Source organism: Choloepus didactylus, chromosome 6 (assembly GCF_015220235.1).
Source record: "Choloepus didactylus isolate mChoDid1 chromosome 6, mChoDid1.pri, whole genome shotgun sequence".
NCBI lineage: Eukaryota > Metazoa > Chordata > Mammalia > Pilosa > Megalonychidae > Choloepus > Choloepus didactylus.
The window spans coordinates 143138121-143210209 of NC_051312.1; the positions used below are offsets into that span (position 1 = coordinate 143138121).

Genomic DNA, 72089 nt, shown 5'->3' on the forward strand with positions numbered 1-72089 from the left:
GGAGAGGATGTGGAGAAACAGGCACACTTATTCACTGTTGGTGGGAATATAGAATCATGCACCCACTTTAAAAGATGGTGTGGGGGTTCCTCAGGAAGCTAAGGATAGATTTGCTATATGACCCAGCTATTCCACTACTAGGTATATGCTCAGAGGAACTGAAAATTAAGACATGAACGGACATTTGTAAACTGATGTTTATCGTGTTTATCCATGATAGCCAAGAGATGGAAACAACCCAAATGTCCATCAACAGACAAGTGGATAAACAGACTGTGGTAGATACACATGATGGAATATTACACAGCTGTAAGACAGAACTAAGACACAGAACATATAATGTGGGAAACTAAGTCTTCCATGTTGCCTGAGGCATATCTGGGGTGGTGGCTTAGAAAGCTGAGCCGCAGGCCTGCATAGATGTCATGCAGGCCCGCCCTGTAAAGATGTGTGTCTTATGACTATGATGATGATGTTTACCACTGTCTTAAACCTAGATTGTATACACCTGATGTAAACATAGGTATCTCATGGGCTCTCCCACCTGAGGACCTTCAGCATGTACACCTGATCTTCTGAAATAAATAGCTGGAGCAAGGATGCACTGGCGTCCACTTGGCGTGAGATGCAGTGGGCCCCCTGCTCCCTTAACTCTTAACTTTGTGTCCATGTTTCATTCCTGCACCACCCTGTCAGCAATAATATAATAATGTGGATGAACCTTGAAGACATTATGTTAAGAAAAGTTAGCCAGAAACAAAAGGACAAATACTGTATGGTCTCACTAACATGAAGTAACAATAATGAGCAAACTTGGAGAGTTAGAAGCTGATAACACAAGCTACCAGGCGATAGAAAGAAGGTAGAGATCAGGCATTTGATGCTGAAGGACTACAGAATGTTCAGCAGGATTGATTGATAGATCCATAAATAGATAGCATAATACTGTGTGATAGTAGCACAATATTGTAATTACACTGACCAAAGAAGTCCGTGAGTAAAGCCGAAAGAGGTGGGCTTGGGTAGGGGCATGAATGACACCTGAGGTAAAGATAAAAGATAAAGACTGGACTGTTTAATTTAGCATAAACTGGAGTGGTCAATGATTGTGACTCAATGTACAAATATAAAACTGTTCTTGCATGTGGGAGAACAAATGAATATCAACCATGCAAAGTGTTGGAATGAGGATGGTAGTGGGGAAAAAATATAATCAAAGCAAATGGGAGTCTATGGTCAACAGTAACATTGTAATATGCTTTCATGAAATGTAACAAAGGCAATATACCAAAGATCAATGTGTATGAGAGGGGGATATAAGGGAGGGATATGGCATTCTTGGTAGCGGTGGTGTTGTCTGACCCTAGTATTATATTGTATTGTATGATATTTATTTTTCTTTTTATTACCAATTTATTATTCATTAAAAAAAACTGTTCATAGTAATCAATATGTTCAAGTGCTGACTGTGGTGTTAAATGCACAACTGCATGATGTACTGCAAACAACTGATTGTACACCATGGATAATTATATGGTATGTGAATATAGCTCTATAAAATTGTATGTAAAAATATAAACAGGGATAAAAGTGCTGGGGAAAACATGGAGAGAGGTATGTATGTATTTACTATTGGTTAGGAGGCAGAATGGTATAGCCTTTCTGGAGGACAGTGAGGTAGTACCACACGAAGCTAAGTATGTGGGTGCCATAAGGTCTTGCAACCTCATTAGAGGGCATTTACTTGGAGGATCTGAGAGCAGGGACATGAATGGACATTTTTGCACTGATGTTTATGGAGAGAGTATGCATGATTTGCAACAGGTGGAGGTGACCTAAGGGTACATCGACTGAGGAACAGAATGCTGAACTGTGGTGAACTGCTGTGTTTGCATACAATGGAATACTGAGCTACCACGAGAAGCAGTGAAGCTGTGAGATATGCAATGAGGTGAATGGAACCTATAGACAGCATTTTGAGTGAACTATGCCAGAAACAAAGGCAAATACTATAATCTCTCATTAATATGAACTAACTACAATGTGTAAATTCAGAATTGAACCTTAGTGCACAGCCTAACAGGGAAACAATTATTGTAACGGTCTCTAGATTGTGGGCTCTTACAGCAGTCACATCTATTCCTGAATTGTAATGGCTGTCTCTGGATTCTGGGTTGCTGTTCCCTTTGTAAGTGACCTGGTCGATCCCTTGAACTTTGGGTATCTGTGTGGACAAAGAAAACAGCCGATTTACAACAAACAATTTTGTAAGCTGGAAAGTAAATAAATGAGCAGTATCTAATTTAGCATACTCATGAAAATGACATTAGGAAAGAATTGGGAAAATCATGATAGCTGCTTATTTTATGCCATATAATCTCTCATATGCTCAGATTTCTAGGTACATGAACTTTTGGAAGTACTACTGGAGAAATACTATTGAAGAATGAGAGAAAGAAAGAGGAATACTTGATAGTCTTTATTTTAATTCAATTTTATTGAGATATATTCACATACCATACAGCCATCCAAAGTGTACAATCAGTTGTTCACAATACCATCAGATAGTTGAGCATTCATCACCCCAATCTATTCTTTGAACTTTTTCCTTCTACCAGAAAAAGTAAAAATAGAATAAAAAATAAAAGTAAAAAAGAACACTCAAATCAACACCCCACCCCATTCTTCCCTTAGTTTTTGTCCCCATTTTTCGACACATCCATCCATACACTGGATAAAGGGAATGTGATCCACAAGACTTTCACAATCACACTGTCACCCCTTGTAAGCTACAGTGCTATACACGTCTTCAAGAGTCAAGGCTACTGGGTTGCATTTTGATAGTTTCAGGTATTTACTTCTAGCTATTCCAATGCATTAAAACTAAAATGGGTTATCTATATCGTGCATAAGAATGCCCACCAGAGTGACCTCTTGACTCCATTTGAATTGTCACAGCCACTGAAACTTTATTTCATTTCATTTTCCATCCTCTCCCCCTTTTTCTGTCCTTCTGAGTTAATGCAATTGTTAATCCCTTTTCTGGCATATCACCAAGTTTAGGAAATAAGATGGACAGGTTATTTATGTTAAATCTGCCATCTTCAGCCAGAGAATTCTGCCTGCATTTCTGTGGTTACATTGAAAGCACAGTAAGACTAGAGACTAGAGATTATAGATTCCAGGTCTGTACATGAAGCCTAAAACCCAGCATATAGTCACTCTATTTAATTCAGAGTATTTACTCCTACATTTTATTCTGTGACCAATTTTGAACACTAGGCTGTGAAACAAGGTGAAAGCAAGCAAACATGAGATATCAGTCTAACTATACAGATAACCAGTCTAACTATACAGACAAAAATGAACCCTGATACTAGCCCGACTCTTAGCTGTTGTTTAACAATCATAATGCTAAAATTTTTATATAGTCTCCCTATCTAAACCTCATAAACATTCTCTGAAAAAGCACACCTTCTGCACCTATGAAAAACAAAAGCTGGGAGTGATGAATTCACTGCTTCAAGGTCAAAACAGCTACTGGCAAAGAATGATTCATACTTAGGTCTTCAGAATTCAGAACTGATTCCTTGACCATGGCATTATGGACAGTTTTATGATATATGCTACCCTACAATTTTGTACAAGGTATTGTGAAGATTTTGAAGATATTTTGAAAAAAAATACCTTTGTACAAGGTATTTTAAAGAATTCCAATTTAGTCAAACCAGTCTATACCAAAAGGTGTAAATATGATAAGTCCAGGAAGTACATGCTTCATGTATGTATGGACAAGCCAAGTCATGTCATGGGTTTGTGTCTCCTTTCCCAATTTTTTTATCTGCCTGTTTCTTGTGGGCTTTATTTGATATCTCATACGGTGAAAAAAGGACCAAATGAATGCCTAGATTTAATCATATAAACTCAGCAACTCTGGGGAGAAAACAGATACACTTTTTTAATTATTTTGGCAGAAAGGATCAAGAAAAGAATATAGTATAGTCAAGGGATTATTTCTGAACTAATCACTGTTACCATGTTTTGGCATGTGCTGATAAGACAGGTCTATGTTTTGTGAGGTAGGCAAGTTATTCTCATGCAAATGACTTAAATTGTCGCCCCTTTTATAGACAAGATCCAGTCAGAAAAACAAACCATGTAGTATGAATTTCATACAGAGGATATTTAATACAGAATTAGTTATAAAGATATATCAAGGTAGAAATAACTAAAAATTGATGATGAGATTATATAAAAAATAATCACTTTAGAAAATAGCTACCATCCAGAGGACTGGTGAAAGAGGCAGCATAACCAGATTCTTGAACCTCAGAGCAGACTCTCTCTAGGAGAGGTGCTTGGATGAGTGGGGCCCTTAGCATTGGCCTAAGATGCTTCTGGATGGCATAGTATTTAATAAAACCCATTGATCTCTAATCGCAGACTCTTGGACACATGCTTATGTTGTCTAGAATTCATGCCTGTGGTAAAAGTCTTTCCTATGTGGTAGGACGCATGTCTGTGATAAAATTCTTTCCTATGTAGTAGAATTCATGCCAAGTAGTTGGATGGACCATGGGGGATTAATGCCACATCAGGCCTTCAACATTGGTCTTAGTTGCCGCCACTGTGGAAATTCAGAGTGAGCAGTAGCTGTATCAGCCTAAGAAAGTGAAAGGCCTTGCTGCTGGGCTCATGCATAGCCTCCATCTCAGCCCTCATGAAAATGCCATTTGTGGGCATATCATAGCACTTTTTTCATGGGTGGCAATAAAAACCAGCTACTGACAACTGGCTAAGCCATTTTATTCACTGGATTTTAGTGCCTCTTCTATGGTGAATACTTTCTGGAAAATCTTAAGAGTTGAGGCAAAAATCTTTAAAATTCATACACAACAATATGTCCTTCCACAAGTATCTATGTGATAACACCTTGGATTTTATATTTCACTCCTTGTGATTCCAGACCCCTGATCAGCTGGCCATTCTATAGGCTACTGCCAGGAATTTACATAGTCTAGTATCAGGCCACATCTTCTACTATAAAAAGTGAATAATCAGATACACACTAACAGCACCACCTATTAAGAAGACTTTTACCTGTTTACTTCATTTTATGGAAACCCTTGAATATCTTTTCACCTTGTACCCACATGCTGCAGACTATCCATAAGCCTAGTGCAGGATATTTCCTTCTCCTTCAACTAGTCATAAAGAATACAGATATATCTGTACGTAGAAGTAGGGGAAGCAGCACAGTTGGATGTCATGGGAGTCTGTAATACCCACTCATGCAGTCTACTGATGACCTCTGGTTCCATTCGGGTTGAACCTGTTTCCACCTGTTGTTCCCATGTAACTTAGGACCTGGAGCTCTTATTATCCCAGCTCTTAGTGGGCAGTTCCAGAAATGTGCTCAGGTGAAGTGTCATGATTAAAACGTCTCAATATCTTGAGACCCCAAAGCACTGTTGATGTTGTTTATTAAAATGCATATACAACTCTCCACTGTGCATGCCATGACCTTGATTCAGAACCCCAAGGGCATTTGGGAAGAAGTTCTCATGGGGATTGCTAGGAACCCCACACATCGACTTTTTCCATTACTGACAATGCTAGAAGCATAAAGTCTGCTGGATCATATGGTACAAGTTCAGGACTGCAGAGATGCCTGCTGCAGAGACCTTTCCTGCTTTGAGCCCCACTAAATGCAGGTGCATTTCCATGTCACCAGTGAATGGTTGAGAGCATACTCCTGAGAATGTAATTGGTTGCCACCTTAACTGTAAAGGTCTGTCAATTACTGTGACTAACTTTTTGACAGAAGATGCAAAATGCAGCCATTTGTATTTTACTTTGGACATGATGTTCCAACATTGTATGGAGCACAGGACCCTTAAAATTGTGAACTGAGCTGGCAGGTTCCTGAATCTTTGTAGAGCTTACATTCTTTTTTTTTAATTAACTATTAACTATAACAAAAATTAAAAAAAAAAACTATTAACTATAACAAAAATTAAAAAAAAAACAATAAAAAAATTTTCAAGCAAACCATAACAAGGGAATAAGAAAAAGACAATTAACCTAAAATAACTACATTACTTCCAACATGTTCCTATTCTACCCCAAGAAAATACACAAACTATAACCCAGCAAAGGAATAAGAAAGACATAACCTAAGATAACAACATTTCTGTGAACTTGTTCCTACCATACCCAGCAGAAATTAACAAACCATAGGCATTCCTGGTCATTCTCAGAATGTTAAATTTACCCACGATAAGTTATTTGTTCTTATTAGATTATCATTCCCCCTTCACCAATTGCTATCTATCACTAGGTCTCCTATATTCTACATTATAAACCATTTATTTCACATTTTTCAACATTCACATTAGTGGTAGCATATATATTTCTCTTTTTGTGAGACAGTATTATGTCTTCAAGGTTTATCCATGTTATCATATGTTTCACGACATCTTTCTTACTGCTGCACAGTATTCCATTGTGTGTATATACCACATTTTATTTATCCACTCATCTGTTGGAGGACATTTGGGTTGTTTCCATTTCTGGGCAATTGTGAAAATTGCTGCTATGAACATTGGTGTGCAAATCTCTGTTCATGTCACTTTTTTCAGATCTTCTGGGTACATACTGAGAAGTGTGATTGCTGGATTGAAGGGTAACTCTATATATAGCTTTCTAAGGAACTGTCAGACTGTCTTCCAGAGTGCCTGAACCATTATACAGTCCCCTCAACAATGAATAAGAGTGCCAATTTCTCCACATCCTCTCCAGCATTTGTAGTTTCCTGTTTGTTTAACGGCAGCCATTCTTATTGGTGTGAGATGGTATCTCATTGGGGTCTTAATTTGCATCTCTCTAATAGCTAGTGAAGCTGAACATTTTTTCACGTGTCTTTTGGCCATTTGTATTTCCTCTTCAGAAAACTGTCTATTCATATCATTTGTCCATTTTATAAATGGGCTGTCCATACTATTGTCATCAAGTTTTAGGATTTCTTTACATATGCAAGATATCAGTCTTTTATCAAATACATGGTCTCCAAAATTTTTTTCCCATTGAGTTGGCTGCCTCTTCATCTTTCTGACAAATTCCTTTGAGGTACAGAAACTTCTAAGTTTGTTGAATTCCCATTTATCTATTTTTTCTTTTCTGTGGCTTGTGCTTTGGGTGCAAGGTCTAGGAAATGACCACATAATATGAGGTCTTGAAGATGTTTCCCTACATTATCTTCTAGGAGTTTTATGGTACTGTCTCTTATGTTGAGGTCTTTAATCCATTTTGAGTTAATTTTTGTGTAGGGTGTGAGGTAGGGGTCCTCTTTCATTCTTTTGCATATGGATATCCAACTCTCCCAGCCCCATTTGTTGAAAAGACTGTTATGTCCCAGTTTGGTGGATTTGGGGGACTTATCAAAGATCAGTCAACTGCAGATCTGAGGGTCTATCTCCAAATTCTAAATTTGATTCCACTGATCAATATGTCTATCTTTGTGCCAGTACCATGCTGTTTTGACAACTGTGGCTTTATAATAAGCTTCAAAATCAGGGAGTGTAAGTCCTCCCACTTCATTTTTCTTTTTTAGAGTGTTTTTAGCAATTCAAGGCATCTTCCCTTTCCAAATAAATTTGATAACTAGCTTTTCCAAGTCTGCAAAGTAGCTTCTTGGAATTTTGATAGAGATTGCATTCAATCTGTAGATGAGTTTGAGTAGCATTGACATCTTAACGACATTTACGCTTCCTATCCATGAACATGGAATATTTTTCTATCTTTTAAGTCCCTTTCTATTTCTTTTAGTAAAGTTATGTAGTTTTCTTTGTATAGGTCTTTTACATCTTTGGTTAAATTTATTCCTAGGTACTTCATTTTTTTAGTTGCTATTGAAAAGGGTATCTTTTTCTTGAGTGTCTATTCACTTCAGTCATTTCTAGTGTATAGAAACATTACTGACTTACGTGCATTAATCTTGTGCCCTGCTACTCTGCTAAATTTGTTTATTAGCTCTAGTAGCTGTGTTGTTGATTTCTCAGGGTTTTCCAGATATAAGATCATATCATCTGCAAATAATGACAGTTTTACTTCTTCCTTTCCATTTTGAATGCCTTTTATTTCTTTGTCTTGCCAGATTGCCCTGAATAGCACTTCTAGCACAATGTTGAATAACAGTGGTGACAGCTGGCATCCTTGTCTCATTTCTGATCTTAGAGCAAAGGCTTTCAGTCTCTCACCATTGAGTACTATGCTGGCTGTGGGTTTTTCATACATGCTCTTTATCATATTGAGGAAGTTTCCTTCAATTCCTACCTTTTGAAATATTTTTATCAAGAAGGGATATTGGATTTTGTTCAATGCTTTTTCAGCATCTATTGAGAGGATCATTTGATTTTTCTCTTTTGATTTGTTAATGTGTTGTAATACACTGATATTCTTATGTTGGACGCAGAGCTTACATTCTATTCTCTATGTGCATGTATCTTACCATAGTCTCCAACATACTAGCCACCACTTCTACAATGTAATCAGAAAGATAACATCAATACAGTACATCAGTGTCATGCTTGGTCAGATACCCAGGTGGTTTGGATCTCTTCTGCCTATCTTAAGACAGAAAACAGTGACATTGCAATTCCCAAAGGTAAAACTATAAATTACTACTGTTATCCATCCCACTTGAATTAAAATGCTTTCCCATTAATCTAATTGAATTAAATGGAAAGGACCCTTCCGTATGAAATTTTTAAATCTTCTATTAAACTACTTTAGTTAAAACAGAAAATGCAACTGTAATTATAAATTTAAAAATTAAAAGAATTGTAATAAAATACTAAATATCAAAATTCTGGAGTACACTTAAGTATTTTTAAAGGAAGTATCAGATCAATAAACACTTAGCAAAAATGAAATATTGAAATATATGAATTAAAAGTCCAGGTCAAAAGAACTGAAAAAGAACATAATATAAGGCAAAATAAAGCATTAAGAATTGAATAATAATAATAAAGATAAAATCAGAAATGAAAATGCATGGCGTGGAAAAACCACAAATCCAATTAATAATATGATATTTAATATTAAAACTGTTAAACCAAGAGATAACTTGATGAAGAAAAAAAGGAGAAAGTGCAAGTATATATAGTAAATAAGCAGGAAGTAAAAAGTAAACTATATGAAAAACATAATAGTCTTCTTTGCAGAATTCTGTGCAAATAAAGTTGAAAGCAGAAATGAGAAATTTCTTAGGAAAATAATGACCAATATTTTCTTACAGAGTTAGAAATTATTATTAGAAAAAGAAAGCTTAAAAAGACCAATTCTCAGGGGAATTCTAAAAAGCCTTTATATTCCAGGTAGTTCAAATCTATTAATTATTTTTCAGTTTGAAAGTGAAGTGAAACTTTCTAATTGCTTTTTTAAAAAAGGGCAGCATTGTTAATAAACTCAATTTTAAAAAGAATAAAAAAGTATCTATGGATCACTGTTACTTATGAATATCAACACAAAACTACTGAATAGTACATTAGCAAACAGAAACTCACACCATAGCATTAAAATGCTATGAGAGGACTAGAACCTAAGATAGCAGCTAGGTGAGACAGGGCAAAAAAACACCTCCATGAAAAATACTAGATAAAAACCAGGAAGTGACCCAGAACACCACTTCCAGCAATGCAACAGCCGGACAAGGTCTGCTAAATCCATAGGGAACATGCATTTGGTGAAAATAGGAGCCTGCATTCTGAAACAAGTGAGTGAGCCAGCTGAAAGTCCCATGGCTGCACTGCAGTGTGGTGAAATGGTGGGCTGGCATTTGGAGATGGACTAGTTCTTTAAAAAAATAAAGCCTGGGAGTGGCTGCAGATACAACGGGGAGAGCCATGCAATGAAGCACGGTGGGAGTGGGCTCGGCTAATGCCTCAGTGTTTGGTGTGGAGAATACCCATTCCCACACCCACTGTTGATTGTCTCAAGACCACAGGAGTAGAGGGGAGCCAAAAGGAGACAAAAAACCACATTCCTTGCAGCCATCTTCCCAGTGGGTGGGGGACACTCCTGCCTGGGGCCAGACCCACAGCCCAGTGCCGTGCCAAGAAACCCAGTGTGATGGGGAATCTTTCCCACAGCACTACACACAAGCCACAACATTGGCCATGGACACTGGCCTTTAATACACCCACGGCTGATTGTCCCAGAGCTGGGAGGGCAGAGCTGTGTGAAAAGGGGCAAGTTAATGCATCCCACTCAGTCATCTTTGAAGCCGGCTGGGAGTGCCCCTGCATGGTCCAGCAACTCAGTGCTTCCCTGGCCGGCTGGCATGCATTAGTGACATGGCATGGCCCTCCCTCAGCAGAGGACCTGGAAGAGCACAGCTGCAAAGGGGGAACCACTTGGAAATCCCAGGGACCCTACATGAATACCAAGGACATGTGGGTCAGTGACAGAGAGAATCAGTGGAAAGACTGAAATGAAGGCTTAGGCTCCTGCAACAGCCTTAAATCTCCAGGAACACCTGGGAGGTTTGATTATTAAAGCTGCCCTGCCTGCCTAACCAACCAGACACACGCCCCACATTCAGGATGGACAGCACCAGCAACACACACAAACTTGATGCACCAATTGGACCCCACAAGAATCAGACCCCCACACACCACAGACAAAGTGGGGGAGAACTGACTTGAGGGGAATAGGTGACTCATGGACACCATCTGCTGGTTAGTTAAAGTGTATGCCACCAAGCTGCAGTTCTGTCAAATTAGGGATCAAATAAAGCAAATGCCAAGAGGCCAAAAACAACAGAAAATCTTAAAGCATATGATAAAACCAGACAATATGGAGGACGCAAACCAAAACACCCAAATCAAAAGATCAGAAGACACACAGTACTTAGCACAATTAACAAAAGAATTTCAGACAGGCAACAAGAGCATGGCTCAGGATATAAAGGACATGAAGAAGAGCATGGCACAGGATATAAAGGACATGAAGAAGAGCATGGCACAGGATATAAAGGACATAAAGAAGACCCTAGAAGAGCATAAAGAAGAAATTGCAAGCATAAATTAAAAAATATATCTTATGGAGATAAAAGAAACTGTTGGCCAAACTAAAAAGACTCTGGATACTCATAATACAAGATTAGAGGAAGTTGAACAACAACTCAGCCTCCTCGAGGACCACAGAACAGAAAAAGAAATAACAAAAGAAAGAATGGGGAAAAAATTGAAAAAATCAAAATGGATCTCAGGGATATGATAGATAAAATAAAACATCCATATTTAAGACTCATTGGTGTCCCAGAAGAAGAAGAGAAGGGTAAAGGTCTAGAAAGAATATTCAAAGAAATTGTTGGGGAAAACTTCCCAAACCTTCTACACAATATAAATACACAAAGCATAAATGCCCAGTGAACTCCAAATAAACCCACTCCAAGACATATTCTGATCAGACTGTCAAATACTGAAGAAAAGGAGCAAGTTCTGAAAGCAGCAAGAGAAAAGCAATTCACCACATACAAAGGAAACAACATAAGACCAAGTAGTGACTACTTAGCGGCCACCATGGAGGTGAGAAGGCAGTGGTGTGACATATTTAAAACTCTGAGAGAGAAAAATTTCCAACCAAGAATACTTTATCCAGCAAAGCTCTCCTTCAAATTTGAGGGAGAGCTTAAAATTTTTCAGACAAACAAATGCTGAGAGATTTTCCTAATAAAAGACGTGCTGTACTTCAGATACTAATGGGAGCCCTACTGACAGAGAAAAAAGCTGAGGGACTTCACCACCAGTAGATCAGTCCTATAAGAAATGCTAAAGGGAGCAGACTGAAAGGAAGGGACACTAAACAATCAACTGAAACTATATGAAGAAATAAAGGTACCACTAAAGATCACATGGTAAATATAAATACCAGTACTACTGTATTTTTGATTTGTAACTCCACTATTTACTTCCTACAGGATCTAAAATACATAGACTGTAATGATAAATCAGTGGTTTTGGAATCAATGTAAAATATGCAATTTTTGACAAGAACTACATAAAAGTGGGGGAATGAGGGAATATAGGAACATAGTTTATGTGTCATATTGAAGTTAAGTTGGTATCAAAGAAAAACAAGATTTTTATAGATTTAAGATATTAAATTTAAGCCCCATGGTAAACACAAAGAAAGTATCAGAGAATAGGACCATAGAGATGAAAAGTAGAGTATGGGTTATGAGAATTGGGGGAAAGGGCAATGGGGAGTTAAGAAATGAGTGTAAGGTTTCTGTCTGGGGTGAAGAGAAACTTTTAGAAATGGATGGTGGGAAGGTGATAGCATTGCAACATTCTAAGTGTGATTAATCTCACTAATGGAATGCTAGGGAAGGGGTGGAATGGGAAAATTTAAGCTGTATATATGTTTCTACAACTGAAAAAAAAAAAGACAGTCTAAATAGATGACAATTTAATGCTGAGGATGATCCTGGTCGGGATCTGAGGATGGAAGAGAAGAGGTTCAAAGGGACACAGATGGGACATAAGGAAAAAAAAAAAAAAAAGGAAATGTAGAATGTAACCTTGGTATCAAGGTTGAATTTCTTTAACTTCTTAGCTACATTTAATGCGACTGCATAAAAGAATGTTCTTTTTCATGGGAAATGTATATGTGAATTATATTGTTTTTTCAAGGATGCGTGCAGCTTGCTCTCATACATTCAGAAGACAGAGCAATACGTGATGGATGACAGGGAGGGAGAGAGGGAGGGTGGGAAAGAAAGAAAGAAGTGGTGTGACAGGATGTTAAAGGTGGTGGATTGGGGTATCGGGGAGGGGGGTTGGGGTATGCTGGAGTTCTATGTATGGGGTTTGTACTGTTTTTGCAACTGTTCCTGTAAGTCTGAATTTATCTCAAAATAAAATTTCTTATTAAAAAAAACAATAGAACTGTACAATACAAACAGTGAATCCTAACGGAAACTATGGACTACAGTTAATAGTACAGTACGAGTTATAATATTCTTTCAGTTATAACAAAGGTCCACACTAATGCAAAATGTTAATAATTACGGGATATATGGAAACCTTGTATTTTCTCCATGATTTTTTCTGTAAACCTACAACTTCTCTAATAAAAACATGTATACAAAAAAATTATATAAGAGAATGTGGGAGTCATTCAAGGTATGCAAGGTTTATTCACATTAGGAAATCTATTAATATTGTATGTCATATCAAAAGATCTAAGGAAAAATCATGGTTAATACTCATAGATGTTGATAAGAGCTTTGACAACATTCAAACCCTATCTTGTTTTTTTAAAAACTCTCAGGAACAGAAATTGATGGAATTGACCACTTTCTTTAATACAATGAAAAAATACATATTTATCCTAAGTTGAGTATCTTCTTTATTTAAGCAATATTTGATAATTTTCTATCAAGATCAGGAAGATGCAAGTCTGCCCACTAACTCCATTAATATTCATTGAGCTAGAAGCATTAGGCAATGCAGTTAGGCAAGAAGCAATTAGACATTGCTAATAGGAACATAAAATGGTGCAGCCACTTTGGAAAACAGTTTGGCAGTTGTATAAAAAGTAAAATATAGTTTCCATATGACCCAGCAATTTCACTCTTATTTCTATACTCAAGAGCATTAAAAACCTGTGTTCACACAACTGGAATGCAAATTTTCCTACCACATTACTCATAATAGCCAAAATAGTGGAACAACCAAATGTCCAACAAGTAACCAATGAATAAACCAAAGTTGATATAACCACATAAATTATATATTCAGCCATAAAAAGGAATGAAGTACTGATACATTCTACAATAAACATGAACTTGTGAAAGGAGTGAAGAAAATAAGGCACAAAATGTCACATAATGTATGATTCCAATTATATGAAATGTTCAGACTAGGCATTATTGTTTTCAAGGAGGTGTGTGGAGGGAAGATGGACCTGACTGCTAAGGAGTCCAGGGTTCCTTAATGGAGTAATGAGAAAAATAATCCATAATTAGATAGCAGTAAGATTTGCATAACCTTGAGAATATACTAATATGCACTGAATTGTACATTTTGGAAGTATGAATGTTATGGTATATGAATTACATGTCAATAAAAGTAGTATCATAGTATGCTACATTTCATATATGGAAAAAATGAAGTTATCTTTTGCCAAAAGAATCACAGAAAATATACATCAGAAACTAATGAATTTGTTTAGTAGGGAGAATAGGTGAAAATGAGGCAAAACAAAATTGGAATTGAACTGAAAACAGATATATGTCTGAGTACTCCTCTATGAATAATTCTGACATTAGCAAACATTTTAATGTTTCATATATTCAAAAATATGAGTTAAAATAAATCATGATGTTGGAAAACCCAAAATAAAATACTGACAGTAACAATACACAACTTTATTACAAATGTATAACCACACTGAAGGAAACAGGGAGAAATAAATAGCTAAGGAAATAACCAGGGAAAACATTATATTGGCATATATTCTAAGGCTATTGACAAAATGAAGAATATACAAATATTGTACTCTATGTATGAGTTAGCAATTTTGAAACTACTTTATAGCCCATGTCTTGGTTTGCCAGGGCTGATATGGCAAAAACTATGCAATAGGTTGGCTTATAAAACAATGAAGTGTCTTGTGGGTTTGCATGCTGTAACTTCAAAATCAAGATCTCCACAAACCATGTCTTCTCCCGATGTCTGTAGCAGTGTGATTTTATCTTGCTGGCAATGTTGGGGTTCCTCAACTTGTATCTCTGCCTCTGTCACATGGTGATGGTGATCAGGCTTATTTTCTGACTTCTTCTACTTTCTGTCTTATACTGACTTCTGGCCTCATTTACTGACTGCATTCAACTTCCTCTACTTATAAGGACACCAGTCATGTGGACCGAGGCCAACATGATTCAATTTGGCCTCATCTAAATAGTATCTTCAAAGATCCTACTCACAAAGGAGACCATACTTTATCTGATAATAACATCCTCAAAGGCTGTATGTACAAATGTGTTCACTCCCACAGGAACATGGATTAAGACTTGAATATATCTTAAGGAGGACAAGACTCTACCACCAGACCAGAATAAGGATTTTTACACTGGTCATCTTTTGCCTGTATTCTCAAAAGAAAAATAATCCAACATCCTATTCTAGAAAAGACATTGCCACAATTTTGTTTGAAAATGTTTCTTTAAAATTATAATGGCTCTCCCAACTGCATTTTAGGTTTTATAGATTAGAATCCATATAGGGTAATATATGGAAGCCAACTAGAGCAGGCATGATTTACTTGTGGCCAGGTCCTCCAGCTCTATTATTATAACCATCCTTTAAGAATAATAAGTAACAAAAACCATTCTCCTAAATGGAGAAATTCCATGATCTCCATAATTTTACTAGGGGCTCCCATAAATGAGAGGGCAAGAGGGGGTTGGTGACCTCATTTTCCCATAATTTTATCTTCTAAATTCTAAGTCTAGTTTTGTTTACCACTCATGAGTTTACCTCCTGAATATGCTGTCCTTTTCTATCTGATTCCACAAAAATGTGACCAAACCTCTTCCTACTTCATTCTCCTAAGGGCTACCACTATAGTCATTGTGAACTTTAAGTTTTATCAAAACTTTATGGATTTTGGAGGATGATGAAATCAACCTATGGCACAGGATGCAAAATAAGCTTGAGATGTGGTTTCTAAGTCCTCATTGACCATTCCCACCCAGGGACTTCATTATAGACCTAAAGGCACGTTACTGATACCCTTTCTCTCCCATGCCTCATATTCTCTGAAAGACCAGCATCAGCAAATATTACAAATTCATTTTATTTTATTATGCATAAAAAGCTGGTTTTCAATTGGAGCCAATCATCTCTGAACTATGCTAATCCTATAAACTCTATCGTTCCCACAAAAGGAACCATCAAACTCATTTAATATACAAAAATGGTCAAACCTCCAAGAGAAATTCATATATTCTCCAGGTTCAAAGCAAAGACAACTTTCAAAATAGAAATGTTTTCCTATATTTAATATCTAGTGAAATAAATATAATTAAACGAAGCAGCAGAAATGTATACCACAAAGAACCACATACTTGAATTCAGGATCCTAAAGCTAATGCTAAGCTTTGTCATTGAGAAGCTGGGTGCCTTTAAATTAATCATTAACATCTCTGAGTTTCCCTTTTCTATCCAAAAATAAAAAATATACTGAACATCTACTATGGATTTGTTTGGGTGTAAATAAAATTAAATAGCTTAGCAAAAGACAACTGCTATATAGCATTTACAACTGCTTTTTGGAATGTGCCTAATCATCTTTATGGAACCTTCATTATCATTGAACCACTGGCCTTTGAAGGAGATATTCTCCTGCTTAGTGGAGGGTTGAAAGACAGGAGTGGAGACATATTGTTTAATTCTTGCTTCTTGTGGCAAAAGACAACAGGCATACTAGGGTAGATACCTCCAATAACAAAATAACACCCTAGTATTATTTTATCCAATCATTGCAGAACCATTCATCTTGTTCAAGGAGGAAAAAATGAGAAAGTTCAAACCCTTCCAAAAAAATCACATACAAAAAATTCCTTCCTTAATGTTATTCTCAACCAGGAAAAAGGTGACAAGGAGAATAAGCTGTACAAATAGTGAGAAAAAGAAGAAAAACTACTCTAACAACAGTTCTTTTTAAAGAAACCTCAAATTTCCTTCAGGATAAGAAATAAGTAGGATAAGAACACAGGCAAGAAGTATATCATAAATAAACACTTGGAACCTCCTTGCTTGAAACTACCTGCACATGACAGCCCATTTCTAATTAAAACTTTCTCCTACTCAGGGTCTTTTTCATGGCAAGTTTAACATCTTTGTTCCTCAAGCTGTAGATTAAGGGGTTCATCATGGGAACCACATTGGTGTAAAAGACAGAAGAGGTCTTTCCCACATTCACAGACATCGAGGAAGATGGCTGCAAATACACAAATGCAGTTGATCCAAAGAAGAGAGAAACAGCCATTATGTGGGAACTGCAGGTGCTGAAGGCTTTGGACCTGCCCTCAGTGGAACTGATGTGGAGGATGCTGGAGAGAATGAAACCATAAGAGATGAAAATGATGAGAGAGGTCACAATGATGTTGATGCTCACTACAATGAAGACCACCAGCTCATTGACATAGGTGCTTGTGCAGGAGAGCTGGAGCACAGGGAGTATGTCACAGAAATAATGGTTGATGGTGTTGGCATCACAGAAGGTCAGTCTCAGCATGCATCCAGTGTGGGCCATAGCACCAGTAAATGCCACCAAGTATGAACCAAACATTAGGCTGGAGCACATTTTAGGGGACATGGCAATGTTATACAAGAGTGGATTACAGATGGCCACATAGCGATCATAGGCCATTGATACCAGCACATAGCACTCAGAGATGGCAAAAAAGCAGAAGAAGTAGAGCTGGGCCATGCACCCCCGGTAGGAGATAATATTCTTCTTTGATAAGAAGTTGATTAGCATTTTGGGTGTCAAAACAGAAGAATAACAGAGGTCTGTGAAGGACAGGTTAAAGAGGAAAAAGTACATGGGGGTGTGAAGATGGGAATTCAGCCCAATTAGAGCTATGAATCCTAAGTTTCCCAAAATGGTGAACATATACATTGATAGAAAAAGAAAGAAAAGTGGGATTTGGAGATCTGGATCATCTGTTAGGCCAACCAGAATGAATTCAGTCATGAAAGAGCCATTTCCAATAGTAATTCTGCTCTGTGGCAACTGTGGGGGCAAGAGAAAATGCTTGTGTTAGACGGCAACCCAGACCTTCCACAAACATCTCCACCAACAGGAATGGCTCAGCAACAAGAATGTCTGAGATGACTCCAACATGAACCCAAGTGACACAGATTTCCAAGTATTATAGTCTTTAAAGATATATATAATAAAGAACATCTTCACCTTACCCTACAGAGTGAAGGCCAGTGCTGCCATATAAAAATGTGACTAATGGAAAACCCAGGCAAGAGAGAGGAAAGATAGATGAGGACAGAATCCTTCTCTCTTCTCATCATCTCTTTATTGATATGAGTACTCCCCTCAGACTTAACACTAGAGGAAGAGGCCCTGGCAACCTGGAGCTGCCTCTCATGTAGAGTAGACACTGTTGGTGTGGGAACCATGAACATCGTTTCCAGATCAAAACTGAAAAACAGAATCCAGGAGAAGGCCAGTAGCTGCCTCCAGTCACAGAGTAAGAGCCATTTCTAGAGAAGTGAGAGTTGCCTCCCTGGAGAGGGAACCTACACACTGAGATATGGGAACCTCTGAGGCCCTCTGTCTCTGAACATTCTCTGCTTCCCCCTCAAACAGATCTTCCACCTGATTCATTTGCATGTCAGGACTACAAAATATAGGTAAAAGCAGCATTTCTTAATCCCTGGATTTCCATCTCCAAATAGGGAGGATATAATTTGAATGGAATTGAGGAACTCACCCTCTTCAGCCAGAAAATCTGAGCTTCCTGATTGTGATTATTTACCACCATGGACATTGAAGAGCAATTTCAAACTCTCAAATTTTGGTTTCTTTGACTCTAAAACAATGCAGACCAGACTTAATTCCAATATGTCCTGGAAATCATAGAGTTACAGATCACAATTTCTGATTTTAACCTTGAGGCCCCTCAAATGGCAGAGAAAAAATTGAGCATTGTTTACTAAAGATGCAGCAGATTTAGTTTTGGTTCAATAATATAATGCACTTGTTTATAAGTACATTACAAATTTGTTCAGTCTCCTCTCCAGGGAACAGATTCTGTGAGTAATAGAGAAATAAGGGGATTGTATTTTCACACTCAACCATGATATGTCATTAGTCCCTTAGGGACTCAATAATTTACTCATTTTTATTCACTCTTGGGATTGTACATGCCCCAATACACAGCAAAAATGGAATTCCCACATCCCTACAATCTTCAACTCTCAAGGGAAACCTGTCTATTGTCTTGCTTATTTCATCTTGCAGCCCATATTCAAAGGATTATTTCCATGTGGGTTCTGCCCACAGGATTCTATATTCTTTAATAGAAATTTCTCAAGGATTGCAGTAACTGACTTCAGTTGTTATCTCTTCTGGTATATCTGCAAATAAATTTTAATGCTTTACCTTACTTCATTGCCTTTAATTCTAAACAGCTACTAGAAATTTCTAACTGAATATCCTTTTATGGTCGTTAAAGGTAATATTTCAGTAACTGAAGTCATCCATTGCTTCTCATCATAAGAGTTAAGAATTTAGGCTCAGGAGTTAGAGGACAACCTCCATAATTCCTCACTCTAACACCTTGGACAAGTTACTTAAACACTCTCTGCCTCAGAGAGTTTTTTAGATAGCCATGGGAATAATAGCATGTCTTTTATTGGGTTGTTGTGACTGTAAATTGAGCTAATATATGTCAAGTGCTTAGAACAGTGCCCAACATAGTAAATAGGCCATAAATCTCAGCTATCAGGATTTATGTTCTCAAAGCTTTTGAGAGATGCTCCATCCTAACACTCAGCAGGCATTATTATTTTTCCTTTTATTTGTGTGCTCTCCTACAAAGTTTAAGCTCTGTAAGGATAGAAGCCACTTCTGTCTTGTGTGCTACTTTGCTTCTGCTGCCAAGTACAGTACAGAGTACACAGTAGGAGCTTAATAAATATTCATGGAAATTATGTTTTTCTCAGGCTGAGAAGCCTTGGAATATTTTCCACATTCCTCACATTCTAAGCAACAGAGTCTACCACTACGATGTCCTCAATCCATTTCCACAGGCACCACCTGAATTCAGGAACTTTTTAGGGTTTAACAGACCTATATTACTGAACTGTAATGGCTTCTAAAATTTATTCTAGAATTTCCCACATATTCATTCTAATTCAGCCATGCACACTGCTGCTAGAATAATCTCAAAGACAGCTCTATCTTTCCCTTGCTCAATACCATTTAGTGTTTCTTCCTTGCTCTCTGCACATTAGAACTTGTAATAAAATATAAGTCCCCAAAACTATAATTCCATCTTTTTCATTAAATTAAATAATTTAATTAAATATTTGCTATAGCTCCAAGAATCACATTTTCTCACAAAACTATATCAAAGAAGCAAGAGAAGAAGAAAAATGAATTCCCCTCATATGTCTTTCCATGTACATGATCAAGTAAATTTTCTACAGTAGCCAATACATGACTCCCCATTACGTTTCTTCAGTCAGAATTATGCCAGGTAGCCAACAATAGCTGCAGGTAAAACCTGCATAATCAGTATCTCACACATTTAGCCTGTATCCCTAAAAGAAGATTCTTACATAAGTGAGCAGAGGTGGCATCAGCACTGTCCACCACAATAAAGAAGCTAGTGATACATGTTTCTATAGGAAAATGTGTTTACTCCTTCAGTATGCAATATATTTTGTGTTTTTATAAAGTAAATTTTCTCTCTTATGCTGCATATCAACTAACCTGACTCAGGAAAATCAACTTATCATATAAATATATATGCATATGTATGGTTAAATTAAATATACACATACACATGTATATATTTACACATCCACTACTTATGTATAGTGTGGAAGGGGCATCAAGCTGAGCTCATATAGAGGGATTCATTCTTGGTCAGAAAGCATCAGACTCTTAATATTTTCAAACTGTTCAAAATAAGGAATGCCTCCAAACATGAAACAATGACTTGTATTATCAAAATTATGTTGACTTTTTGGTGGGGCTAGAGGGAGTGGCAACCCCAAACAGAAAGAGATGGAGTTGTCCATTTGGACACTGAATTTTTGATACATAAGAGTAAAGATTAAGCATTCTGAAATTTCAACTTTATGTTTGATTTGGACAGTCTTCTTTGCTATTTGTCTCTTGTTTAGAATCTCCTCAATATATAATATAAGATGTGGAAATTGCTAGACTCACAAAATTTGATAAGTAAAAGGGAAATTCATGACACAGCCTACAAGATAGGAACCTTAAGTTAAGATAAATGAATGATATGAATTGAAGTTATAATCCCCCTGGTAATTACACAACTGTTGTTTGGGGTTATAAAAAAAAAAGAGAGACACTAATCTCCATTCACCAGCATCCTTGTACCAATCCTGGCTCTCCATCTCAATGAGTTTGTGACTGTAGACATTAAGGCTTCAAAACAGATTTAGGATGAATTAAGAGCTGCTAGCCTATGATTCTCTCTTAGATCCACAGTAAAGACAGAGAAACACAAAAGGGATCTGTCAATCCATGATTTATGTTATCAGTACATTCAATTTCATCCTCTGTCCAAAACAAAGTTAGCCTTGCTGAGTGCATGTTTCCATTTCTCAAAACTGGCTAGTGTTTGAAATTTATGAATAGATTAAAAGCCTGAAGATGCTGGGTGGAAAGGTGAAGATCAATGACATTTATGGACACTAAGATTCAGAAGTGTTCCCTGGTAAATCCCACAATCTGGCTGTGCACGTATTATTTCAAGAGAGGCACACATAGAGTTTACGCTATTGTGGATATTGACTATCCTATCACAGATGGACTTACTGGAGAAAATTTCTGTCTCTGAGTGTTTGCTAGAAAATAAGTTTTCTTCATGGTCTAAAAAATAAAATCATGGTATAGCAGTGTTAGAACACTTTGTCCTCAGGGAAGGGTTTTATTAAAAATTGCAACAGCACTAAAATAAGAATTTTCTTCTGCATCAAAACAAGTACAGAATGAAACATAAATCTGTGTGAAATAGCCCTAAAAATAAAGGAATATAATCACATTTTGTGCATAGATCTTTATCACATCTAAATGTATGTCATCTCATTTATAAGTTAATTATTAATATTGGAATTGGAATTGTGTCTCACTAGAAAGGGTCTAATTTTTAATATGCAGATAATATCAGAAATTGTAATATTGTGGGAGAAAAATTTGGCAATCCTTTTGCACTCACTTTTCCCTTCTCTCACATTTGAATTCAATGGAAGTTTTATTAAGAATTAGTGAAGGTTCAAAGAGAGAAAAAATATAAAACATGCTCCTCTTTCCACCCCACCTTCACTTTTCTTGCTCTGGACAGTTACGAATGATGAAAATAATAGCTTGAAAAGCATTCCACAACCACCTCCACTATTGCTTTTAAGTGTTAACAAGTGGGAATGAAAAACTCTTAAGGAAAGGGTAGTTTACAGCTCATTCAAACAGTATGGGAAAGAAAAGCAAAGAGCTGTAGCATAGGGAAAATTTCCCTGCATTTAAGTATATTCAAGTGTGTTTGTGTGTTTGTGTTGTATATCTATATCTATATCTATATCTATGTATCTGTGTATTTATATATGGATATATATTCAACATAGCTGAATGGAATACAATTAAGATTCCATAAGTAAATGAGCACAGTTATGGTTGATTGATTTGCAACAAAGATGCCAAGACAATTCAATGGGGAAAGAACAGTCTTTTCAACAATGCTGTAGGTATGACTGGATATTTACATTCAAAGCACAGAATGCAAAGATCTATCTTATACCATAAAAATTATTAATTCAGAATAAATTATAGATTTAAATGTATAAGAGCTACAACTATAAAACCCTTAGAAGAAAATATTGGAATAATTTTTCACATTAGATTAGGCAATGTGTTTTAGATAAGATACCAAAAACACAAGCAACAAAAGAAAAATTAGATGAAGTTGGCTACATCAAATTTAAAAAATGATCATCAAAACTAGCAAAAAGAGAGTAAAAAAAGCAAAGCCCAAATAGAAGAAAATATTGGCAGATCATATATCTGATAAGAATCAAGTATGCAAAACATAGAATTCTTACATCTCAATCATAAAAGGAGAAACAAAGCAATTTTTAAATGAGCAAAAGATGTGAATAGATACTTTTCCGTGAAAGATATAAAAATTACCAATAAGCACATGAAAGATTTCAGTATCAGTAATCAAGGAAGTACAAATCAAAATCACCATGATATGTAACCTAAAACCCACTAGGATGGCCAGAAGAATAAAAAGAAGATGGTAACAGGTGTTTGTCAGGATGCAGAAACTGGGAGCCTTCATATACTGCTGGTGGAAATGCCAAATGGTACATCCTCTTTGGAAAACAGTGTGCAAATTCCTCAAAAACTAAATGTGGCATTTCCATCAGGACCCAGATATCCTACTACTATTTATATACATAAGAAAAACATGAAAACATGTCCATGCAAAAAATTGTACAAGAATGTTCATAGCAACTTTGTTCATATAGTCAAAAGTGGAAGAATGCTATAGCCCATCAATTGATCTACAAAAGGAATGTGGTATATCCATACAACACAATATCATTTGGCAATGAGATAAAATATATTATTGATATATGCTACAACATGGAAGAGCCATAAAATATTACTCTAACTGAAAGTCACAATAGACTTCATATTGTATTATCCCTCTTACATGAAATATTGAAAGTAGGTGAATCTATAAGGACTGAAAACAGTTTGGTAATTCACTAGGGTTTGGTTGACAGAGGAATTGTGGTGTGGTGGCTATAGGGGATTGTTTCTGAGACAATGAAAATGTTCTAAAATTGATTGTGGGAATGACAACACAATCTTGTGAGTAAAGTAAAAACCATTTAATTGTACACAATATATGTGTGAATTGTATGGCATGTGAATTTAAAAATGCAGTACCTTTTATAATATGTGAATTTAAAAATGCAGTACCATTTATAACAGCACCAAAAACATGAAATAATTAGGTGTAAATCTAATAAAATATGTGCAAGATTTATACACCACAGACTGTAAAACACTAAAATGATAGCACTCAAAGAAGACATATAGAAGGAAAGATTAGGTTTATGAATTGGAAGAGTCACTCTAGTTCACCTATCTAACCTGACCACAAATCCCATGCAATTACATTAAATTCCCAGCAGAATATTCTGTAGAAAACCAATTCTCAAATTTCCATGAAAAGCCAAAAGAACAAGAATAGGCAAAATAATTTCACCAAAGAACAAAATCGGAGGACTCGCACCAACAGATTTCAAGATTTACTACATGCTACAAAAATCAAAGCAGTATGGTATTGGGAAAAGAATTGATGGATGATGGGACTGAATGTTGAGTCACAAATGAACCCACACATACAGGGTCAGTTTATTTGCACAAAAGGGCAAAGGCAATTCAATGGAGAATACATACGCTTTTCCAACAGTGATATTAGAACAAAAAGACAACCATTGTTCCAACCCAGTTCCTGAAGAACATACCAGGCATGGAGATAGTTAATTAGGACTGAAGAACAGGCAATGGTTCCACAGCAGCAGCCTGCTGGGGAAAATGGAAGTTAGTGCTCCACAAAGAGTTGGGGGTACCAGGGGGTGGTTTATATGGGACACATATCATAGGCTGTGAGAACAGAATTTCAGCAGGGTCTTGGGACACAGGGGTGTGGAGATTTATCAACAGTGGTCAGGGGAGGGGAGTTTTATTGCTTTGTTTATGATACCATTTGTACACCCCGTGCCAGGAGGTCTGATAACCTTTAATGTCTGTCCCATTCAAGTAGGCAGCTATGTGCAATAACTTACTTTCACTATGGAGAGGTGCTGGGTCCCCACAATCCACTCCCACACAGCAGACTACATTGACCATAGGGCAAATGTTACACCATATTCCACAATATAAGAGACAACAGAAGACTTGAAATCCGCCCCCCCACAGAGATAAACCCACAGAGATGCAGCCATGCCAAGAAAGGGAATTAAACCATTTAGACAAGGGGTCTACTGATAATTGATCAATATTATGTATGTACCCTTGCATATGATTTAAATCTTGTGAAACATTGTGCAAATGATCAGGAATACACACGCAGCACTGCACATCAATTAAGGCACAGATGTGGCCCTGTGTTGAAGTGAGGACATCTAAGGTTATTCTATTTTGTAAAACTACCTTTCTAAGCTGTGTGGTTTTCCATTTAGCAAGGATATAGCTCTTTTGGAATCACTAAGTATTCAGGCAGTGTGACTGGCTATAGTTGTCACATGTTTTGCAGTAACTATTGCAGCTCCAGTTTGCTAATGCTGCCATTTTGCAAAACACCAGAAATGGATTGGTTTTTACAAAAGGGGTTTATTTGGTTACAAAATTACAGTCTCAAGGCCACAAAGTGTCCAAGGTAAGGCATCAGCAAGAGGGCACCTTCACTGGAGAAAGGTCATTAGCATCCAGAAAACCTCTGTTAGTTCAGAAGGCAAGTGGCTGGCATCTGCTTGCTCCCAGGCTGCAATTCAAAATGGCATTCTCCAAAAATGGCATTCTCCAAAATGTCAGTGTCAGCTTTCAATGGCCATCTTCAAAATATACCTTTAAGCTGCAGCTGCACTGAGTTCCTTTTGTTTGTCAGCTCTTTTATATGGCTCCAGTGATTTAACTAAGACCCACCCTAAATGGAGATTTGTCAATCAAAGGTCTGGCCCACAGTTGATTGAGTCACATCTCCATGGAAACACTCAATAGGTTCCAACCTAATCAACACTAACACTGTCCCCACAAGATTGCACCAAGGAACATGGCATTTGGGGGGACACAATACCAAAATACATCCAAATCAGCACAAGCTAGATCTGGTATAAGAATGGCTAAAGGATAATACCACTGGGCAGTGTGTTTTATTCTATATAGAGCTCTAACCATTTCCCAATTACTAGGAGCACAGGGTAAAGAGTCATATAAGGTAGCATGAACAGAGGGCTGCCCCCATGTACAATGTCCTGTCCAGTTATAGGGTAAATAGGGCCAACCACATTGCCCACATGTCCATGGTGAACCCTTAGGGGAAGGATATGCACCATGTTGGTGGGATATATTTTGCCAATGGAAAAAACTATTGTTTTGTAAACAATTCTGGGGGTAGCCACCCCACATCATGAACTTGAATCATTCCATGCAACATGGTCTAGTGTTACAGCTTCTGCCATCAGCCACACTAAACCATCATATACAGCATCCCCCAATATAGATCAGGGCTTATTCACCTGTTCCCATACAAGTGAGGAGATGTAAGCCCCAGACTTGTTATAGGATAGTAGTTGGATAGAAGATTATTTTCTAGATTTCCCAATGCACTGAATTCTGCCAGGCCAGCAGGGTATACCACGCAGTCCAATTCAGAAGGGTCACATTCCAAGAAAGGCTGGTAGTGCCTGAAGATGGCAAGTCTGTGAAAACCCAACATGGGATTCAGTTGTGGGCATGAGTTACCACTGAAGCCCACTGTAGGAAGGTGTTTGCTAAGGTGCTATGGGTGAAAAGAAAGATGTTTATGGGGAGCAGTAAGGGGTAATTCCTGCTGATCTAACAATATGCATGTGAGAGTTCCATTGGTGGACAAGGGACCAGGCAGAGGAAGATTATGGGGAGGTTTTAAATACCAGATATTCTCCCCCTGCAAATTTTGAAAGTCCTCTACCATTATTTCAGTTGTTAATCTGGCATAAAAATGATCCACATAGTCATGCATAAAGTTCTCATGGGAATACAAGACCCTATTGGTGATACAGACTTTAACAGGCATTTTCTGAATAAACTGAGGTCTTATTACAATATTTTGGGTAACTTCTATTCCCCAGGGTCTTAGGATTTCCTAACCAACATGGCTGCATAGGCCAGCACCAAGACCAATTGAACTCTTTTCCCCATTTGTATGGTCTGAAGCACAAGCAACAATAAGTTATTGTTACTTACCTACTCCTTTAACTTGGATTCTCAATGCTTGCATTAGTCCCACAGTTAGCATTTCAATGGGGCAGGTGAAGCAGTCCATGGTGTTGCATTCAAGTGAGTTAAGGTCTGATAGCCTTTTAGTACACTGTTACAAAGACCTTTTATCATCTTTTAGCTGTTCCTTTAACAAACCATTCATTCTTTCAGTAAGGCCTGCACCTCTAGGGTTATAAGGTAGATGGAAAGTGCATATTACATCATAGTCCATAGCCCATGACTGGTTCATTTGTCCAGTGAAATGGGTCCCCTCATTACTGTCTCTCTGTGTAGGTACACCACACAGAACACTCATTCTTTCCAAATAGCATATGGTGGCCCATTGGTTTACCTTCCTGATCGGGAAAGCTAACAAAAGTCCCGTAGCCATGTCCATGGCAGTAAAAGCATACCTCAACCCCTCCAAGAGCAGAATGGGGCTGATATAGTCTGCTTGCCACCAGGTCACCAGGATTTGTGACCAGCTGATGTGTCCCATCTGGTGTGGTAATCTACGTGGTCGAAACAGGGAGCATGAAGAGCACTCTATAGTGATGTCCACTAGCTGCTGGTGTGTGACTGGCAGCTGGAACTGCTAAGCCAGACACCACAGGGTGTGATACCCTTGGTGTCTGCTTTTCTGATGAGCCACTCCACCACGTCACTTGTTTCAGTTATGCTGCTCTGAACCCGTGGAAGTGCATCTGCTTCCACATTCCCAGGTAACTTGTTGGGAGTGTGGGCAGGGACATGATAAACAGTTACCTTTTGTTGTTGGCAGACATCCCAGATGTCTTTCTACAATTATTGTCCCCAGATGGAGTGACCTATGACTGTTCATTGTTCCTGCGTCCAGGCTGCCATCTAGGTCATAAGGCCTTTGTAAACAGTCCAGCTGTCAGTACAGACAATACATCTCCTGGTTCATGCATTATTACTATCCACATTGCTCTTAACTCAGCCTATTGACTGCTTCGCATAGTGCCATTCTCCCGCCATATAGTGTTGGTTCTTGCTTGCACTGCCACAGCTGTCCATGTGGAAGGCTGCCCACTAGTGGAACCATCAGTGTACCAAGCAGACATGGGAATGGTACCCATGCCTTTTATAGTGGGCATTTTAACAGCTATTTAAGGTGCAGTAACTTTGGCTATTGGATCTTCTACATGGTCCAAGAATCTTGTGCATTTTGGCAATGAGAGGGCTGATACTGAAAATGCTACACTCTAGCAGGTAGGCTTTCCATTTGGTCAGTGTTCTTAGTTGGGCACTGCCAGAGTGTGCCTTAGAAGCCATGTCAGTTACTAACCCCTGAACTAAGAGAGCTCTGAGACAAAAGGCAATAATCCAGTGACTGAGAAAATTCACTAAACACCACAACTTCCCAAGAAAAGGGGGGCATCCTCTCACAGCCAACATCCTGGTGGACAGGGAACACTCCTGCCCATCGCCGGCCCCGTAGACCAGAGCTGCCCCAGACAACCCAGTGTGAAGGAAGTGCTTCCAATAACATGCACACACCACAAAATTGAGTGTGGACATTAGCATTCCTGGCACCCCCAGCTGGTTGTCCCAGAGTTGGGAAGGCAGAGCAGTGTGAATTAACATGTGCCATTCACTCATCCTTTCAGCAGACTGGGAGCCTCCCTACACAGCCCTGCAGTCCAGAACCACCCTGGTGGGATCGCACTCACCTGTGACATAGAAAAGTCATCCCTCAACAGAGGACCTGGGGGTGCACAGCCTGGAAGAGGGACCCACTCACAAGTCTCAGGGGACATAAGCCAATACCAAGGACTTGTGTGTCAGCAGCAGACACAAACTGTGGCAGGACTGAAATGAAGGATTAGACTATTGCAGCAGCTTTAAAACTCCAGGAACACCAGGGAGATTTGATTGTTAGAGCTGCACCCCTCCCTGACCACCCAGATACATGCCCCATATACAGGGTGGGCAATGCCAATTACACACGCAAGCTTGGTACACCAATTGGACCCCACCAAGACTCACTCCCCCACTCACCACAAAGACAAAGCAGGGGAGAACTGGCTTGAGGGGAACAGGTGGCTCGTGGATGCCACTTGCTGGTTACTCAAAGTGTACTCCATGAAGCTGTAGATCTGACAAATCAGGGATAAGGATTTCAATCAGTCTACAAATCCTAAAAGAACCCTATCAAGTTAAGCAAATGTCAAGAGGCCAAAAACAACAGAAAAAATTTTAAAGATATGAAAACACCAGATGATATGGATACCCCAAGCCCAAGCACCCAAATCAAAATATCAGAGGAAACACAGTACCTGCAGCAATTAAATAAAGAACTAAAGATGAACGAGAAGACCATGGCACAGAATATAAAGAACATGAAGAAGAGCATGGCACAGTATATAAAGGGCATCAAGAAGAACCTAGAAGAGTATAAAGAAGATATTGCAAGAGTAAATAAAAAAATAGATGATCTTATGGAAATTAAAGAAACTGTTTACAAAATTAAAAAGATTTTGGTACTCAAAGTACAAGACTAAAGGAAGCTGAACAATGAATCAGTGACCTGGAAGATGACAGAATGGAAAATGAAAGAACAAAAGAAAGTATGGGGAAAAAAATGGAAAAATCAAAATGGACCTCAGGGATATGATAGATAATACAAAATGTCCAAATATAAGACTCATTGATGTTCCAGAAGGGGAAGAGAAGGGTAAGGGTCTAGAAAGAGTATTCAAAGAAATCATTGGGGAAAACTTCCCAAATCTTCTAAACACCATAAATACACAAATCATAAATGCCCAGCAAACTCCAAATAGAATAAATCCAAATAAACCCACTCTGAGACATATTCTGATCACACTGTCAAATATGGAAGAGAAGGAGCAAGTTCTGAAAGCAACAAGAGAAAAGCAATTCACAACATACAAAGGAAACAGCATAAGACTAAGTAGTGACTACTCAGCAGCCACCATGGATGCGAGAAGGCAGTTGCATGACATATTCAAAATTCTGAGAGAGAAAAATTTCCAACCAAGAATACTTTATCCAGCAAAGCTCTCCTTCAAATTTGAGAGCGAGCTTAAATTTTTCACAAATAAATGCTGAGAGAATTTGCTAAGAAGAGACCTGCCCTACTGGAGATACTAAAGGGAGCCCTACAGACAGAGAAACAAAGAAAGGAGAGACACACATGGAGAAAGGTTCAGTACTAAAGAGATTCAGTATGGGTACATTAAAGGATATTAATAGAGAGAGGGAAAAATATATATGACAAACATAAACCAAAGAATAAGATGGCTGATTCAAGAAATGCCTTCACAGTTATAATGTTGAATGTAAATGGATTAAACTCCCCAATTAAAAGACACAGATTCACAGAATGGATCAAAACAATGAACCATCAAGATATTGCATACAGGAGACTCATGTTAGACACAGGGACATGAAAAAATTGAAAGTGAAAGTATGGAAAAAATACTTCATGTAAGTTAAGCCAAAAGAAATCAGGTGTAGCAATATTAATCTCAGATAAAGCAGACTTTAAATGCAAGGATGTTATGAGAGACAAAGAAGGCCACTACATACTAATAAAAGGGGCAATTCAACAAGAAGAAATAACAATCATAAATATTTATGAATCCAATCAAGGTGCTGCAAAATACATGAGAGAAACACCAGCAAAACTAAAGGAAGCAATTGATGTTTCTCCAGTAATTGTGGGAGACGTCATCACATCACTCTCTCCTATAGAGAGATCAACCAGACAGAAGACCAATAAGGAAATCGAAAACCTAAACAATCTGATAAATGAATTGGATTTAACAGACAGACATATTTACAACATTACATCCTAAATCACCATGACACACATTCTTCTTTAGTGCTCAGGGAACTTTCTCCAGAATAGATCACATGCTGGGACAAAACAAGGCTCATTAAATTTAAAAAGACTGAAATTATTCAAAGCACATTTTCTGACCACAATGGAATACAATTAGAAGTCAATAACCCTAAGAAACTTAGAAAATTCACAAATACCTGGAGGTTAAACAACACGCTCCTAAACAATCCTTGGGTTAAAGAAGAAATAGCAAGAGAAATTGCTAAATATATAGAGATGAATGAAAATGAGAAGACAATATACCAAAACTTATGGGATGCAGCAAAAGGGGTACTGAGGGGGAAATTTATAGCACTAAATGCATATATTATAAAGGAAGAAAGAGCCAAAATCAAAGAACTAATGGATCAACTGAAGAAGCAAGAAAATGAACAGCAAATGAGTCCTAAACCAAGTAGAAGAAAAGAAATAACAAGGATTAAAGCAGAAATAAATGACATAGAGAACAACAACAACAAAAAAAAACAATAGAGAGGATAAATAACACCAAAAGTTGGTTCTTTGAGAAGATCAACAAGATTGATTAGCTCCTAGCTAGACTAACAAAATCAAAAAGAGAGAAGACCCATATAAACAAAATAATGAATGAGAAAGGTGACATTACTGTGGATCCCGAAGAAATTAAAAAAATTATAAGAGGATAATATGAACAACGGTATGGCAACAAACGGGATAATGCAGAGGAAACAGACAATTTCCTTGAAACATATGAACAACCTAGACTGACCAGAGAAGAAATACAAGACCTCAAACAACCAATCACAAGCAAAGAGATCCAATCAGTCATCAAAAATCTTCCCACAAATAAATGCCCAGGGCCAGATGGCTTCACAGGGGAATTCTACTAAACTTTCCAAAAAGAACTGACACCAATCTTGCTTAAACTCTTTCAAAACATCAAAGAAAGTGGAATACTACCCAACTCATTTTATGAAGCTAACATCAATCTAATACCAAAACCAGACAAATATGATACAAACAAGGAAAACTACCGGCCAATCTCCCTAATGAATATAGATGCAAAAATCCTCAACAAAATACTTGCAAATCAAATACAAAGACAAATTTAAAAAATCATACACCATAACCAAGAGGGGTTCATTCCAGGCATGCAAGGATGGTTCAACATAAGAAAATCAATCAATGATTACAACACATTAACAAATCAAAGGGGAAAAATCAAATGATCATCTCAATAGAAGCTGAAAAAGCATTTGACAAAATCCAACATATCTTTTTGATAAAAACACTTCAAAAGGTAAGAATTGAAGGAAACTTCCTCAGTATGATAAAAGGCATATATGAAAAAACCACAGCCAGCATAGTACTCAATGGTGAGAGACTGAAAGCCTTCCCTCTAAGATCAGGAACAAGACAAGGATGCCCGCTGTCACCACTGTTATTCAACATTGTGCTGGAAGTGCTAGCCAGGGCAATCCGGCAAGACAAAGAAATAAAAGGCATCCAAATTGGAAAAGAAGAAGTAAAACTGTCATTGTTTGCAGACGATATGATCTTATATCTAGAAAACCCTGAGAAATCGACGATACAGCTACTAGAGCTAATAAACAAATTTAGCAAAGTAGCGGGATACAAGGTTAATGCACATAAGTCAGTAATGTTTCTATATGCTAGAAATGAACAAACTGAAGACACACTCAAGAAAAAGACACCATTTTCAATAACAACTAAAAAAATCAAATACCTTGGAATAAACTTAACCAAATATGTGAAAGACCTATACAAAGGAAACTACATAACTCTACTAAAAGAAATAGAAGGGGACCTTAAAAGATGGAAAAATATTCCATGTGCATGGATAGGAAGGCTAAATGTCATTAAGATGTCAACTCTACCCAAACTCATCTACAGATTCAATGCAATCCCAATCAAAATTCCAACAACCTACTTTGCAGACTTGGAAAAGCTAGTCATCAAATTTATTTGGAAAGGGAAGATGCCTTGAATTGTTAAAGACACTCTAAAAAAAGAAAAACCAAGTGGGAGGACTTACATTCCCTGACTTTGAAGCTTATTATAAAGCCACAGTTGTCAAAACAGCATGGTACTGGCACAAAGACAGACATATAGATCAATGGAATCGAATTGAGAATTCAGAGATAGACCCTCAGATCTATGGCCGACTGATCTTTGATAAGGCCCCCAAAGTCACTGAACTGGGTCATAATGGTCACTTCAACAAATGGAGCTGGGAGAGTTGAATCTCCATATCCAAAAGAATGAAAGAGGACCCCTACTTCACCCCCTACACAAAAATTAACTCAAAATGGATCAAAGATCTGAATATAAAAGAAAGTACCATAAAACTCCTGGAAGATAATGTAGGGAAACATCTTCAAGACTTTGTATTAGGTGGCCACTTCCTAGACTTTACACCCAAAGCACAGGCAACAAAAGAAAAAATAGATAAATGGGAACTCCTCAAGGTTAGAAGTTTCTGTACCTCAAAGGAATTTATCAAAAAGGTAAAGAGGCAGCCAACTCAATGGGAAAAATTTTTGGAAACCATGTATCTGAAAAAAGACTGATATCTTGCATATATAAAGAAATCCTACAACTCAATGACAGTTCTCTGAAGAGGAAATACAAATGGCCAAGAAACACATGAAAAAGTGTTCAGCTTCACTAGCTATTAGAGAGATGCAAATTAAGACCACAATGAGATACCATCTAACACCAATCAGAATGGCTGCCATTAAACAGAAAATTACAAATGCTGGAGGGGATGTGGAGAAATTGGAACTCTTATTCATTGTTGGTGGGACTACATAATGGTTCAGCCACTCTTGAAGTCAGTCTGGCAGTTCCTCAGAAAACTAGATATAGAGTTACCATTCGATCCAGTGCCTGCACTTCTTGGTATATACCCAGAAGATCGGAAAGCAGTGACACAAAGAGATATCTGCATGCCAATGTTCATAGCAGTATTATTCACAATTGCCAAGAGATGGAAACAACCCAAATGTCCTTCAACAGAAGAGTGGATAAATAAAATGTGGTATATACACACGATGGAATACTACACGGCAGTAAGAAGGAATGATGTCATGAAACATATGATAACATGGATCAACCTTGAAGACATAATGCTGAGTGAAATAAGTCAGGCACAAAAAGAGAAATATTATATGCTACCACTAATGTGAACTTTGAAAAATGTAAAACCAATGGTTTATAATGTAGAATGTAGGGGAACTAGCAATAGAGAGCAATTAAGGAATGGAGAACAATAATCCAATAAGAACAGATAAGGTATCATGGGTAAATTCAACACTCCGGGAATGTCCAGGAATGACTATGGTCTGTTAATTTCTGATGGGTATAGTAGGAACAAGTTCACAGAAATGTTGCTATATTAGGTTACTTTCTTGGGGTAGAGTAGGAACATGTTGGAAGTAAAGTAGTTAGCTTAGGTTAGTTGTCTTTTTCTTACTCCCTTGTTATGGTCTCTTTGAAATGTTCTTTTATTGTACGTTATTTTAAATTTTTTTAATTTTTTTTATTTTTTATACACCTGATTTAAAAAAAAAAACAAGGCAAAAAGATGTAGTGCCCCCTTGAGGAGCCTGTGGAGAATGCAGGGGTATTCGCCTACCCCACCTCCATGGTTGCTAACATGACCACAGACATAGGGGACTGGTGGTTTGATGGGTTGAGCCCTCTACCACAGGACTTGCCCTTGAGAAGACTTGCTGTAAAGGAGAGGCTAGGCCTCCCTATAATTGTGCCTAAGAGCCTCCTCCCGAATGCCTCTTTGTTGCTCAGATGTGGCCCTCTCTCTCTAGCTAAGCCAACTTGAAAGGTGAAATCACTGCCCTCCCCTCTACATGGGATCAGAAACCCAGGGGAGTGAATCTCCCTGGCAACGTGGAATATGACTCCTGGGGAGGAATGTAGACCTGGCATTGTGGGATGGAGAACATCTTCTTGACCAAAAGGGGGAAATGAAAGGAAATGAAATAAGCTTCAGTGGCAGAGAGATTCCAAAATGAGCCCAGAGATCTTACGCACAATACAGACATCCCTTTTTAGGTTCTAATGAATTTAGGTAGCTGGTGGTAGATACCTGAAACTATCAAACTACAACTCAGAACCCATGAATCTTGAAGACAGTTGTATAAAAATGTAGCTTATGAGGGGTGACAATGGAATTGGGAAAGCCATAAGGACCACACTCCCCTTTGTCTAGTTTATGGATGGATGAGTAGAAAAATGGGGGAAGGAAACAAACAAACAGATGAAGGCACCCAGTGTTCTTTTTTACTTTAATTGCTCTTTTTCACTTTAATTATTATTCTTGTTATTTTTGTGTGTGTGGTAATGAAGGTGTCAGGGATTGATTTGGTGATGAATGTACAACTATGCAATGGTACTGTAAACAATTGAATGTACAATTTGTTTTGTATGACTGTGTGGTATGTGAATATATCTCAATAAATTGAATATATAAAAAAAGAATTAAGCAAATAAACATTAAAATTATAAATATATTAAGCAAGTAATAGATATATTGCAAACACTTTGTTAATAGTAAATGTCAGCTTTCTTACAAATGAGAAAGGAAGAGGTGGTTACAATAAACGTAACAGTCTTGGTTTCAAATAAAATGTATCAATATAAACTCAAAATTTATTATATACTTACATAAATAGATATAAAATAGATAAACATACATGCATTTTCTTCATCTGTTTGCTGAGATCCTAGAAGCAATATCACCTAGTAGCAATAAGCATATCTAATTTTTGGATCATGGTTTCTAAATAACATTTTAAAATAAAAAGACCCAGGAGTCCTTGAAGAAATGGCTGAATTCAGGGCAAAGGTGATACTGGAATAGCTTGTGGTGACAGAAAGTAAGGAAGTACTCACAGAACACATGCCTAAAGGACCATGAGGAAGCCTGAAGGGCTTCCCAATGACCAAATGTGAAAGAATTTGAGCAACAAACGAAATAATGATGGTAATAGACTATAACTCATCACATGAAATAATTATCCATGAGACTATATATCTATTTTGAAAATGAATGAACAGATAAATAAATGAGTCAGATTGAGAAGGGAAAGATATCCTTACAGTGGAATTCCAATTAATACATGTAGAATGAATGATGAAAATTTTTTAAAAAAATCATTTTAAAAATACCTGAGTAACAATTCTTTCAGGTATGAATCATCAGTAGATGCTAAAATTGGTCAGCAAAAATAATGAGAAACAAAATACATGTCTAGGCTTAAAAATGTATCGACAAGATAACTTTAATTACAAGGTAAAAATAACTTTATAGTGTAGAGTCTTGACCATGTAAAAATAAGAAGTGATAAAAGTCAACATTAACAGCATTATGAGTAATAATACTTAATGTGAACTACAAAGGGCACAATGTCACTTCTTTGAAGTTCTTGCCAAAAATGTATAAACTGAAATTAATTATGAGGAAACGTCAAACATATCCAAACTGAAGGACATTTTACAAAAGAATTGGTTAAAAGAGAGAATGCCATGCATGACAAAGAAGACTGATAAGCTGTTGTAAACTGGAAAAAAATAAACTATATAAAAACTATGCAATATGTGATCCTGTATTGCCTCACGGATCAAAAAATTATAAAAATAAAACTAAAAAAAAATCATTGGGACAATTGGTTATATTTGAATAAGGTCTAATAAGCAACATTAATTTTCTGGTATTGAAAACTGCCCTGAGGTTAGGTAGGACATTAATTTTAGAGAAATTGGATAAAAGAGACATAAGACTTACGTAATTTTGCTAACGTTTGTAAAATAAAACATTAAAAATGAAAATCAAATTAAAATAATTAAAAATGGTTATGTTTTGGCAATCTGTTGGATAGTTTAAAACATTAAATACCCAAATTACTTGTGTTTTATTCATTATTGGTATAGTCATTTATTATTTTATTTGATTATTATTTATAATGATAATCTTTTTACTGTTATTAGAACAAGATAATCTGTCAATAAGTATGTCTTATCCCCCCAGTATCTCTAACATTCTAAATATAAAAAGAACAAAATATTGGACAATCAAATTATAGCCTTCACCATATAGATGATTAACTTCTTGTCAAGAGAGTGTTTAAGTAGGTTCACAAAGTGTTTCTAGGAACATATGTTATTATCATTAATATATGCTTTAGTTTCATAATAAATCTTGTTAAAAAGAAAAACAACAGCTAAAATGTTTCATCTAACTAAATGTGCACTGTTTTTAAGTGAAAACAAAATTCTCAGAAAGCACTACACACTCTTTCTCAAAATTTTAATGTCATTTTTAGATTGCAATTTTTATAATGTAAACCACCCTCTACCCTTATTGGGATTATGAGATACATGTAATTTCTTCTCAGATACATCTTTTATTAATTATAATATATTTTATCATTGTTATTGAAATAATAATTCTTATAATTGCTTGCACAGCTGGAATTTGAGGTTTTTATACCTTAAAATCCATATGGGGGTAGATATGGAAGCAACATAAACAGGTATGATTAAATGGTAGTCCAGGTCATCCAGCATTCTGGGTTCAATCTTTCTTTAAGCAAATAACTTAAGCTCTCATCCTATCAAAGAAATCCTTTGATCTACATAATATTTCAAGGAACTTCTAGCAGAGAGAGGATAGGGGTGGGAGGGGATTTCATTTTCCTATCATTTACTTTCTAAATTCCTGAGTTTCACTTACCACTTACTATTTTATCTCCTAAAGGTGCTGTTCTCTCTCTATCCAATACCCCAAATAGGTGCACACACAATATCCTCCTTTATTCTCCAAAAGATTATAAATGCCTGCTTACTGTACAATAGAGTTTTACCAAGCTCAATGGACAGTAAAGACAACTACACAATTCAAGAGTACAGGATACAAACTCAGATGGAGTTGTGGTCTGTAAACCCTCATTTCCTTTTCCCCACTGAGAGGACTCTTATTTTTGACCATATGTCTCTGTTGGCTTGGGTTAAAGACACACCTCTGCTCTCCTTTCTCTCCTCTGTCATGTGTTTTTGAATCACAAGCACATACAAACATTCCAAATTTATTTTACATGTTTTATTTCATAGAAAGGCACCTATCCATTTACTCCAGTCATCTTCAATTATAAAAGCAAAGCTGGCCTCCTCTTTGCCAGTAAAAACAGACCACCAAAGGGTTTCCCTAAACAAACAAACAAAAAAGCAACATCCACCTTGAGAGAAATTCATATACCCTCCTGGGTGAAAGCATAACATTCAAAAAAATTGAAATGATTTCCCATTTTCATGTTTATTGAAATAAAATTAATAAAGCGGAAACATAGTATACTACAAAGAGCAATATATTTAAAATGGGGAGGTGAAGTTCAGGCTTTCTCATTGAGAAGCTGTGTGACTTTAACTCATTAAGACCCTGGGCTACAGTTTCCTCTCCAGGTAATATTCATATATTGATTAACTATTATATACTTGTTTGGGTGTTCAAAGATAAATAAGAAATCTCTAGGCAGTAGAATATTAGTTCATAGTGTCTATACCTTCTAAATGGGTTATAGTTAAAGTCTTTATGGAAGTTTCTATCTTGGTGGAACACTGGCATTTGAAGGAGACCTACTTCTGCCCATGAAGGAAGGAAAGAAAGGAACAGAAATAGATTGTTTCCAGTGGCACATTACAACTGATATGTGTCCCAGACCCACGTTTCTATGACAAAGTATTACCCTAATGATGTTTTATTGGATAATTTGCATAATCATTCATCTATTTCAAAGAGAAAATACAAAATTCAAACTGACAAGGACAACAATAGAGGTAATAATTCTTTCCTTAATGTTATGCTTAAAGAGGAAAAAAAGTGAGAAGAAATGTATGTAAATATTGAGGAAAGGAGGAAGATCTATTCATAAAAGTAGAAATAAATTTCCTTTGCCATGGTAAGAAAGAAACAGGATAGCAAGGCTGCCACCAAAAAATGTAATTATGCACACAGCATCTCCCAGTCCTAAAACTACTTGACAAAGAGAAACAGATCTCTGATTAAAACATTCTTCTTTTCAGGGTTTTTCTCATGGCAAGTATTACATCTTTATTTCTCAAGCTGTAGATTAAGGGGTTTGTCATGGGAACCACAATGGTATAAAACACAGAAGAGATTTTTCCGTCATTCATAGACCTGGCAGAAGATGGCTGGAGATACATAAATGCACATGATCCAAAGAACAGAGAAACAGCCATTATGTGGAAACTGCAGTTGCTGAAGGCTTTGGACCTGTCCTCAGTGGAATTAATGTGGAGGATACTGCAAATAATTAAACCATATGAGATAAAGATAGTAAGACTGGGTACAATAATGCTGATAACTGACACAATGAAAACCACCAGCTCATTGACAAAGGTGCTCATGCAGGAGAGCTAGAGCACAGGGAGGATATCACAGAAATAATGTTGATGGTGTGGGCATCACAGAAGGTCAGTCTCAGCATACATCCAGTGTGGGACATAGCACCAGAAAATGCCATCAAGTATGAACCCAAAATAAGGTTGACACACACTTTAGGGGACATGGCAATGTTATACAAGAGTGGGTTACAGATGGCCACATAGTGATCATAGGCCATTGATATCAGCACATAGCACTCAGAGATGCCAAAAGAACAGAAAAAGTAGAGCTGGATCATGCATGAAATATAGGAGATTATATTCTTCCTTGATATGAAGTTGATCAGAATTTTTGGAGTAATAACAGAAGAATAACAGAGGTCTATGAAGGACAAATTAATGAGGAAAAAGTACATTTGGGTGTGAAGGTGGGAATTCAGCCCAATTAGAGTTATCAAGCCCAAATTTCCCAACACAGTGAGCATATACAGTGATAGAAATAGGATGAACACGGGGAGTTGGAGATCTGAGTCATCTGTTAGTCCCACCAGAATTAATTCTGGCACAAAAGAGCCATTTCCAGTAGCCATTCTGGCCTGGGGAATCTGTGGGCACAAAGAAAAGGGTTACTGTGGAGGGAAGTCCAAGTCTTCCAACAATAGCTCCTCCCACAGGGAAAGTCTCTTCCATGGAAAAGCCTGATACTAACCCAACACAGACCCAGGGAATCAGTCTTTAGCACTACATAATATTGCATGATACTGACTTTCCCTTAATAGAGTCCTAAACTTAATATAACCAAGAGCACTGCCAATATAGACTTCGGAGTGAAATATACTGCCACTGTAGGGAAATAACTGCTGGAAAACCAAGGAGAAGGGAGAAGATGGACCAGGAAAGAACTGTCTCATCTCATCTTTTCATCATTCACCTGAGACTTCCCTTCATCAATAAAGCTGGAGGCAGAGGACCTAGGGACCTGGAGCTGGCCTCAAATGCACTTAGACCCTGGTGGGGTGGGATCCATGAACATTGTTTCCAGATCAAAACTAAAGGACCAGACCCAAGAGGTGGTTCAGCAACTGCCGCAAGTCACTGAGTTAAAGCCAGAAATCCACAGGAGTGAGTTCCTCCATGGACAGGGGACTTACACATTGAGATAGAGGAAGCCTGAGGCTCCTATTGACTCTTAACATACTCTTCTGCCCCTCAAACAGATTCTTCCACCTAATTCACTGGAATGGTAAGACTATACAAAACGTCAGAGAAAGCAATGTGTCTTAGTCCCTAGACTTTGATCTCAAAATATGAAGGACATAATATGAGTGGAATTCAGGAACTTAGATTCTTTAGGCCAGAAAATCTCTGAGCTTCCTGATTGCTCTTATTTTCCCCTATGGTCCTTGAAAGGGAATTTCAAACTCAGTGATTTTGTTTTCTTTGAATCTAAGAGGATGCAGACCAGCCTTAATTTCCTACATGCCCTGGAAATCATTCTGAGCTACAGAACATAATTTCTGATTTTAACTTTGAGTCCTCTCAAAGCAGTAGAAAACAAAAGCCTTCTTTATTATCACATTTATTGCTTGATAAGCTCAGAAGATTTAATGTGAGTGTAATGATACAATGCACTTGGTTATAAACAGGTGAGAAGTTTACTCAGTCTCTTTCCCCAGGGGACAGACTCTGAGTGAAATAAGAAAGTAAGGAGAATGTGTTTACACCCTAGATCACATTATGTCTTTCATTCTTTAGGGCCAATATTTTCCTCAAGTTTCCATGTATTTCTTGGGGTTGTATATCCACCATTGCAGAGATAAAAAGAAAAGTACCCCCTTCCTGCTATCTTAAACTCTGAAGAAAAATACGATTATTGTATTATTTTTATAACACCATTCTTCCCATATTCTACTGTAGGTTTTTCTGCAATTGTTTTGCCTCTAGGCTTCTATATTTCTATATTGGAAAATTGTCAAGGATAGCCATAACTGACATCAGGTGTTGTCTCTTCTTAGATATCTCCAAGATAAAATTTAATGCCTTCTGTTTCTCTAAAGTCTTTACTTCTAAACACCTACTGTCCCTACTGTAAATTTCTATGTTAACATCTTTAAAGTGTTTTTAAATGTAACATTTAAGTAACTGAGTTCATCAATTTCTTCTCATCATCATGGTTAAGATTTTGCTTCTGGAACTGGACTTCTGACTTCTAGAATTGGTAAACTCTTACCACCATAATTCCTGACTCTAACACCTTGGGTAACTTAGTTTAACTCCGTCTGCCTCACAGAGTTTGTCAGATAGGGCTGGGAATAAGAGCATCTCTTTCATTGGGTTTTTTATGACTGTTTTTTTAGCTAAAGTAAGTTAAGTACTTAGAACAGTGCCTGACAAAAGGTAGATAGTCCATAAATGTCAGCTATCATGACATGTCCTCATAGCTTCCAGTTGATACTCTCTACACTCATCAGACCTTATTCTTTTTCTTTGACCTTGTTGCTTTCCTAAGAATTATAAGCTCTGTAAGGATAAAGACCACTCCTCTCATTTATTACTTTGATTCTGGTGCTAAATCCAGTACAGGGAACATAGTAGACACTCAACAGAAATTTCTGGAAATTAAACTGTTCTCTGGTTGAAAATCCACAGAATATTTTCCACATTCCTCACATACTAAGCAATAGAGTCTACCACCACCAAGCCTTCCATCCTTTCCCACAGCCATCACCAAAATTTAGGCACTATTGAATTTTAATTGACCTGTATTACAGTAAGTTGCTTCTAATCATTATTCTAGAATTTTCCAAATGCTAACCTTAATTCAGCCATCTACACAGTTGCTACTATAATCCATGAAAGCACAGTCCTAGCACTTCAGGCTCAAGAAATGTCAGTGTTTCTCCTTTATCCACTGGGCATTTTTAAAGCTATATAATTAAAGTATAAATCTCCATGTGTGATAAGCAAAGTTTATCTTGGGAATGTGAGAGTCATTTAATTTCTGAGTATCTAACAGTGTTATTCACTTTATCAACACAGAAAAGAAATAAAACTATGCGATCATCAGAGAAAACACATTTACTAAAATTCATTATTCATTCACTATGATAGCTAGACAGACAGACAGACAGATAGATATAGATAGGTTGGTATTTATGAATGCTTGTATATAAATAGAATGGGGTTCCATCAACCTGATGAAGAACATCTACAAAACCTCTACTAAAAACTTCACTATTAAAGGTAAAAGGGTGACTCCTTTTATCCCTACATTCAGAAGCAAAGCAAGGATTTCTACTCCTAATATATCTCTTTGACATTGCATTATAGGTCCTAGTGTATTAAGGTAAGAAAAAAGAAATAAATGGCATTCATACTGGAAAAGAAGAAATAAGATGATCTCTGTTAGCAAAGAACTTTACTGACTACAAAGAAAATACCAACAAATCTAAAAAATTATATTAGAATTGATAAGTAAGTTTAGCAAAGTTACACAATATAAGGGAAATATGTCTATATATTTGCAATGAATAATTGAAAATCAAAAATTTCAAAAAGCAGTTCCATTTACAACACTAAAATATGAAATACTTATGCATAAATCTAACAAAATAAGAGCAATATATTTTCAATGTAGAGTGTGAAATACTAATGAAAGACTCCAGGAAGACTTATATAAAAGAATAAATACACTATGTATAGTTATGGGTTGAAATATTCAATATTGTTAAGTTGCCCATCATCTCCAAACTGATGTACTCACTCCAAGCAATTACAAGGAATCAGAAAGATGATTTCCAAACGTCCATGAAAAGTCAAAGGAACAAGAATAGCCAAAATTATTATTCAAAAGATCAAAGTTGAAGGAATCATACCAGCTGAATTCAAGATTTACTATAATGCTTGTGGTAGATTGAATCATGTCCCCAACAAAGACATGCTCAAGTACTAACATCACTCCAGTGGGTATGGGCTTATTGTAAAGAAGATATTCAAAGATCCTCTTTTTATGAGGCCAAATTTAATCCAGGAAGGCCTTAATCCATTATGACTGGAGTCATTATAAACAAAAGAATTGTGGACTTGGGAGTACAAGCCACACAAGCAGACAGAAAGAAATGGATTGCTATGTGACAAAGGCAAAGACCAGTTTACAACTATAAACCAACTATAAACTACAGACTTCAGAGAATACATGACCTGATACTACTAGATTTTGGACTTCTAGCCTCCAAACTGGGAGCCAGTAAATTATTGTTGTCTAAGCCAACTAATTTTTGGGATTTCTCATAGCAGCCCTAGCAAACCAAGACAATCCTGCAATAATTAAGACAGCATTTTTAGAAATAGGAGGCAGATGAGAATCCAGTATTTTATGCATGATGGTTCTGTTAACCCACAACTTTTCTAACAAAGAAAAAAACTATGTGATATCAACAAACAGAAAGACAGCTTGAAAAGATGGAGTATACAGTACAGGTAATAAATGCAAACATAGATAATCTATTGATTTTGACAAAACTGCAAACTCAATTCAACAGAGAAAATGGCAAAATGTTAAAAACGTGAGGCTGGAACAATATATCTAAAAAATTAAAAAAAAAAAAAACAATAAAAAATGGAGAAGAGCCTCTATCAATACATGACACCATTAATAAAAGTGAATCCTGCATCCAAAGGTAAAGTTGTAAGAGATACAGAAGAGGAAGAAAAGAAATAATCTCTGTAATATCAGGTTATGCAGAGACTTCTAAGATAGAATGCCAAAAGCACAGCCCATAAAAGAAGAAAAGGTTAAACTGTATGGTATCAAAATGAAAGCCTTAACTTCTGAGAAAGACAATATTAAAAAAATGAAAATATAAGTCACAGACTGGGAGAAAAATATTTACAAAATATATGTGAAATAAAGTACTTGTATCTAGAATATATAAAGAACACTTAAAACTCTACAATAAGAAAACAAAAACCACAATGAAGAAATGAGCATAGGATGTGAACAGACATTTTACCTAAAAAGATAAATGGATTGCAAACAAGCACAGGTAAAAGATGCTCAACATCATTATTCATTAGGGAAGTGTAAATTAAAACCACAATGAGATGCCATTACAAATCGATCAGAATTCATAAAATTAAAAATTAATTTGATTACACCCAGTGCTGGTAAGGATTAAGAGCAACTGAAATTCTCAAACATTGGTGAGAATGCAAAACGGTACAGCAATTTTGGAAAACAATTTAGCAGTTTGTTATAACATTGCCCCAACTCCAAGGTAATTACCCAAGTAAATGAAAACTTACATGCACACAAAAACTGTATACTTATTTTTAGACTGACTTTATTGTTCAACTGATTTATGCTCTAAAACATCCCCTACAATGAATCCTACTCATCAATAAAGAGGAATGAATTATTGATACATGCATCAGCATGGATGAATGTCAACTTCATTATGTTAAAGGGAAAGTCAGACTAAAAAATTACATACTGCATTTTTACACTTATATTACATTCTAGAAAAGGCAGAACTAGGACAACTGACAGAAAATCAGTGGCTTCCAATGGATGGAGGTGGGAAAAGGGGTTTGTTTATAGAGAGACATGGGAGAATCTCTCAATATTGGTGATGGTTCCTCTAATATATGAGTTTGAAAAAATTTGTACAATTGTGATCTAAAGTTTCTGAATTTTACTGTATTTAATTTGTACTTGAATAAAAGAAAATTTAAATGAATACCCAAACATCCTACAACACACACACATAAACACACACATAAACAATGAGTTTCCATTTCACATCTTCACATCTACTAAATGGTTAAATTGGACACTTAAAGCACCACGGGTTGGTAAATATTTTAAAAAATTTCAATTTACCTACATTAATGGTGGGTATGTAAAATAGTAATCACTGTGAAATAGTTTGAAAGTTTCTTGTAAATTTAAACATATACTAATGATATGATCTAGCAATTCAAATCCTAGATATATCTCAAGGAAAATATAAACATGTAATTCAAAAGAACTAGCATATAGATACTAATAACAATATATTAATTATGTTCAACACCTGAAATAACCCAAATGTCCATCAAGTAGTGAAAGAACAAATCATGATATAGTCATACAAAGGGATATTACTCAGCAACAATGAAGAATAAATTTCCTAAACACCCAAATATCATGCTAAGTGAAATAAAAACACAAAAGAGTATGTTTCCATTTGTATGAGTTTCTAAAAGAGGTAAAAATGAGTTATGCTAAGCCAAAATTTATCAATTTTTGCCTGAGGTTAAGTTGTGAGAATTAACTGCAAAAGGGTAAGAGGAGAATTTCTGCTGTGATGGAAGCAATCTATATCATATTTTTGGTGGAAACTGGATAGCTGCATACTTAAAAAGCTATAAAGTCACATATATATGTTATACAGCTTGCCACATGTAAATTACACCACAAAATTAAATTTAAAATCTGACAATTTATATAGCTTAATATTTTGTACTATATATTCTACAAAAGACCCATTGATAAATATTATGGAAAATTAGTGTTTTCCTCATAACAGATTTCTAATCCCTAATATTATCTTATTGGGGAAATCTATACCCTTCCTCACAATCAGAGGCATAAAAATAGACGAGTTGAATTAGTAGTTTGATGTAGGACACTGGTATTTTCCATAAAAGAATTTTTGGCTTTTATTTAACCCACTTCTAAAATAGGGAGAAAGCCAGTGAAGCTGAGGCACACATACTGAGAATTCAGAAAAGAAACAGTTAAATAACTTGGAAACATTCATCTCTTCATTTTCAAGCTTTTGAACCATAAATGCCACCAATTCTTATAGTGACTTTTATTTCCATTACCAATAATAATGGCCAAGCATCAATGATATGCTTTCTTTAATAGCAACTTTAAAAAGGAGTAATTTCAAAACTAGCTTAAAACCAGCCAAGCAATGAAGCCACAAAATTTGAGTCATAATGAGGAAAGAAATCATTCTGCAGGCATGTACCCAGAAATGACACATATACTACCACTAGTAGGCAAGGACACTAAAGAACCTATTTTCAATGTATCCCATTTTTTAAGGACATACAGGGAAGAAATATCATCTGAGTAGAGACATGAAGGAGTTGCAAAAACCCAACTAAAATTTAAAGAGATGAAAAATGTCATGTCTGGGAAAAATACACTGAATGGAATTAACAGTAGACTAGACACTGAAAAAATATGATTCGTGAACTTCAAGGCATAGCAATAGAAATAAAAAGAGAAAAAATACTAAAAAATAAAATAAAAAATTAACAGTCTTATTGAGCTGTAAGACAACTTCAAATGGCCTAATATATGTGTAATTGGAATCTCAAAACCAGGTCAGAAGAAATATTGGAATAAAGACAAAAACTTTTCAAAATTGACAAAAAGTATAAACCTATGGATTCAAGAATAAAAAGAAATCCATGCAGAAGTAACATGATGAAAAGTCTCCAAAGTTCACGATCATCAAATTGTGTAAAGCCAGTGATAAAAAATGTTAAAAGATTAAAGACACTTTACATGTAGAAGAATGAAAGTAAAAATGGAAAAAGACTTTTCAGGAAAACAATGTAAGTCAGTGGACAGATGAGCAACACTTAAAAATTATTCAAAGCAAAAAAACAAACAAAATCCTCTCAATTTATAAATTTCTATACTCAGGAAAAACACTTTCAATAATTAAGAAGAAATAAATATTTAAGATACATAAAAGCTGAAAATTAAAATAACTATCCCCATAGCATATGCAAAATGTAATGGTTAAGAGAGTGTCAGCATTTCCAAAAATTTAAAGGAGAAACAGAGTCTGAATCAGTGAAGTATCATGTTACCAGGTATGTTAAAGCTATATATTTGAAAGAAGTATGAAGAGTAGAATAGTGTAGTGCCCTCAAGTAGTTTTAGCATAACCAAAGGAGATGTACCTTTAAAATGATAAATTATGCTTTATTGTTAGCAATTTAAATTTGCTTCTTTAAATTTTTCTGGTTGTATATAAGATTTTTTGTTTTCCATGTTTTTCCAGTCAAAAGGCATTTTTAAGTTTAAAGTATTATTTTTGCCAAATAATGCTATAAAATGTAAGCAATTATTTTCATACTGGCACACCTTTCATAGCTACTGTGGAAGAACCAGTCAAATTGTCATGAATAAAACTGTTGTTTTGGGGGAAAATTCTTAAATATTGAAATAAAGTTCTTGTTTTGTTTAGTACAAATTTCATGTTTTCCTAGATTTAGGTGGAGCCTGACCCAGCATTTCAGATGATGTGACCAAGCTCTACTCTCTCAGGATCCTTTTTTTGATCTGCTTCCTCAATGCAGTTTCCATTCTCATCAGGTTTTCCACATATGGTCACAAGATGGCCACTAAAAGGACCACTGGCTGTCAGCTTCTCTCAGGAAAGGTGAACAAGGGAAAGCATCATCACTAAAACCCTCAGGTTCAGTGGGCCTCATAACCAAGGTCAGAAAGGGCCACTTCACTCCAGACATGCAAGCACAACTTCCTTTCAAAAGCAGTGACTGACTAGAGAAATTCCATTAGGAAGGACATTAAAAATGAGAGGCCAATGGGTGGGCCACTTTAGAAGCAGGAAAACTTCAGTTTAGAAGAGAGGGATAACTGGAGTATGCCACTAAATACACAAGCTGAGAAGACTAATGGGTTAATCCTAGGCAAAAACAAAACAGAACCAGCTCAGAGCAGAGAGACAGAAAAACAATAGGACATGTTGAGAGAAGCTGGGAAGAAAAGAATCTCTCAGTGCTTTCAAAGTTTTTTGAGTACATCAGGGGCTGGAGGAAAAATCTTCAAATTTGTAAACTTATTTTATATTCTTCATATTTTCTTTTTCTTTATTTCTCTAAAATATTTTTGAAAATTCAGTGTGAAAAAGCTTTTGTAACCTGAAAAATAATAACAAAAGTAGCATCCTAGAGATTTAAAAAAAAATGGTCAACATTATATTCTGGGTTCAGGTAAAGAGATAAAAGGGAGGCACAAAAGACATAAGGATGTTCAGTAAAAACTATATACATAGCCATTTAATTTCATCTAGGTATTTTCTCCCGTAATACATTGGGTAATTATTTAAATGATTCCATGAGATGTTAAAGTAAGTATAGCAAACATTGTTTTTTGGATTAGAGAAGTTCTAGGATTACAGAAAATCATGCAGAAAATTCAGAGTTCCCATATACCCTCCCTCATTATTAATAGCTTGCATTAGTGTGGCATATTTGTTTCTTTGTACTATTAACTATAATGAACAATGTAACAAATATTGTACTATTGTACTAATTGTACTATTAACTATAGTCCAAGGTATACATTAGGGTTCCCAGTTTGTGCTGTACAGTCCTGTTTTGGGTATTTTTGTTTTAATTTTTATTCCAGTAACATATATACAAACTAAAACTTCCCCTTTTAACCACTTGAAAAAGCTGAAATACTTAATGGTAGCAAACCTGAAAAAGCTAACCAAAACTGTAATATGTAAGATCTCACTTTTTAAACATTAAATTATGTTTATTCAAATATTTCTCCATCTAGGAAGACAATCACCAGAGTTAAACTGTATATACAGTGAGTGTACTTGGCTCACTTACCCTAATTTAGGGGCAAATTTGACTGCATAAGCTATTTAATGACTTACATATCTGCAATTGTTTGGCTGGGTTATCAGGACCTAAACACCCACTGAAAACACCACCACCACCACCAAAATGAAAATAGCTAATTATTCAATGAAATACTCTCACAATATTTATCTTATAACCCGGGTAGAGATTATGTCAATTTTTGCTTTATTTATTAAATTGTAAAAATATGATTTGTGAACTTTTCAATACACATTATACTTGACAGTAAAATAAGAAAAATCAGTATTTCTTTTTATACCGTATTACTATGAATTTTTCAAAACCAAAAATAATGCATCTTGTACTAAAAACAGATTTGTGATTATTTTATTTTTCCTAATTTTCTAAGATAATATTTTCAAACAAAACATTTTCATAATTCTTAATGAAAATTTTTGCTTGCTACTGGAAACTATCAGGTTTTATGAATTAAACAGTTACTTGAAATTCATGATCAAGAGTTTCTAATAATTATAACCACAATTTACTTACAATCACCAACCATAAGAAATACCAAATGTAAAAGTAAATAACACAGAGGGAGTGTCAATTGCAAGATTTTTGCAATTACCCAGTGTGATGTTTAGATTCACATGTCAACTTGACCAGTGATGGTTTCCAGGTGTCTGCTGAAGCAAGCACTGGCCTAACCATTACTGCAAGGACATTTGTGGCTGGTTAATAAACCAGAAGGCAGATTTATTAAATCATCAGTCAATTGATTGCACCATCAACAAAGGGCATGTCTTCTACAATGAGAGAATTCAATCACCTGGCTTTAATCCAGTCAGTTGAAAACTTTTAAGGGAGAAAGAGAGAGGATCTTCACTTCCTCTTCAGCTAGCCAGCAAAGAATTTCCTGAGGAATTCATCAAAGTTGCCAGTTTGCTGCCTGCCCTATGGAATTTAGACTTGTGCATCCCCACAGTTGTGTGAGACATTTTATAAAATCTTATATTCACAGATAATCTCTTATTGGTTCAGTTTCCCTAGAGAACCCTAACTAATACATACAGTCACACCTTAAGAGCTATATAGTTAAACAATCATCTTCAAGAATCAAGGCTTCTGGATTACAGTTCAACAGTTTCAGGTATTTCCTTCTAGCTATTCCAATCCACTAAAAACTACAAAGGGATATCTATATAATGCACGAGAATAACTTCCAGAATGACCTCTGAATTCTAGTTGAAATTACTCAGTCACTGAAACACCATTTTGTTTCATTTTTCTTCTCCCTTTGGGCCAAAGAAGACTTTCTCAATCCCAGAATGCCAGGGCCAGGTCCATCCCTGAGAGTCATATCCCATATTGCCAGGGAAATTTACACCCATTGTAGACATGTCCCATGAAGAGGGGAGGGTAGTGAGTTTACCTGTAGAGTTGGCTTAGAGAGGCCATATCTGAGCAACAAAAGAGGTTCTCTTGGGGTGACCCTTAGGCACAATTTTAAGCAGGCTTAGCCTCTTTGCAGTGACAAACTTCTTAAAGGCAAGCCACAAGTTCAAGGGCTCAGCCTATTAAATTGGTAGTCTCCAATGCTTGTGAGAATATCAGTAATTACCCAGGTGGGAAAGTTTAATATTTCCATATTTTCCACCAGCTCCTCAAGGGGGCTGAGCAAATACTTTTTTTTTTTTTTATACTCTGCCAAAGTTATTCTGGGATGAATTGGGACATCATGCTAACCTGTACAAACCAAGAACTCACTCCCTATTCAAGGTCCCATGTAATTATGGTGTTCAAATAAATTGACCATACAAGTTAAATTAGAGAATAGCTACAGAAATTATAAATTTTGCACCAAATAAACATCTCTTCCTTTGGACTCACTCAGAAAATGAAATTTTAAAATACCATACATATCGTCCTTTACACTTTAGTCTGATTTGCCCTAGTCTTTACCAGATAAGCTTCATTCATATCTCTAAAAGAAGTCTAATGTCTTTTGTGCTTTTTAACAGTTGTAGTATAGGGTAATGCTGACTTTTATAGCTTCAGAACTCTAGCTCTGAGTCTCAGGTGTCACAAAGATACCCGAAGTTCCAGGGAACATCCAGGTTATACACAAAGAATCAAACATCTCAAACATAAATAACTGTAACAACTCAGGACTGCTATAAGAGCTTACAACCTAGGGACCTTTACAATAAGCCTTTCCCTGATAACTAACCTATGCTTTTGAATTCAACTCTCAGAGTTTGCACATTATATTTAGTCCATATTATTGAGGCCTTATAATATCAATCTTTTCATTTCTGGCTTATTTCACTCAACAAACTGTCCTTAAGATCCATTCATCTAGTAGCAGGCCTCACAACTTCACTCCTTCTTGCAGCTGCTCAATATTCCATTGTATGCATACACCACAGTCTGCCCTTCCATTCTTTAGTTCAATATACCCTTAGGTCATCTCCATCTGTTGCAATTCATGAATACTGCTGCCACAAACACCAGTGTGCAAGGGTCCACTTGTGTCTCCACTCTCAGTTCCTCCCAGTATACAACCAATAACAGGGCTGCAGGACCATATGGGAACCCCATTCTTAGATTCCTGTGGAACCAGCACACTGCCATCCAGATGGGCTGCACCATTCTACTTCCCCACCAGCAGTGAATAGGTACATTCTTCACCCACATTTTCTCCAGCACTTGTATCTGTCTTTATTTTTAAAACAGCTTTATTCACACACCATATAATCCATCCTAAGTAAACAACCAATGGCTTCTGGTAAAATTACACAGTTATGAATTCACCATCACAATCTATGTGAGGACATTTCCATTTCTATTGCAAAGAAAAAAGTAGAGGAAAGAAATGAAGAATAAAAAATAAAATAAAATGCAAAGAAGAAATAAGAAAAATAACATCAAGAACCACATACCCTTCTCTTATATCCCATTCTTATTGATATTTAGATTTTGTATATTGCCTTTGTTACATTTCATGGAAGTATATTACAATGTTACTGTTAACTCTAGACTCTAATTTTCATTGACTGTAATTTTCCATATAACATCACATTTTAAGACCCTTCAATGTTGACATTAGATTTCCTTCATGTAAAAACATTCTTATATTTGTACATTTAATCTCCATGATTGTCCACTGTAGTTTTTCTAAGTTATACAGTCCCATTCCTTATCTTCTATCTTTCCTTCTGGTGTCATACATGCCCCTATCCTTCCTCTTCCAACCCTACTCATGCTCAGCTTAGTTCAATGTAAATCCAGTATTGTGCTCCCATCTATTTTTTTCTTCTGGATTTTATATGTCTGATCTTATTTTATTTTTATTTTCTCTCTCTCTCTTTTTACCCATACTGATAGTCTTCTTGTCTACACTCTTATCCAAACCTCTCTCTTCTGTCTTTGATTGTCTGCCTATAGTGCTTTCTTTAGCATTTCTTGTACAGAAAGTCTCTTGTTCAAAAACTCTCAGCGTCTGTCTTAAAGTATTTCAAAATCTCCCTCAGTTTTGAAGGACAGGTTTGCCAGATATACAATTCTTCATTAGCAGTTTCTCTCTTTCAGTATCTTAAGTATATCATATCACTGCCTTCTCACCTCCATGGTTTCTAATGGGAAATCCACACTTAGTCTTATTGAGCTTTCCTCGTATGTGATGGATTGCTTTTCTCTTTCTGCTTTCAGAATTCACTTTGTCTTTGACATTTGACAATTAGATTATAAGTGTCTTGGAGTAGGTCTATTCGGATGCGTTATATTTGTAGTATGCTTTGCTTCTTGGATCTGTAATATTATGTCTTTCATAAGAGATGGGAAATTATCAGTGATTATTTCCTCCATTATTCTTTCTGCCCATTTTCCTTTCTCTTCTTCTTCTGGGACACCCATGACAGGTATGTTCATGTGCTTCATGCTGTCATTCAATTCCCTGAGACCCTGGTCATATTTTCCATTCTTTTCCCTATCCTTTTGTGTGCAGGATTTCAGATGTCTGTCTTCTAGTTCACTGATCCTTTCTTCTGCCTCTTCAAATCTGCTGTTGTAAGTCTCCATTGTGTTTTTCATATCTTCTATTGTGCCTTTCATTCCCATATGTTTTGCCAATTGTTTTTTCAAACTTTTGAGTTCTTTCTTATGATCACCCAATGTCTTCTTTATATCCTTCATCACTTTTGCCATATCTTCTCTCTACTCTTTGATTTGAATTTTGATGTGATTTAGCATGTTTGTTTGGCCATCTTTAATTTGTTGTTTCAACTCATGTATCTTGCTTGAAGTTTTACTCTGTTCCTTTGACTAGGCCACAATTCTGATTTTCCTCTTGTGACTGGTAATTTTTTATTGGCATCTAGGCATATGGTTTCCTTGATAAGTTTATCTAGAGGTCATTTTCACTCTTTTATCTAGGGTTTTCTTGTTGATTGGCTTTGTTCTCTATCTGTTCTTTGGCATTCAGTTCAATTTATTCTAGACCTCTAGCATAGCTTCTGTTTAATCAGAATTTTTTGGCTCAAGTTATTCTGGTTCTTGCCCTGACTATATGGAATCTCTTTTCTGTTTGTTTGTTTTGTTGTGTTTTGTTTTGTTTTTTTTGTTTGTTTGTTTTTTGAGGAAGGTCTACCCAGATATGATCTATTCAAATAGATTTTCCCAGTCCAGACTGCCCAGCACTCAGGAGGACTCTGTAACCAGTATCAAGTTTCCCTGACAATGAGACCCAGGAGGTTGTCAGACTTTTGTGAGGCCTCTAGATCTTTTGCTTTTCCTAACCTGCCCAGCAAGTGGCACTTGTCAGCCCACAGCTCCCCACCAGCAAAAAGAGGTGTGGTGCCTTTAATTCTCAGCAGACTCTGTCCCTGCCAGGGGCATGGTTTAGACTTGGGGTGAGTCAGAAGCCAAGCTTAAGCTTTTTCCCTCCAGCTCCTGGGGACTGAATTCTCTGAACAAGGGCTGCCACTTGAGCCTTGCTCCACCTCCCCTTTTCTTAGGGAAGATACATCCTTTAGGGAATTCTCTCTTTCACTTGAGTCATTACTCTGTCTCTCAGACCTATCTTAAATACACCATTGCCTGGGTCAGAACTGTTAATTGAAAATGCCTGAGGCTTTCTCCAATAAGTTACTTAGAAAAGTTTAAAAAGAGAGAGAAAAAAAGAAATCCCCTCTTCAGAGCCAGTTCCTAGCTTCCCAGTTTCACCAGTCAGGAGCCAGAGTTGGTACCTGGCTCTATGTGTTCTTTTCTTGGAGCACAGACCTTTTCCAGTGTTCTGAGATCACCAACTCCAAAAGCCTCTGTTTTTATTTATTTATTATTTTTCTGTCAGCCCTGCCACCTCTCTGCTGATAGAAATCTCAGGATTCCTTTCTTGATTGTTCCAGGATCATCTATGTGCATGCTTACATTCAGTAGTCCAAATTTGTTAATTAAAACCACAGTTGGAGTTTGGTTGAACTACCTTCCCTTGCTCCCAGTAGAGACTGCTTCTTTTTCCCACAGGGAAGTTTTCCAACTCAGTCTCATCAGCCAGTAGGGGAGGGATGCCAGTCTCTGCCATTTGGGTAGCTTTACCTACAGTTCTGCACTGTGGTTTCAGCCCTTTCACCCACACCAGACTGGTGTACTATGTTTGTCCAGTCACAGATGCCCCACAAACAGTGGTTCCACACTATTTCCTAGTTGTTCCTGGCTGTTTATTAGCTGTTCTAGAGGACTAACTAAATTACACACCTTCATATATTGACATCTTCCTCATCCTCCTTCCACATGATATATTTTCATAAGCACAAAAATTATGGATATACTAACCACATTTCCAAGAAACTATGTACTCTGAGGAACATCTCTCCCTTATCTCAAAATGCAAAAACAAAAAACAAGATTATACAGAGCCCAATTTTCTATTGCTTTTTCAAATAAATAAATGTTTTATTGTTTCCAAATATACAATGATAACATAATATCTGGTAGGCTTTTGAAAGTAGTATTATTCTGGATATTGTACCATGGCTCACCAGGAAGACTGCTTCCCAAACCCCTCAGCTTCACCATCACAGGAAATGATCACTATTATAAAAAATACTGTGGCTGAATCTTTCTTTGCAGCTAACCCTGTTTGTCCCACTCTAAAATCAAACCTCTCTAGTGTCATCTGCATACTCTGATTTGGGTATCAAAGCCTTCTCAATCTCCTCTGCCCTATAAATATCTTGGTTCAGGCACCATTCCCATGACAACCCTCACACTCAGACTCATTCTGAAACAAATCTCCAGAATTTCTTTCTCTTTCACAAATTTCTTTCTTTTCCTTCCAATCCTTCATTGGATGAAAAATGGGTTCAAAACCTGAGCCCTGCAACATTAGCTTGTGACTCTGAGCAAGTCCATAAACTCTTCCTCATCTACAGAACAGGATAAGAGACTTGGTTTTTAATATGGGTTTATGGCACACAAGACAAACCAGATGATAAACTTTTCTTCAAGAAACAAAAGGGAGATGTCAAGTTTACATATTGGAAAAAAAAAAGCGCAGTAAGAAAGGATTTGCCATACTATTTTTGTTTGTTTATAAAAAAGAAGTTGTGTTAGTGTGAAGTTCTAATGTACCCCAGAACAGGCCATGTTCTTGTAATCCATTCCTGTGGGTGTTATCCTATTGTGGTGGGATATTTTGGTTAGGTTACTTCAATTGGGTTTTGGCCCACCTCATTCAAGGTGGCTTTTAATCCTTTTACTGGAGTCTTGTATGAGAGGATAAAAGACAGAAAAAGTGCAGAGAGTTCAAAGAAGCCCCAGAAAAGCTGAGAGACAAAGACACACTCACAGAAGGTGAGAGGAAGCCACTGAAACCAGAAGCTGATAGCAATGAAATCCAGGAAGAAAGACCAGCAGACACAAGTCATGTGGCTTCTCATGTGACAGAGGTTCTGAGAATCCGGATACCTTTCTTCAGAGAAGGTATCATCCTGTTGATGCCTTAATTTGGACATTTTCATGGCAGCAGAACTGTAAATTTGTAAACTAAATCCCATTGGAAAAGCCAATCAACTTCTGGTATATTGCATTCTGACACTTTTAGCAAACTGAAACAGGAATAAACAGATCTTTTTCCTTGGTAAAGAAGAACACTTGTTATGCAACCAGGCAAAAAAGAATCTTGACATTATCTCTAACACTCTAGTCTGTAGCCCAATACATCATTGCATAATTTTTAATCACAATCCTTAATTTTTGTGGAGATAAAGAAAACGTAACGTGGAAAATAACACCTCATCCACAAATACATAGACAATCAGAGATGGTCTCAATTCCATTTATGAAAACACAGCAGTTGATCAATGCAACAGAATAGAGGTAACAACAAGAATTATCTAAAATTTTCATCACTGATGGAGTTTGTGGAAGGTAGCCAGGGTGGGGATCCTTGTCAGTCCTTATACATGCCCAAGAAAAAGAGAAAGAACCCTCATGCAATATGTTATTCAGTTTCGTTAAAGATTGAGGCTAAAAATATAGAACAGGAACCATGACTAAAAGAAGACTAAAAACTTCTTGAAATATTTACAACTTTCCTATGTCCACAATTTTTTCAACCCTCCTATTTTAAGGCAGTTGTAAGTACTTAAAGAGGGAAGCATCCTGATGTAACTGTTTCAGAGAAAGCAAGGAAAAGAACTGGTCAGACAATATCCTATTGCACAGCTGAGCAAAGATGGGAAAGAGAAAAATAGCATTCTAGTGGGTATTAACTCTGGACAGGACTAAAATTAGCCCAGTGTCTTCATCTGATAACAAAAATAGATAACAGTTTGGGGCCACATTGAGACTGAGGATGACAATGAAGTCAAAGAATAGTTCCCCATGTTTACACTGCAAATTTCAAGAACAGAATATATTAGAATAAAAATTCTTCCAAGAATACATTAGAAAGAAAGATGGAGAGAAGGAAAAGAAGAAGAATAGGAAAAAGAGGATGAGGTGGCTTAAAAAGAGAAGAAAAACACAGCAGTGGAGACAGGGACCAAGAGAATCAATAGTCCTACTCAGTTTGTTATTCCTTTCAGGACTTTCTCCAGAGCAACTTTGACATCTTTGTTTCTGAAGCTATAGATAAGGGGGTTCAGCATAGGCACCACATTGGTATAAAGCACTGAGAAATGTTTCCCCTGACCTAAAGACCCAGCAGAGGATGGCTTGACATGAGTGAGCAGCCCAAATCCATAGAAAAGGCCAACAGTTAATAAGTGGGAGCTACAGGTATTGAAGGCTTTGGACCAGCCCTTAGCAGATGGCATGTGAAGGATACTGAAAAGAATCAAAGCATAAGACATACAGATAATGAGACTAGACACTATGACTACTGTGCCCACAATAATAGAAGCCACAAGCTCATTGGCATAGGTGCTGCTACAGGAGAGCTGGAGCATGGGAAAGATGTCACACATGTAGTGGTTGATGATGTTGGAATCACAAAATGTCAGCCTGATCATGAACCCTGTGTGAGCCATTGCACCAGCAAACCCCATCACAAATGAAGCAGATATCAGCAGAGAACACACCCGAGGGGACATGGTGATGGTGTACAGCAGGGGCTTACAGATGGCCACATAGCGATCATAGGCCATGGCTGTCAGCACATAGCACTCAGAATTGACAAAGAAGCAGAAGAAAAATAGCTGAGCCATGCATCCTGCAAAGGAGATGATGTTCCTTTCTGAATTAAAGCTCATCAGCATTTTGGGGGTAAAGACAAATGAATAGCAGAGATCAATGAAGGACAGATTGCAGAGGAAAAAGTACATGGGGGTGTGAAGGTGGGAATCGAGGCAAATAAGAATAATTAAGCTCAAATTTCCCACCACAGTGACCACATAGTTCGCCAAGAACAGAAAAAACAGGGGCAGCTGCAGCCCAGGTTTGTCTGTTAATCCAATTAGGATAAACTCAGTCACTGAGGAGTCATTTTCTACAGCCATTCACTTCACCCACAAACAGTAGGAAGAGGAGTAAATGTCGTATTTGCAATGTACCCTCTGGAAATCTGGATCTGCTGGTTTATGAGATGAAGGCTGTCTGAAGACACACAGCAGGTACCAGGAGCCAGACATCCTGAGATTCTCCAGGCTTGAGGGTCCAGATTGTCCTTCCCTCTTCTCTCTCCCCTGCTCAGCTTGTGGGTCACTGTGCAGAGGAGAGTGCTGGGAGACTTCCTAATGCCTCAGTGTTTCCTCCCTCTGACTCAGGCTTCTCCCAGGCTCACATGAAAGCTTGGAGTTCTCCCCCAAAATCTTTGACTTACGTAGCTATAAATCAGGGATTATACTCTTCCTGGACACCTTGCTAATGCTGGGCCTTGATGACCCTCTGACCCACAGTACTGAGTGAAGAAAAGTCTCTAATGATGAAGGAGGTGCTACCCAGCCATCAGGACTGTCCTCACTCTTTGACATGACAGAAGAGATATTCTGGAGAATAAGCCATGATTTCAACCTCATAATATGCACAGAAGGTCTTTTTCACTTGCAATGATGAAAACACCACTGCTATACGAGCCTCCCAAACAAGGTAGTTTTAATGGGAATGAACTTCATGTCCTATATATATGGGGAAACTGATCATAAGTACATAAAAATATCCTCTCCCACATGATTTCCTCAGAAGTTCCACAAGTCTCTTGAGGGGAGAGTTACTGAGCCTGTGTTTACATTCTGTGTCACAGACCTACCATTAGAGCCTCTGGGACTCAGTGTTCTACTCAGCTTGTATTTCATGTGATGAATTCCCAATCCCCAGTGCAAAGACTGATGGCCTCTTGGTGTCTCCCCTCTGCATCCCCTGGATCTTAAGCACAGGTCAAAATGTCTAGGGGCAGGGTCAGTTGTCACTTCTAGTATTTTTCTAGAAGACTCTGGCATTGCATTAATAAAATATTAGATCACTGCTTTAATAGTATATATGCTTGTGTATTTCAACTCAATAATGTTCTGTACTGAAATTGCTAAGCAAGTGGATCCTCAAGTCAAACTGAATTTAATGAACACTTCACCATTTCCTAAGTGTGAGAATTTAGACAAGTTAAGGTTGTCCTCTGAACCTTGTATCCTCATGAAAAATGAGGTTAACATGAGCTATCTCATGGGATTGATTGGGGAATTAAAGGAATTACTTCACATAAAGTACTAGGACCATGCCTGGCACATAAAAAGAGCCTGATAAATATTAGCAACACTTTCCTTCCTTCTTTCCATATTCATTTATATCATAGACTCTGAGCCATGGAACTAGACATTTTGGACAGGAAAATTCTTTGTTGTGCTGAGCTTTCTTTTACAACACAAGAATCCCTGGCCTCTACCCATTAGATACCAGTACTATACCCCCTCCCCCATTACCCCTCAAATCTGAAAAAAAAATTGTCTTAAAGGGCCAGATATTTTTAAACATCCCTTGAGAGTCAACATTGACCAAGTTTGAGAAGCTCTGGTGTTTATATATAGCCTAGACCTCTGCCCTATCTGCTGGGAAGTTCTATTTTATATCTTAGGGATGCTTCAAACTCAGATGCCTAGAACTGAATCGAGAATTTTCTTATGGTTCCCAGCCTGCCTCCTTCTAAGGTCATCATTGCCTAAATTGTTTTCAACAATATCCAGGCAACTAATCCACAAACTATGTTTTCATCCTATGTTTCTGCTTCTCACTAACTATCTTCATCCAGTCTCCAATTCCTGAAGAATCTCTCTCTTTGTAATCCTCCTCTGGCCCTTCCTGGACTTTACAGTTTTGGTATTTTTCTATTCAACTTAAATTTGTATTACTGTCTTGGTTTTCCAATTTGGGATTCTATGAAAGATGATAATTTGGCCCTGTTCACCCTCTTCTCTGATTACATGCACATACACACACACACACACACACACACACACACACACAGACACACACCCAGACACACACCTCTTGTCTTTCTGTCCCCCTCCAATTCCTATGCACATGGTTATAATCATCAAAAATTAATTTAGATCAATATATGTTTTCCTTTATTAAGACTATTTTAAATGTTATTCACAGCTAATCTGGCATATGTATGATCGATCTTGTTTCAAAATTAATTTTATATTCAATTTTCATACTTTTATCTTATTATTCTGAATACTTTCTCTGATTCCCCAGCCCCCCAAACTTCTTCACCATTTTTTTAACTAATAAATCTCAGGATTCTGGGAAGATGGCGGCATATAAAGAAGTGGAAGACTTAGTCTCCCCCAGAACAATTCATAAATGAACAAAAAAGCAGTAAATAACCTGGAATGGTAGCGGGGAGACAAACATGACAGTACACTTAACTTCCACTGACATGAATTGGGAGGAATGCCCAAGATCACAGCATAAAATCTGTAAGTAAAATTGCGGACCTGCACTGAGAGCTGAGAACCTAGAGCAGGGAGCACCTCCCTCACGGAAGCCATGCCATGCACTTTCTCAGCCCAGCTCCAAGTGAGCTTTTAATAATAACTGCTCAATACAGACAGCGAATCCTCAACAAGCAGACAGAGGCTTTTGGTGACAACTGACCTTGGGAGAATTGGGGGAAATATTCTGTCTCTCGCTCTCTCTCTGTGGAGAAAACCTCAGCTGTTCTCAGCCCACAAGGCATTGCAGTAAAGACAGCCTCACACATTCTGCATTCTGAAACGAGCTGAGAGCCCCACGGCACAGCCCAGCAGCCCAGGGCTTCCCTAGAGGGACGGCGCACACTGATGACATAGCACGGCATCCCCCTAGGCTGAGGGAGGATCGTGGCTGGGAGGGGGGATCCGCTCGGAGAACCCAGGGGCACTATGCCAAGTCCGGTGGTTTAGGGGACACAGAGAGAGAGCTGCCCTTCCTCCCTGGCCACCCGTGCGCGAGCCCCACATTCAGGGCAGGAGACTCCAGCGGCACGCCCAGGCTGAGCTCTCCAATTGAACACACAAGAATCATTTCCCCTCACTACGCGAGAACTGACTGGAGGGATATAGGTGGCTCACAGACGCCATCTGCTGATTACTTAGAGAAAGTGTACATCACCAAACTGTATCTGAAAAATTAGACTGATATCCCTTTTTTTTTGATACAACTTGAAAGAACCCTATCAAGTGAAACAAACGCCAAGAGGCCAAAAACAACAGAAAATCTTAATGCATATGATAAAACCAGATGATATGGAGAATCCAGCTCCAAACACAAGATTTCTGAAGAAACATTATTCCTCACAAATTTAATTAAAGAACTACAATCAAAGAACGAAAATACGGCAAAGGACTTAAAGGACATCAAGAGGACCATGGTCCAGGACATAAGCGCCATAAAAAAGACACTAGAAGAGCATAAAGAAGACATTGCAAGAGTAAATAAAAAAAAATAGAAGATCTTATGGAAATAAAAGAAACTGTTGGCCAAATTAAAAAGACTCTGGACATTCACAATACAAGACTAGAGGAAACTGAACAACATCTCAGTGTCCTAGAAATCCACAGAACAGAAAATGAAAGAACAAAAGAAAGAATGGAGAAAAAAATTGAAAAAATCACAATGGATCTCAGGGATATGATAGACAAAATAAAGTGTCCAAACTTAAGACTCATTGGTGTCCCAGAAGGGGAAGAGAAGGGTAAAGGTCTAGAAAGAGTATTCAAAGAAATTGTTGGGGAAAACTTCCCCAACCTTCTACACAATATAAACACAAAAAGCATAAATGCCCAGCGAACTCCAAATAGAATAAATCCAAACAAACCCACTCCAAGACATATTCTGATCAGACTCTCAAACACTGAAGAGAAGGAACAAGTTCTGAAAGCAGCAAGAGAAAAGCAATTCACCACATACAAAGGAAACAATATAAGACTAAGTAGTGACTACTCAGTGGCCACTATGGAGGCAAGAAGGCAGTGGCATGACATATTTAAAATTCTGAGAGAGAAAAATTTCCAACCAAGAATACTTTATCCAGCAAAACTCTCCTTCAAATTTGAGGGAGAGCTTAAATTTTTCACAGACAAACAAATGCTGAGAGACTTTGCCGATAAAAGACCTACCCTACTTCAGATTCTAAAGGAAGCCCTACCAACAGAGAGACAAAGAAAGGAGAAAGAGATATAGAGAATTTTAACAGACATATATAGTACCTTACATCCCAAATCACCAGGACATTCATTTTTCTCTAGTGATTACAGATCCTTCTCCAGAAGGGACCATAAGCTGGGACATAAAACAAGCCTCAAGAAATTAAAAAAAAAAAATTTGAATATACTCAAAGAACATTCTCCAAACACAATGGAATACAAATAGAAGTCAATAATTTTTGAACTATAACTCCACTATTTACTTACATGATAAAAAAATACACAAACTCTAATGACAAATCAGTGGTTTTGAACTCAATGTAAAATATGTAATTTTAGACAACTATATAAAGGTGGGGGAATGAAGGAGTATAGGAACATAGTTTATGTGCCCTATTGAAGTGAAGGAGGTATCAAAGAAAAACAAGACTGATAGGGATTTAAGAGGTTAATTTTAAGCCCCACAGTAAACACAAAGAAATTATCAGAGAATATAACCATAGAGATGAAATTAGAGTTTGGGTTAAGAGAAATGGGGGAAGGGGCAATGGGAAGTTAAGAAAGGAGTGCAGGGTTGCTGTTTGAGGTGAAGGAAAATTTCTAGCAATGGATGGTGGGAAAGAGCATAGCATCATTCTAAATGTGATTAATCCCACTAATGGAAGGCTAGGGAGGGGGTGGAATGGGAAGATTTAGGCTGTATATGTTTCCACAATTGAAAAAAGGAAAAAAAAAAGTCTAACTAGATGACAATTGAATGCTAAGAATGAACTTGGATGGGATTGGAGGGTGGAGGACAAGTGGCTCGAAGGGACACAGTTGAGACATAAGGAAAAGGAAATATAGAATGTAAGCATTGTATCATTGTTGAATCTCTTATACTTCTTAGCTGTGCTTAATGGAATTACATAAAACAATGTTCTTGTTCATGGGAAGTACATACATGAATTATAGTGTATGTTCAAGGATGTGTGCAGCTAACTCTCATATGTTCAGAAGACAGAGAAATATAGGATGGATGATAGGGAGGGAGGGAGGGAGGGAAAGAAATAGTGATGTGACAGCATGTTAAAGTTGGTGGACTGAGCTATTGGGGGAGGTGGGTCAGGGTATGATGAAATTACGTGTATGGGGCTAGTATTGTTTTTGCAACTATTCATGTAACTTTGAATTTATTTCAAAATAAAATAAATAAATAAATAAATCTCTCACTATTTTCAGTCTCTGGTATTTAATCAAATTTATCTTCTTAAACAAGTCTTTTCAGGAGCTTTCTACTGTAAGAAAAGGGTTAAGTTTAGCTTTCACATAAAGGTGACATGGAATAGGGGAAATAAAAACTAAACATAAGTAGCACAAACTGACTCTGTGATTAGAGGGAAGGAAAGGGCCTCTGACATAAGCCTAAAGTTAATTTCAGCTCCTTATCTGAATAAAAACAAGTAACAACCAAAGTAACTAAAATGTAAACGAATATGAGGTGTAATCAAAGGTGGGTTAGTCAGCTCTCTCAGGTAAGCAGTAACCTCTGGAGTACCCAGCCAACAGGAGAACAGGGGAGAGACCTGCGTGTTAGGCTTAGGAAATTAATTGTGCTGCTTTTCCTTTGTTCAGCATGCCGACCATTCCATTTTATTTTGGTTGTGCACCCGCTCTTGCAAGAATGAAAATAAATTTCTTTTCTCCTCCACAATCAGGTGAGCCTTTGTTTTCTTCCAGGTACAACTCTGTTTCTAACAACTTCAGGGCTCATCCGGGGCCAAAGCATTGAGGGTGACCTCCAGGATGGAAGAAGGGAAGGCACATTCTGTGTTTGAACAGTCTCAGACTCCGTCATTGAGGGCCCACCTCCGACTGCTGGTGAGACCCATGATCAGACACTTAGGTCTGCTGACTGTGTACAAGAAAAGGGGAAGGAAAACTGTGCCTTGCAGTGACCGGGTAACTCTGTGCATAGACCAAGGTAAGAAAAAAAAGGACTATTAAGTATTGCATTGGTAGTCAGGACATTCTGATGAGCCTGAGGCTGTTCCTGAGGGAAAGATGCCCAGACAAGACTCAGAATGGGGAAAAGAGGCAGTCAGCCAGCCAGAGAAAAAGGAAAGGGGGTATCTATAGGGTCCCCCAGGGACATTCCTAATAGTCCACTGGGGAGGATGTTGAAACAATGAGCCAACAGTGATTGGACCAAGGGAAAGGATAAAAGAAAAATGATCAAATATTGTTGTTACATTCGAAGGAAAAAAAAACATTTTTGCTGCAGAATGTACTCTGGTCAAAATACAGGGCAGATGAGGATTGGCTCTGTGCAAACCTTGTACTTTATATTAATGAAAAGAAACCTTTTTCTAAGGAGGAATCTAACTATGCCATGTGATGGCTGCATGAAATAAAAGACCAGTTTTTATCCCATGAAAGTTAAAACCCCAGAGCCAGAGACTAAATCTTTAGAAACTAAAGTCTGGGATCCTTTATTAAGCTTCCCTCCTCCCTATGTTCCCCCTACCCCTATGTTCCCCAAGATATTCAGCAAAAATGGGGGATAACCCTGAGACCTGTTTGAACTCTGAAGCAGGGTATGGACAGGAGAAAGACCATGCAGATTCTGAATTGAAGAAGAGAGATAAAGGGAAGGAGAACTCCATTCCAGGCCAGCAGGTCCTCTCCCCTCCCCACCACTTGGTTCCACACAGCACAGAAGGAACACAGAACCAGCAGGGACACAGACTAAAAAATCACTTTCAGCAGTGAGACAGATCCCCATGGTTTGGAGATCAGGGAGATAGGGGAGAACATTTCAAGACCCAGATTAGTGAGGAATGAAGAGTCTGAGAAAATGTGGGCAGAGAGTTTTTCTGGCCCTGGGTCTGAAAGTTCTTCCCCCAAACTTGAGGATCATAGTAGACAAAGCCTTGGATCCAGAAGATAAACATCTTCTGAGGACAATTAAGTCACCAAACAGTGCCACCTGCTGGGCAGACCGGAAGGTGAAAGGGGATTTTAGGACTTCTCAGAACCACTCTAGACATTATCCCAGGCCCAGTGGAGCTGGTCCACAGCCCGTGCATGGGAAACTGGCCCTGTTTAAGTAGAGAAATACAGATAACCCAATAGTTAAAGCACTGCTCTAAAATAAACCCAGGGCTTGCTGGCTGGTGAAAAACAGACCACCACTGGATGCCAGCAGACTTATTTTACCCACACACATAGAACTTGTGTGCTGTGGTGCCCAGTGCCTGTCCCTCAGAGGCAGGCTGCTGTGGGAGCCTGGTTACAGGGGGAGAAAGGGGGGCAGAGCTAATCTGACAACTGGCTGGTGAGAGAGACATTTAGACAGGGCAAGAACCAGAATAACAAGAGCTGAATAATTCTGATGATTTAAACAGAAGCTATGTTACAGGTCTAGAATAAGTTGAAATGAACACAAAGAACAGATAGAGAACAAATCCAACCAACAAGAAAACCCAAAGTAAAACAGTGAAAACTACCTCTAGAATAAACAAATTAAGGAAAACAAATGCCTAGACAACAACAAAATATTACAAGTCACACAAGGAAAAACAAAGCTACGGTCCCAGTCAAAAGAACTAATGAATCCAACAAGTTACAGGAGAAAAAACTAATTAAAGATGTTCAAACAAACATGCAAAATCAATTCAAAAATCAAATGAGTTCAGAGAAGATAAGGCAAAAGAGATCAAGGATTTAAAGAAGACATTGGGTGAACATAACAGAGAACTCAGAACTTTGGAAGAACAAATGGCAGAACTTAAGGTAATGAAAGGCACAATGGAAGAGATGAAAAACACAATGGAGACTTACAACATCAGATTGGAAGAGAAGAAAGAAAGGACTCATGAACTAGAGGACAGAACATCTGAAATCCTACATATAAAGGAACAAAGAGGGAAAAGAACAGAAAAATATGAGCAGGGTCTCAGGGAATTGAATCACAAGATGAAGCAAATGAATATATGTGTAATGCATGTCCAGAAGGAGAAGAGAAGAAAAACGGGCAGAAAAAAATAATGAAGGAAATAATCACTGAAAACTTGCCATCTCTTATGAAAGACAAAATTACAGATCAAGAATGTAGCATACCACAAACAGAACACATCTGAATAGACCTGCTCTAATTAATTATGCACAATTGATCTTTGATAAGGTGGACAAGCCAACACAATTGGGATAGAGAAGCCTGTTCAATAAACGGTGTTTGGAGAATTGGATAGGCATAACCAAAAGAATGAAAGATGACTCTTATCTCACATCTTTTACAAAAATTAACTTGGATCAAAGACCTAAACATTAGAGCTAAGATCACAAAACTTTTAGGAGAAAATATAGGGAAATATCTTAAAGACCTTGTGATAGGAGATGTTTCCTAGACCTTACACCCAAAGCATGAGTAGGGCAAGAAGAAATAGATGAATGAGTTTTCCTCAAAATTTAACACTTTTGTGCATCAAAGGAATTTGTCAGAAGAGTAAAAAGGCAGCCTGCACAATAGGAGACAATATTTGGAAGCCACATATCAGATAACAGTTTAATACATAGAATATATAGAGATCCTACAACTCAACAACAAAAAGACAAACAACCCAATTAAAAAATGGGCAAAAGACATGGACAATTTTCTGAAAAGGAAATACAAATGGCTCAAAAACAAATGAAAAGATGAACAATTTACTGGCTATTAGGGAAATACAAATCAAAACCACAATGAGATATCATCTCACACCTACTAGAATGGCCATTATTGAAAACCAGAAAATTAAAAGTGCTGGAGAGGATGGGGAGAAAGAGGCACACTTATTCACTGTTGGTGGGAAGGTAGAATGGTGCAACCACTCTGAAAGGCAGTGTGGTGGTTCTTCAGGAAGCTAGGCATAGAATTGCCTTATGATCCAGGAATCCCATTACTAGTTATATATTCAGGAGAACTGAAGGCAAGCCCACAAACATTTGCACACCAATGTTTACAGCGGCATTATTCACAATTGTCAACAGATGGAAACAGCCTGAATGTCCATCAATGGATGGGTAGATAAACAAATTCTGGTATATACATATGGTGGAATATTATGCATCTGTAAGACAGAATTAAGTCATGAAGCATTTAACAATGTGGATGGACCTCAAGGGCTTATATTGAGTGAAATTAGCCAGAAACTAAAGGACAAATACTGCATGGTCTCACTAGTATGAACTAACATTAATGAGCAAACTTTGAGAGTTAAAGTTGAGAACACAGGTTATCAGCAGATAAAAAGAAGGTAGAGATCAGGCATTTGATGCTGAAGGAGTACAGAATGTTCAAAGCATAGATTGCATAGATCCAGAAATAGAGAGCATGATATGGTGTGGTGATAGCATAATGTAAATACACTGAACAAACATGGGTGTGAGTACACTTGAAAGAGAAAGGACACCAGAAGGAAAGACAGAAGATAAAGACTGGGACTGTATAACTTAATGAAAACTAGAGTGGTCCGTGATGGTGATTGAATCTGTGAATATAAGAATGTTTTTACATGAGGGAAAATGAATGTCAACTTTGCAAGGTGTTGAGAATGGGATGCATGGTATTGGGGCAAAAATACAATCAATGCAAACTAGAGTCTATAGACAACAGTAACATTGTAATATGCCTCTGCTAATTGTAACAAAGACAATATACCAAAACTAAATGTCTGTAAGAGGGGGATTTAAGGGAGGGGTATGCAATTCTTGGTGGAGTTGGTTGTTGGAACTGTTTAATGTATTTTATTTCATGCTTTTCTTCTTGTACTTTTTATTCATATGTTTTCTTTTGTCTTTTTTCTACTCTTGTTTTTCTGTGGAGAAATGCAAATATCCACATATCAATTCTGGCGGTGAACGCATAACTATATGATTATACTGGGAACCAGTGATTGTTTACTTAGGATTGAATGTTTAAAAAATAAACAGAGGGATACAAGTGCTGGATAAAATGTGGAGAGAGGGATGCACCTAATCACTGCTGGTAGGGAAGTAGAATGGTGCAGCCCTTCTGGAGGCAGTGTGGTGGTTCCACAGGAAGCTAAGTATGGGATTGCCATATGGTCCTGCAACCCCATGATTGGCTATATACTTGGAAGAACTGAGAGCAGGGACATGAACAGACATTTGCACACTGGTGTTTATGGTGGCAGTATTCACAATTCACAATGGATGGAGGTGGCCTAAGGGAACATCAACTGATAAACAGAATGGTGCAGTGTGGAGTATACATACAAAGGAAAATTGAGCATGCGCAAGAGGAAATGAAGTTGTGAGGTATGCAACTAGGTAAATGGAACTTGAGAACAGCATGTTGCATGAAATAAGCCAGAAATGAAAAGACAGTCATTGTAACACCTCACCAATAGGACTAACTATAACGTGCAAACTCTGAGAACTGAGCCTGAGAGCACAGGTTATCAGGAGAAGGCTTGTTCACAGTCCCTAGACTGTAAGCTTTTACAACAGTTACCTCTCTTCCTGAGCTGTAACGGTTACTTCTAGATTCTGAGATGCTGAGTTCTTGTGTATTAAACCTGGTCAATCCCTGGACCTTTAGGTATCTGTGTGACACCTGAGACTTAGTAGCTATGAATGTCAACAGTAACCCAAACAATGTATGTTAAAGAAACTGAAAAAGTGATCAGACTTCAATTAAAGCTATGAACCAACTAGCCTTGTTTGGACTAAGGTAAATCAGACTAAAGGGTAGAGGATAATATTGACCTTGTTCTAAAACTTCAACACCTGTGTGAGACCAAAACTAGAGATGTAAAAAAGTACAAAGGAAATTCAATTGAGAAAGAAATGCTGCTAAAATAGTGTGATTGGACCAACTAAATATCAATAAAAACAGAGAGAAGAGGAGGAGGAGGTAGCGAGAGCTGGAGGAGGAAGTGGGAGTAGGGGAAGGAAGTGAAGGAAGTGGAGGAGAAGAAGGAAGAGAAAACAACAAAATAAAATACAATCACTTCCATTCTTACCTCACATCATTAACAAAAATTAATCACAGACTAATGGAGTGAATGTGGAACATAACTCATACCATACACAGAAATTAACTCAAAATGGATCAAAGACCTAAACATGAGAACCAAAACTATAAAACTCCTAGAAGAAAACATAGGGAAGCATCTTCAACACTTTGTTTAGGCAATCTTAAACTTTGCACCAAAAGCACGAGCAACAAAACAAAAAATGGATAAATGTGACAACATCAAAATTAAAAAACTTTCTGCATCAAGGACTTCAGCACGAAATAAAAAGACAGGCTATTCAATGGCAGAAAATATTTTGAAACCCCATATCCTATACAAATTTATATCTGGAACATATAAAGAAATTCTAAAACTCAACAACCAAAACACAAACAATTCAATTTAAAATGGGCAAAAGACTTGCATAGACATTTCTCCAAAGAAGATATACTAATGGCCAACAACAAGAAAAAAAATGGTCAACATCATTAGCCATTAGGGAAATTCAGCTCAAAACCACAATGTGACAGCATTTAACACCCACTAAAATGGCTACCATTAAATTTTTAAAAAGGGAAATAAAGAGAGTTGAAAAGGATGTGGAGAAATAAGAACATTCATTCACTTTTGGTGGGAATGTAAAGTGATGCAGCCGCTGTGAAAAATAGTTTGGTAGTTCTTCAGAAAAATTTAAGTATAGAATTACCATGTGACCCAGCAATATACTTCTAGGTATGTACTCAAAACAACTGAAAGCAGGGATTTGAACAGATACTTGTATATCAGTGTTCATAGCAGTATTACTCACAATCTCAAAAGTGAAAACAACCTGACCATCCATCAACAGATGAATAGATAAACAAAACGTGGTATATACATACAGTGGCATGATATTTGATCATAAAAAGGAATGAAGATCTGATGCATGCAACACAATGAATGAATCTTGAAGACATCATGTTGAGTGAAATAAGCCAGACCCAAAATACAGGATACCAGGGACAGGGTGGGGGTAGAGAACAAGAATTTAGTGCTTAATTTGAACAAAGTTTCTTTTTGGGGTGATAGAAAAGTTTTGGCAATGAATGGTGTGAATTTAATTAACATTAACTTAATTTAATTTAATTGACATTGCGAACTTAATTAACACCACTGAATTGTATATTTGAAAGTGTTTAAAATGAGAAACTTAAGGTTGTACATATGTTACAGAAGTAAAAAAAAAAAATCATAAAACTATATGTAGTCATTGCATGATATTTCTATAAGCCTAAAACTTCTCTAAGAATTTATAAATGAATCATAAATGTAAATGTATTGCTTAAATCGATAAGACATTTAGAAGAGAACAAAACGGAAAATCTTTGTGACATAGGGTTTGCCAAAGATTCCAAAGACAAGATACAAAAAGCACAATTCATAAAACAAAAAATGTTATATTGTATATTATCAAAATCAAAGCCTATTTTTCTGAGAAAGAAAATAATAAAAGAAAGGGAATACAAACCACACACAGGGAGAATTATCTGAATTCATATATCCAATGAGTGACTTGCATCCAAAATATATAAAGAACACTTAAACTTAACAATAAGAAGATGAACAACCCAATAAATAAACGAGCAACATATGTGAACCAATCATTTAACAAAAAAGATATAGAATTGAAAATAAACACATGAATAGAAGCACAATTGCTTCGCAATAAAAATATACTACTGAGACAAGCAACAAAATGGAATCTGATAAATATCATAACAAAAGAAGTCAAACACAACAAAGCACAAATTGCATGATTCAATTTTTATGAAGTTCTAAAACAGGGAAAAATGGATCTGAAAGTAAGTTGTGAAGATTGACAACAAAAAGGGAAGAAGAAACTCTGATATGATAAAAGGAGCTATATTATATTCTTGGCGGAAACTGGATGGGTATATACTTAACAACCATCAAGCTGTATACATAAGATTTGTACATTTTGCTATATATAAAGTACACCTCAAAAGTTAAAAAAAAAAAAAGTAGAAAATATATGAGCTCAATATTTTGAACCATTGTTCAAAAGATCTCTTGAGAAATGTTATGAAAAAAGAGAGTGTTTCTTTTTTAACGCATTTTTGAATCCTTAAATTGACCTAAGCCAAATCCACACCCTTCCAGGACACCACTAGAGGCATAAAACTGGGCTGATTGGTGCAGTAGTTCTGTGCAGTATGGGATTCTGATATTACCATAAAAGAAGTCCTGACTTAGATTCACTTTCTACAACTTGGAGGAAGCCAGGTGAAGCTGAGCTAAACACACATGGGAATTCAGAAAAGAAACTGCAGCTACTCATGTCTTTCATCTAAGCTTTTTACCCATAAGAACCAGTAATTATTACCCTGAGCTTGGGTTTCATCAATAGTAACAGCCAAGCATCGAACTGTATGCTTTATTTAACAGCTGTGACACTTTAAGGACATTTATGGCTATAAAATTAATAGTAGCTAAAAGGATATAAAATTTCTCCTAGGGCTGACACCATGTGTCCTCTGAGTGTGCCTTACACTTACCTAGGAGATTTTGTTAGGCTACTTTAACATGGATGAAATTTCAAAAAGTTAAAAATGGCTTGTTTGTATAAGAATGGCTTATAATTTCCTTCATAAAAGCAGCAACTGCTAATTGATCCACACTAAATATAGGTATGAGGGGGGGAGAGACTCCTAAATTTTGAAAGTCATCTCTGGAGGGAGATCCTTTATCTCAGTTGGCTGCACAACCCCCTGACTGTCAAGTGCCCACATCATTAATATGTTCCTGCTGTTACTTTTTAAAGAACACTGTTTACATGAACTTGCTGAAGTATTAGATGTTCTCTAAAACTTATCTTTAATGTAGATTGAGCCCAGGGGGAAATGTGGTCCCAGGGGCTCTGTCACCTAAAATGCCAAATACGACAAATGGCAACAAGGACAGCACCCAGGTCTGAGGGACAATCTGGGGAGAGTGACTGGGGATCGACGCTCCTCAATCCACAGCAGGGAAAAGCCTTGTGAGCCCAAAGTGGGTCTTGGGGGTTCGGTTTTGCTTTCTGGTATGTTGCAACCTTCAATGGGGGTTAAAAGTGCTTCTGCTGTGAAAGTTGCCACCAGGAGATGCCTGCCCAATTATTCTTAAAAACCACTATGACCGCATAGTAATGATGGACAGGATCCCGGGAGGAGTGGGTAC

At 37.1% G+C, this 72089-nt stretch overlaps 2 protein-coding genes and 1 pseudogene across 2 annotated transcripts; all 3 read right to left on the minus strand.

The window, feature by feature from the left end:
- Window positions 1–16863: 16863 nt before the first annotated feature.
- On the minus strand, window positions 16864–18577 carry LOC119537394 (olfactory receptor 8B3-like). The gene is made up of 2 exons (XM_037839863.1): window positions 18527–18577; window positions 16864–17811 (listed from the first exon to the last, which is right to left on the minus strand). Exons 1-2 carry the CDS (start codon window positions 18575–18577, stop codon window positions 16864–16866), a joined length of 999 nt encoding a protein of 332 aa, XP_037695791.1.
- A 20199-nt stretch (window positions 18578–38776) lies between these two features.
- On the minus strand, window positions 38777–39811 carry LOC119535940 (annotated as a pseudogene).
- A 17003-nt stretch (window positions 39812–56814) lies between these two features.
- Window positions 56815–57750, minus strand: LOC119537653 (olfactory receptor 143-like). The gene has a single exon (XM_037840189.1). It carries the CDS (start codon window positions 57745–57747, stop codon window positions 56815–56817), a length of 933 nt encoding a protein of 310 aa, XP_037696117.1. The 5' UTR covers window positions 57748–57750.
- Between the last annotated feature and the right edge of the window lie 14339 nt (window positions 57751–72089).

Bases quoted from the DNA above. Each gene is read 5' to 3' on its own strand.
- LOC119537394 (XM_037839863.1), bottom strand. From the start codon at position 18,577: ATGGTGGTAAATAATCACAATCAGGAAGCTCAGATTTTCTGGCTGAAG. The intron at 17,812-18,526 runs GTGAGTTCCTCA...TTGCCCCCACAG, and splicing joins AGATTTTCTGGCTGAAGAGG to TTGCCACAGAGCAGAATTAC.
- LOC119537653 (XM_037840189.1), bottom strand. From the start codon at position 57,747: ATGGCTGTAGAAAATGACTCCTCAGTGACTGAGTTTATCCTAATTGGA.